Below are 72,089 nucleotides of genomic sequence, written 5' to 3'. Positions count from 1 at the left end.
TTATCTTTATCAAATTCCCACCATCTGATTTTTTCCCCATGTTATTAAATGACTAATATTTTTTCCATTTCCTTTGCAAGTTTTTCCTTTTCTTCCTGATCACTAAATGTTTTTCCTTTTTTAAAAAAGATTAATTAAACTAATCTATTTATTCCCTGCCCCTTGCCTCTTGTGTTCGCTGTCTGCTCTCTGTGTCCATTTGCTGCATGTTTTTCTGAGTTTGCTTGTCTCTCTTTGTCCTTTGTTGCATCATCTTGCTGTCCAGCTCTCTGTGAGTGCAGGTCATCGGTTCTCTGCAGGCTTGGGCCATCAGCTCTCCATGGGCAGGCATGGACCAGCTTGCCTTAACCAGGAGGCCCCAGGAATCGAGCCTGGGGCCTCCCTTATGGTAGATGGGAGCCCAATTGCTCGAGCCACATCCCCTTCCCTCCTTTTTTATTTTTTTTCTCTACAGTCTTGTTTTTGGGTAACCTGCCAATTTCATGGCTTTGAATATCTGTCTATTCCCTGATGACTTTCAAATGTGTATGCCTGGTCTGTTCTCCCCTGAACTGCCTCTTCAACATCCCCACTAGATGCCCAATATACATTTAGCCCTTATTGTGTCTAAAACAGAATTATTAATTCCCATCCCACCAAATCTACATCCCCTCTCCAAGTCTTCCCCATCTCAGTAATGGCACCATCAGTCACACAGTCGCTCAGACCAAAAGTTCAAGAATAATCCCTTTAATTTCTCTTTTTCAACACCCACATCAGTAAATCTTTTTGGTTCTGCCTCGAGTGTGACCCATTTCTCACTATCCTCACTGCTACAACTCCAGTTTAGTTGCCTCCTTCTCTTACCCTGACATCTATAAAATATCTAAAATGATACAACCTCTTTGGAAAACTGTTTAACAGCATCTACTAAATTTCCTTTATGTATGTCCCCAGCAGAAATGCATACATATATATATTCACAAAAAGACACAAACTAGAATGTCATAATTCATTAATAGCCCTAAACTGGACACTATCAACATATCCACCCCAGTAGAATGGATGAATTAATTTGTGGTATCATCACAAAATTGTGACCTTTATGGCAATGAAAATTAATAATCCACAGTGCAACAATATGGATAAATCCCATAAATACAAGGCCAAACTAAAGAGAGAAGACAGTAATGATAAGATACTGAGATACTATTCATGCAAAAATATGGAAAACTAAGTTATACTTTTAGAAGTCTGAATAACCTTGGAAAGTGAGGAGTGACTGTAAGTGATTGGAAATAGAATTCTGGGGTGCTAGTGATATTATGTTTCTTGATCTGAGTGCTGGTTACATGAAAATGTTTAGGTTTTGAAAATTTACCAACTTATGTTCATTTTCTGTATGTATATTATATTTCAATAAAAAAGTTTTTAAAAATTTCCTAAAAAAGTGGATTTTTGACCTATATGCAACTGTTAAAATTATGAAATTCTTAGAAGAAAACATAGGATTAAATCTTCATGACCCTGGATTAGGCTATGATTTCTTAGATAGGACATCAAAAGCCCAAGCAACAATAAAAAACATCAATAAATTGAACATATCCAAATTAAAAACTTGTTAGCTTCAAAGGACACCAACTTAAATTGAAAAGACAATCCACAAAATGAGGAAAATATTTGCAAATCATAAACCTTCTAAGAGACTTGTGTCCAGATTATGTAAAAAACAAACAACTCAATTAAAAATGAACAATGGATTTGAATAACATTTCTTGAAAGAAGTTATACAAATGGTCAATAAACACATGGAAAGACGATCAACTTGTGTTTCAGTTTGCCAAAGTGCGAAATACCAGAAATGGGTTGGGTTTTATAAAGGGGATTTCTTTGGGGTAAAAGTTTACAGTTCCAAGGCTCTGAAATTCCAAATCGAGGCATCATCAGAGATGCTTTCTTACCAAAGTTAGCTGTCATGTGTTGAAACAAGATGGCCACCTCTGCCGAGGTTTGAGTTCAGCTGAGGGCAACCAGGCATCTAGAAGGGCTCATCTCTTGAGCTGCTCTGTGGGCCCAGCCTCTTTCAGCCTTTCAGGGGCTTCTGTTTTCCTGCAGTCCTCTCTCTCTCACTGCAGAATCAAATATGTTGGCTCCTTTTTCCTGTGTCCCCTTTTATATCAGACCCAGCAAGAAGATGGAGATTCAACGTGAATCACGCCTCATTGACATAGTGTAATCAAAAGCTCAAAATCAGTCTTATCAAGTAATCTAATCAAAGGCTCCTCAACAGAATTAAATGCAATCAAAGGGTATCACACCCAGAAGACTAGATTAGTTTACAAACATAATCTTTCTCTTTTTGGGATTCATAAAATAATCTCAAGCTGCCATACTATGATTGGTCATTAGGGAACTGCAAATCAAAACCACAGTAAAAGACCACTTCACATCCATAAGGATGGCCATAATTAGTAAAAAATAATAGCAAATATTGGCTACAGTGTGGAGATATTGGAACTCTCATACATTGCTGGTGGAATTGTAAAATGATGCAGCCACTTTGTGAAACTGTTTAGCAATTCCTCAATTTTAATATAGAGTTACCATATAAGCCAAAATTCTACTCCTAGTATATATCCAAGAGAATTGAAAATATATGCCCACACAATAACTTGAACACAATTGCTCATAGTGACATTATTCATAATAGCCAAAAATAGAAACAACCCATTTGTCCATCATTTGATGAATGGATAAACACAATGTGGTATATCCTTACGATGGAGTATTATTCCACCATTAAAAAAAAATGAAGTACTGATACATGCTACAACCTGGATGAACCTTGAAAACATTATGCTAAATGAGAGATGCCAGACACATTGACAATACATTGTATGATTTTATTTATATGTTTAGAATAAGCAAATCCCAGGAGGAAGAAAGCTGATTAGTGGTTGCCAAAGTCAGGGGAGGGAATGACCACTAATGGGTACACATTTCTTTTCGGGGTAAAGAAAATGTTCTAAAATCAGATAGTGGTGATGGTTACACAACCTTGTGAATGTAATAAAAACTACTGAATTGTGCACTTTGAAAGGGTGAATTTAATGATCTGTGAATTTTATCTCAATAAAGCTACTATTTTAAAAAATCCTATGTGATATATTCTTTTTGATGAATCAAATTGGCAATTAAAAAAATAGATAATGTCCAGTATTTACAAGGATGTAGTGAAATAGTCATTGAATATGCTGCTTCTTGGAGTACTGGAGGATAGCTTGCCATATGTATCAATAACCACGAAAATGTTTATTCCCACTCATGCGGTATTTGTAGGTAATATCCTATATCAATCATCAAATAGCTATCTTCACCATGCCCCCAGATTTTTTGTGTGTTCATTGAAAAATTGGAAATCACCTATATGGATTTTTCAGTAGAAAATGGATGAACAATATTTCAATGGAAATTGGGTAAACAATTTTGTGTATAGCTAGAACTCTGGATGGTAATTAAAAATCATATTCTCAAAGAGTATTTAATGATTTAGTAAAATGTTTGTATTTTAGTGGTAAGTGGAAAATGCAGCAAACAAAACTTCTGACGTCAGGTCCTAATTTGTAAGAGAAAGGGAGTAAGAGAGAAGGAGAAGGAGAGTGTAGCAGTTTGATATTATTGATGAATTCCACAAAGAAATATTGGATTATGCTTGTAATCTGATCTGTAACTGGGCAGGATTGAGTTATGATTAGGGTGTTGAGTCCCCACCCCTTGTTGGGTGGAGACACACATAAAAGGCATGGCAAAGAACAGAGTTGAGGGTTTCTGATGTTGGAGTTTTGATGTTGGAATTTGATGCTGAAGACTTAAACTGGAGCCCCAGGAAGTCAGCATGCAGAGGAAAGAAAAGCCAGCTCCCGGAAGGAAGGAACCTTGAAACCAGAGAAAAGCAAGCCCCAGGAACGTAGAAACCCAGGAAACCTGAACCCTCACAGACATCAGCAACCATCTTGCTCCAAATAGACTTTGGTAAGGGAAGTAACTTATGCTTTATGGCCTGGTATCTGTAAGCTCCTATTCCAAATAAATAAACTTTATTAAAACCAACCAATTTCTGGTATTTCGCATGAGCACCCCTTTGGCTGACTAATACAGAGAGAAAGAGAGATTAATACAAAGTATTTAGAGCAGACATCTGGACACCCTAGATTTGATCAATGATTCCCTTAAAATGTGATGCTTAAACATGGGCAAACTGGGAGCTGGTGTGGCTCAAGCAGTTTGGGCACCTGCCTCCCACATGGGAGGTCCTGAGTTTGGTTCCCCATGCCTCCTAAAGAAGATGAGAAGATGCCACAATGAGCAAATGCCTCAAACAGCAGACAACACAGCCAGCAGGGAGAGGATGTGCCACTGTATGTTGGGCACTTGTCTCCCATGCGGGAGGTCCCAGATTTGGTTCCTGATGCCTCCTAGAGAAGATGAGCACACACAGTGAGCAGACAAAAAGCAGCCAGAAGAAGGAGCCGTTGGCTGGGGGTGGGTCGGTGGGGTGGAGGGTTGGTGGATTGAAAAAAGAAACCAGTAAATAAATATAAATAAATCATTTACAAATGTGCAAACTAAACCAAACACTCATAGTCTGCTTAACACAACGGGGGACTGTTAGATAGCGTGTTTATACTACATACTGTACTTATAGTGCCTACTATTGCTTTTCTGTTAGTATTTCATGCAATTCAGATCAATTAAACAAATATTTACCAAGTGCTTACTATACTTTTCTTTAGGTGCCATAGTGAAAGCAAAGATGAACCAGTAAGAAAGTAGGCTAGAGAAAGAAGCAAGCTGGGTAAGAATACTAAAAAGAGAGTAAAGATGAGGTAGGGTAAAATGAAATTCAAGTGCAGGTATAGTTTTGAGAGAAAAGAAGAAAGGGAAAGTGCTGAGATCATTTGGAATATCTCTGAGGGATGATATCATTGTGGCATGCTTACAACCAGAATGGAGCAGTGACTGGTGAGGTAGATGAGGTGAAGGCATAGAGCCTTGCACTTGGATGCTGAAGTCACAGAGATTAAAATCAGGAGATGAAGGAAGATGGTAAATCTGCTATTGAAATCTGTACACCTGGGTTATAGTAGGCATTTAATGAATACCTGAGGAATGAATGAATTCTAAGCATAGCAAATGATAGGTAAGATTGGAAAGGAATTATAAATAGATAACTTGGACTTTCTAGAGGAGGTTTTGTTGACGAATGGTGAGAGTCCAGGGACTTGGAAGTGGCATTGAGAAAGTAAGTGAATGCAAACCCCTTTCCCCACCCTGAAGAAGGAGGAAAAACAGTTTTTCCCACCGGAAATTTTAGCTGAGAACTGGTACAGTTAGGGGCCAGTTCAGATGACGAGGTTGGGAAGAACCTTGAGGAAAAAACTGAAGATGGCAGGTTATCATGGATTTCTAGGGAACGGTTTGTTCCAGGGTGATTCAGTGTAAAGAGGAAAGAGAGGGGCTGAGCAGAGGGGCAGAGAGAAATTGGGAGAGATGGAGGGAGGGAGCTGGGAAAACTAGCAAGAAGGAAACAGAAAGTTGGGAGCTAATCCTGGAAGTGGGGAGAGCCAAAGTCAATTCTCACGTCCCTTGATCCATCTACTAACTGAGAGCTTGTTTGGCTGGTCAACCATCTCTGGTGGAAGTGGAAGGGGACACCTATCTTGGAGCTGTGCATGTGTGCACTTTTCTTTGGAAAGATAGCTATTATGAAAGTGTAGCTAATGCTGGCAATGCACTTAGTACAGGGCACTGTTATAAGTACTTTACATATGTTAACTCAACATCCTCTTGAGGTGGATACTATTATAGCCCAATTTTAAAGATGAGCCATCTCAGGTGCTATGAGATTAAGCAAACTTGCCCAAGATTCCACAGTTGGCAAGTGGAGAGTTGGATTCTAACTCAGGTAACCCAGTGCTAGGACCCATGCTCATGTTTCTCTGCTACTCTGTCCCTCCAAGTCGTATGTACAAGTGCTATTATCCTATGAAAGCCTCTCATCTAATAGAAAATCATTTGTCTAGCTACTGCAATAATGTAAATGGGGCTTCATAAGCTGGCCATCTGGAATACAATCATAGGATGATGGGACCTATTGGGAACTTGCAAACTATATATATATATGCCTGTGAGGGGTGCAGGATGAATGCTCCTGCACATCTGAGCCCTGAGAAATTCTGCAATAAAGAGCTTACTTTTAACTTGGTTTAATCCAGCATTTCCTAAACTTATTTTGTTCATATACCCCTTTTTATGTAATATTTACAAATATGCTTCAGAACTGCTGTTTTGTGAAAGGCACTGTGGGATTTGCAGATCTGGAACCTACTCAAGAACCAAGGAGTAGGCTCTAAAGGTATTACCAAATACCTGCAGTAAAACTCCTGAGGCCATCATGGGGTTATAAACTCATTTTAGATGACATTTGAATGAATTTAGAGCTAATGAGCCTAGAGTTAGGAAATTAGAGGGCAACAGATGAATGCTACAGGCAGACATGGCGTCAGGAGTAAAAATTGGAAACCTTAAAGGTAAGAGAAGACATACAAAAATGAAAAAATGAAAATACAAAAACCTGAAAACTCCCTGGACAAATAACATTAAGTGTGAAGTAAGGCACTAAGCATAGGTTGGAAGGGGAAAATGAACATAGCTCAATGCTCTAAAAAATGAATAGGCATCTGGGGTAGGATATAGGGTGGGCTATGACCAGGAGGCAGAAGGAATTTTTAAGAAAGGATACAGCTATCATCCAATTCAACTTGGTGTGTTTTCCTGTAATGCAAAACCCCTCTATGGACCGAAACCTTCAGTAAAATCTAATATGTGCACTAGAGCCTTGCGTGATTATATTTGGGGAGGGGAAGAGATAAGAAAAAAGGGACTGAGTCTAGTCTGGATGACTTGGAGAACATTCAGGGAAAGAGAAACCAAATAAGATAAAGAATTCATTGGAAGCAGAAAGTTGGCACCAAGAATGGGTGAACATGAGAATTTGTGGACCCTGCAATTTCACAGAGGTATTGGCTAGGGCCTTGGGTCTTCCATAGAATGGAATTCCATAGAATTCCATAGGATATGGGGTTTAAGTTAATTTTACAAAGATCTGAAAGACCAGATGACCTTGGCTCCATCTGACTTCTACTCCTCCATCTTTACTGGGTTGGTTTCTGACTGTGGTAGACATCAGTGCTGGTGAACTGCCGTGCAGATAATGATGGGGAGGGTATAGAAGATTAAGTAGGAGAGGTAGGTGGTAGTCAGGATGGAGTAAGATCTTATCCATGATAAGGGGTTTGGGTTTTTTCCTAAGTGCTATTGGGGAGTTTTAGCAAAGGAGAGAATATTATCTGTGTTTTAAGAGGATCACTCTGGCCTGACTTTGGAGTTATCCAGGTAGAAAACAGAAGACTTAGGGGATATAACTGGCAGAGAAGGTAGCAATATTCAGGGTATTATTTAGAATAAGATCCAGTAAAATCTCCTGGTGGGCTAGAAATTATGTCAAGAGAAGGAGATGATGCCTATATTTTTGACTGAAGCAAATGGTGAATTGAGCTTGCATTTACCGTGAATGAAAGTCCACGGGGGAGATGGCTTGGCAAAGGGAAATGAGTTTCATTCATGTTAAAATGACAACTACTTTTAAAATTTGCATGTGAGCTAAGGACATGGAATAGAATGGAGGCAGCAAGAGAGACCCCCTCAAAGGAAGGAGTAGAAGAGACAGATGGTGAGTGGTGTGATGAGCACGCAGGAGGGGAGGCGCACCCAATTGATCCCAGTGACTCTGTAAGACAATCTCTTTTGCCTGAGGAAGGATCTTGGCCTAGAAAAGTTATAGATTTTGTCAAAGGCTAGCTTGTGAGGGACAGATTTGACACTAAAACCCAGGTGTCCTGACTCCTGCTTTGGGGCAGTAGGGGTTGACATCTAGTGAAGACTTATTGGTACTGGGCATTAGACTTTGTATTAGTCAGCCAAAGGGGCACTGATACAAAATACCAGAAATTGGTTGGTTTTTATAAAGGTATTTATTTGAGGTAGGAGCTTACAGATACCAGGCCATAAAGCATAAGTTACTTCCCTCACCCAAGTCTATTGTCTCGGGTTGGGGCAAGACAGCTGCTGGCATCTGTGAGGGCTCAGGCTTCCTGGGTTGCTCCCTTCCTGGGGCTTGCTTCTCTTTCTTCTGTGAGCTTACTTCCTGGGGCTCCAGCTTAAGGCTTCAGCATCAAACTCCAGCATCAAAACTCCAACATCAAAAGCCCTCAACTCTGTCCTTTGCCATGCTTTTTATCTCTGAGTCACCACCCACCAAAGGGTGGGTACTCATCGCCCTACTGGCATAAGAGGTTTACATAATTACTTAATCAAGTAAACCTCTGAATCCAATATAATCTAATATGCCCAGAGGAAAAGAGCAGTTTACAAACATAATCCAATATTTCTTTTTGGAATTCATCAATAATATCAAACTGCTACAGATTTCATAGGCTTTCTCTAATTCATACTGAGAACAACCTAAGGAGGTAAGTGTATTGTCATCTCCACTTCTCAGATAAGAAAATTGAGACTTAGGGACATCTTGTAACTTCTTAAGTAACTTGTTCCTGGTAGAAACACATGCAATAAATGACATTTCTAGATGAGTGACCAAATAATTTCAGACCTCAGAGATAATTATATCCAACTCTTTCATTTTTACAGATCAGAATCCAGGTCCCAGAGAGGTAAAGAGCTTCTGAATCATTCCTCAAAGGCAGAGTTAAGATTTGAACCAAGATTTCAATACTTGTAGTAAAATAATTGGGATTCTAAATGTAAATTTTCCACAAAGTTTTTAAAATGCTACATTGTAGAGAATCAAACATATTATTAAAACCACCATAGATCACAGGTCTTGATTTCCCCCAGTTCATTATATTTTACGCCATCATTGGAGGAGATCAGGCACTTGGGACAGACTTTAATAGTCTTCAAAATATCATAATGCTTATTGTCTAATATTCTGTTCTAGCCCTTGTGTTGAAAAATTGATTTTGTGATCATTCTTTCCTTTGTCTAATCAGGCCAATAAATTAAACTTATAGGTCTGTTATTTTAGGTCATTCTTTTTCTCCTACCAAGAGCTTTAGCTATTGCACCCTTTCCACATATATTACTCTCAAACTTCCTTTTGCCTTTTCAGGGTCTAACATCTGAAGCTTTTTGCTGTACATTGATGACTTCACCTCCACACTCTGGTTGCTATGATTGCCTTTGTTGTTTCCAAAGACAATGTGCCATAACTATTTCCTGTTATAGAGTGGAAAGAGATTCTGCCTCTGATCCCTGAATAACAAAAGATGATATTTGGGGCTACCAAAATATCCTGATTGGATCCCAAATCCTGGGCCCTATTCTCAGTTTGGGAACCGAATTAAATATGCCAGAAAATTGCATTCTTTGAATGATTTCCAAATTTTCTCCAGGGCTATCTAGGATAAAGATAAGGTTTCCAGGCTATGCACATCAAAGATGAAACATTTTATTATTTAGAACATGTGTTTGGTTCTTTAAAAAAAACCCAGGAGATCAGGGCACAAACCTTGCTACTGTAATTTCCTATTTAAATTAAGCAGATTAGCCCTCCTTTTAACCATGCCACTCACTTTCAGCCTTGCCCTGCTCACAAGAAATGGGAAAAAGAAGTGTCTACCTTTTGAAATATGTGCCAACCATATCCTTGGTGACTCAATAGGCTTTTTCCAAATACTAGTACTTCAACTTTGAGCCGTTATCATCACCAGTGATTAATTAATGGATTATTTACTAAAGTTAGCTTCCTTTCTTCTCTCCTTCTGAAAAAGACGCAGGGGACAAGTGAAGAAAAGCCAGACATGTGTATTCCATTTGAAATCCATGATTAAAAAGCTTAAAAATTCAAACCAACGTAAAAAACTGTTTTATTTTAATACTCTGGAAGGTTTCAGTGAACTCCATTATTTTCACTCACTATTTGCTTGAATAATTTAGGCAAGAAAGCTAAATTATACATAAAGTGTACAGTTAGAAGAAAAAGTTCATGCACAGCCTTAGGCTATAGCCTTCCCCTAATGATGTCTGAAGTCAGTGAAAAGAACTCGTTAGACTGAGAGTAATTTCTGAGGGTTTAATTTTTTTTCTTAAAGCAATAATGTTCTTATAAAAATCTGACAAATAATACACTAAAAGAAAAGCCACAAAAGAGTCTACAGTTAAGACCTTAGTCCCTGTAAACTTTCCCTTTATTTCATGTAAAAGTCAGATTTCCATACGCCACAATAGATGATTGCTGGCAGTCTCGAGTGATGTGATGCAACAAGGAAAATACACATCTTAACTATAGAGTTGCTATTTGGCCTCATCAGGATTCTGAAGTTATGGAGTTAAAAGGAGACACTTGCTTCAGGCTTAGAGACAAATCTGAATCTACTGTGGAAAGGGGACCAGCACCCATTTAGCGCCCCATCATCTGAGTAAGCACTTGCCACTTGCTGGGGTATTGTACTTAAAGAGCAACCCATATCATTAAACATTTATGGACCCCACTAAAATTTTCACATTCTCTTAAAGTGTAGAACAGAGAATCCAACTGACGGGAATATCAAAATGGTATTGTTGTCACCTTTGATTTCTGAGCAGCTTTGTTCTTTTCTTAAAGCTGCAAAATTGTAGATTTCGAAGACCCCAGTTCAGGCCCTTCCTTTTACAGATGAGGAACCTGAAACCCAGAGAGGTGATGAGAGGACCTCAAGGCTATGCAACTAGTTCATTTGTTCATTCATTCCCAAATGTTTATACCTTTAGAGAAGGAGGGAGAGGAATGCCAAGTAGAGAGACCAGCCATATAGGAAGGTGAAAAGGTAGGAACCGGCATAATGACTTGGGGAGGAGGAAGGGCTGATTATTGTCAGGTGACCAACCTTTGCTCCTTTCCCACCACACACACACACACACACTTCTAAGAGAATCTGCACAAAAGGCAGGTAAGAATTCAGTCTAGAGCCACATTGCCTGGGATTGAATCCTGGCCTTGTCCTGGACTAACTGTGAGGTCTTGTGCGGGTCCTTACCTCTTTGTCATTTATTTTCCACAACAGTAAAATGATAGTGGTTACAATAGAATCTACTTCTTAGGGTAGTTTTGATGATTGAACAATGAGTATTAATGTATATAAGGTGTTTACAAACAGTGCCTAGAACTTAAGCGTTATATAGATACTAGTTATTGTTATTCATATGAAGATGCATAAATTCTTCCATATGAATTAGGTACCCTGGCCACAGTTGACTGGACAAGGAGTGAACAGGTGATCCAGGTGGAGTATCTGTTGAACATCCAATGTCCTACAACTTATGTAGCCTTTAAAGGGTTAAAGTGGGCCATCAGAGTAGGGCCAAGAAGAATTGGGAAATGGGCAACCAAAGGCCTGGGGCCAAATAACCAAAAGGCAGAGAGGAAAGATGACTGGGAATATTCAGTGCTGGGGAAAGCATTATGGACCAAAGTGAAAATGAAGTCATGAAGTTCTGAGGAAATCAATGGGTAGAGGAGAATTGGGCACAAAGAGAGAGGAGCTCCTTAATTCCTAGAAACTTTCTATGTCTACTTCAATCCCACTTAGAATCTCTTCTCTTAGAGGAAACTGGAGTGAGCCTCAGGGTCCTTGCAACCACGAGAACTACAAGCACTTGCAGATCGTTCTTTGAGGTAGATGACCCGGAGCTGAAGGGCAGGGCAGAGGCTACTACTAGGATTTAAGAAGAGGCAATTGTGAAAGGCAGGTGTGTCAAAGTGGGTTTCTGCCTTCTCCTGAAAGCCACTGGAAGTTATCAAAGGAATTAATGAAGCACTTCTGATCAGATTTGTCCTCAATTCTGTAAGATGACCAGGACACTAATGCAGGGGATAAGTTTTAGGGATACAGAACAGGGCATAAGAGGGTGGTTAGTTAAGAGGCTTGGGCATCATCTGGTCAGAGCTGATCAGGGCCTGAACTGAGGAGATGCTGGTAGGAATAGAATGAAGCAAGCAGACAAGGAGATTAAGAACCTGGAGACTTGCTGTGGGGCATTTCAGAAGAGCCTGAATCTAGGCAAAATTGCTAAGAGTGATTGGATAGAAGAACAAGGACATATCAGAGTAATTTTGGAGCCAAAGTTAAGCTTGCCTTTGTACGTGCTGAGTTCAGATATCTATGGGATTCCAAGTCAAGCTGACATGTTGAATTTGGATGTGTGGTTATGGAGCTCACCAAAGAAGATGAGACTCTAGAGGCTAAAGTAGCAAGCGAGACCAAGGGTCTGGCTGATGTCTGAGAAAGAATGGACAGAGATGGAAAGGCCCAGGAGAGGGCGGGTGAGCAAGAGTTTAGGAACTGAGAGAAGAACATTTTCAAGATGAAGAGAAGGATCAGTAATGCCAAGTGCAGAAGAAAGTTCATCTAAGCTAAAGACACAAAGCCATTCAATAAATTGAATGTAACAGCAGAGACCTAAGCTAAAAGAATGCAGGCAAAATGAAGATGACAATGGGTTGATGTATGAAGGAGAGGGAAAGTAAAGGAGAAAAGTAAGCATATTCCAGCTGTAAAAGAAGGCAAGCTGAATCGAGGTGGATAAAGTGACCACAGTAGTTGCTGAGGGCAGGGAGAGGATAGAAGAGATGTGATGTGGGGCATTTTTGGGGTTTTGAGTTGTCCTTAATGATATTGCAGGGTCAGATGCTGGACTTTAATCTACTGAATGTGCTGGGGGAGAGTGAGAACTACAGGGTAAACTATTATCTGTGTAGTGCAGCAGTGCCCCAAAATGTATTGACTGAGTGCTATGAGGGTGCTGTAATGATGAGGGAGGTTTTTGGTGTGGGAGGAGTGGGGTGGGGGGGGGGGTATACTGGAACCTCTTATATTTTTTAGTGTAACATTATTTTTTATGATGTATGTATCTTCAAAAAAATGCAATTTACAAAAATGATGTGGCGGGGGTGGGGAGTGGGTTATATAGGAACCTCTTATGTTTTTAAATGTAACATTCCTTGTGATCTATTAACTTTAAAAAAAAAAGAAGGCAAGCTGAAGTGAAAGTAAGGTCAAAAAATGATTATTTGTTTGCTTGTTAGCTTAACAGAATAAATTAGATATACCGATGAATTGAGTCAGAAAAGAGGAGAAGTTAGTGATGCAGAGAAAAGGTGTGGGATCTCTCCCTGTCACTGCAGAGGCTGTTTCATCTCTCTGGTGACAGTCCACGTGCCAGGGGTATAAGTGGAGAAGCTGAACGATTGACGGTTGCAGGGAAGGTTTGATGGAAAAGCAAGAGGGTCAGATGTCGGGTGACGGTAAAAGGATATAGTCTTCAAAGGGACAGAAATTAATCCAGAGGGAGGTATCAGCTTGGGAGGAATAGGAGAAGGGTTTGGTTTGGAAGCTTTCGGGGGAGGGGGGCTCTGTCAAAAAGTGTCAAATAAAAGAGCAATGACAAACAGGACAGGAGTTTGTGTGGGGTAGCAGAATTTAAGATTTCAGAACTAAAGGAGTTAATTATTGCCAAAACCGTGATCAAAGGTAGGTCCCCCAATTTCGTTGTAGATTTTTTTTTTCCTGGAATGCCCCTGGCTTTTCTGAAATGTCCTAGAGTCATAACCAGAAGACCAACCTTGTTATAGCCTGGCATGAACATTTGCCAGGGTAATTCATTCTCTTTTTCCACTGGTGTTCCAACTGAGGCTGCAAAAGATTGAGAAAGTTTAATCACACCATTCTTCAGAGTCTGTTGCAGGACATTAATAACTTGCTGTGATATTAGCAGTTTTATATCTTACCCTGGCATCATTTTGTCACATTAGTTTAATATTGCCATTGCGTAGCTAAGTATTAATGCAATACAAAAGTAAAATTACATGTGCACTTTTCATATTGTTATATTGAAACCTAGTATGTATATGACACTAATACTATTCAAATTCCATAAAATATACAGTTCCTAATATAAAGACATTTTAATGTTATGTTAGAATAAGACTGCAGATTATTACACTTCCAGAGTTATCCAGCAGAGGAGGAAGAACTGAAGAGCTTAACATTTATAAGCCATGGGAAAAGCAATCTGAGGAGAGTTCCCACACATGCCAACCCAAACTCAACCCTGCCTTACCTGGAGATCAGGGCACTGTTCATGGCTCAAGTGCATCACAACAGAGGTCAGCAAACTTTTTCTGTAAAGGGTTAGTTAGTAAATATTTTTGACTTTGTAGATCATGTGTTCTCTGTGGCAAATAACTCTGCTGTGATAGGGTAAAAAACCATAGACAATGTGGAAATGATTGAGGGTGACTGTGTTCCAGAAAACCTTCATTGATGGACATGGAAATTTGAATTTCATATGATTTTTCAATGACATGAAATATTTTCCTTCTTTGATTTTTTCCAACCATTTAAACAATTGTGAAAACTATTCTTAGCTCATAGGCCACACAGATTTGGTATGTGAGCTATTGTTTGCTGACCCTTGCATTAAAATATCATGAATTTGTAGGGACACTAATGTAGGATTCCCTGGGAAGCATTAGTAGATCCCAAGTTCCTTGCAGAACTTGTACGTCTAACACATGCATTCCCCAAACTGACCTGAGGGTTCATAGAATAATTTCCCTTTACACATTTTCCATTTCCTTACCTCCCACCCACAGACAGATGGATTTGGTTGACACTCACCATGGCCTGGCTGGAGCAGCAGAGGAGGCATGTCATGACCTTGCTTGTCAATAATAAAAGAACCTAATTCTTTTTTATTTTTTTTTATTTTTTTTATTTTTTATTTTTATTGACTTTGTAATAATATTACATTAAAAATATATATGTGAGGTCCCATTCAACCCCACCCCCCCGCCCCCCCCCGCCCCCCCTCTCCCCCCCCCCCAACAACACTCGTTCCCATCATCATGACACATCCATTGGATTTGGTAAGTACATCTTTGGGCACCTCTGCACCTCATAGACAATGGTTCACATCATGGCCCATACTCTCCTCCATTCCATCCAGTGGGCCCTGTGAGGATTTACAATGTCCGGTGATTACCTCTGAAGCACCATCCAGGGCAGCTCCATGTCCCAAAGACGCCTCCACCTCTCATCTCTTCCTGCCTTTCCCCATACCCATCGTCCACCATGTCACTTTTCCCAATCCAATGCCACCTCTTCTATGTGGACATTGGATTGGTTGTGTCCATTGCACCTCTATGTCAAGAGGAGGCTCAGATTCCACATGGATGCTGGATGCAATCCTCCCATTTTCAGTTGTAATCACTCTAGGCTCCATGGTGTGGTGGTTGTCCTTCTTCAACTCCATCTTAGCTGAGTGTGGTAAGTCCAATAGATCAGATTGTAGGTGCTGGAGTCTGTTGAGGCTCAGGACCTGGCTATCACATTGTCAGTCCAGAGATTCAAATCCCCTAAATATATCTTAAACCCCAACATTAACTGCACCTCCAGCACATTAGCATGAAAGTCTTATGAAGGGAGATCCCATCTGAGTCCAGATTCATCACACATAAACACGATTTCCAAAGAGGGGCCATCTGCCCTGGTAGTTAACCCCATCGGCCATGACCATAACTCCCATGGGTCTCTTTAGCCCTCAAAGCAACCAATATCTGGGGGTTGTATCTGCTTTATCTGTCTCTCTGACTCTGCTCAGTTGTGTATGAGGGCAATCCTTCTGCCAGCCTCCAGACTCTTTTTTAGAAACTCGTAGCCATATAAACTCATTTCTCCTTTCCATTTCCCCCTTACTTTAGGTCAAACAGCATTTTAAAGTCATGGTATTTTATGTAGACATGGATATTCTGCTGATCCGCATTGAACCTTCCGTATAAAGAACCTAATTCTTAGTGTAGATCAAACCTGTAAAGTCTCCCAGGCCTTCCCTTTCTATTTAACACCAGTGTATTTCCCAAGTAGAAGGCCACAGTTATGCTAGCCAATGTGATATACCTGTCTTTTAAAAGATCACATGGGAGAACAGATGTGGTTCAAGAGGTCAAGCACTTGCTTCCCACATAGGAGGTCCCAGGTTCGGCTCCTGGTGCCTCTTAAAGCAAACAAACAACAAGCAAAACAAACGAAAAAACCAACTCAGGGAGCCAATGTGGTTCAGTGGTTAAGGCGCTCGCTTCCCACATAAGAGGTCCTGGGTTCAATCTCTGGCCCCCAGAACCTCAAAAAAAAAAACAAAAAAATCATGTGGCAATCCAGTGTTTGGTAGCTGAAGGCAGTTGACCTGGCACCACTTCTCCAGCAGCAGCAACTTTTGGTTGAAGACTATTTTGGTTGGTTCTGGCTTCCTCACCCTTCCAAGTTCATTACTCTTCCCGTTTTCCCTCCAGTGACGTTAGAGTCCTCCTATCTTATCAGGCAAGCCTCTTCTGAGGTCTGAGAATACTTCTCAAATCTATTCTCTGTTCTCTCCCTGGCAACCTTTTCATGAGTCTTTGAAGAAGTTTGACTGAAGATGAAAACCATGGTGGGTGATGTTACCTGCTGTCCTTGAGGCCATGAGTTTCCCTCAACATTTCAACAGTACCTCAGGATTAATCAATGCTTACCAACACCAATTTGATCAGGATTTGCAATATTGTTGTTTTATTTTTAATTAGAAAGGAAAGATAATTTATAAATGAGACTAGAGGTAGGATTCATCCATGAGCCATGTCCATATTTCCATATGTGCCTTTTATATAGAGAGAATCATTCCACCCCAGACACTTCACTGGGAAAACTTTCAAATAGCCGGTGGATTAGGATTATTGATTCTCTCATAATTAAAAGAAAAAAAATTGTAACAAAAGTGTCCTCCAACTGAAAGGCTCGTGTTCTACATCAAGAATGACCATAGGGGGAAGTGGACTTGGCCCAGTGGTTAGGGCGTCCGTCTACCACATGGGAGGTCCGCAATTCAAACCCTGGGACTCCTTGACCCGTGTGGAGCTGGCCCATGCACAGTGCTGATGCGCGCAAGGAGTGCCTTGCCACACGGGTGTCGCCCACACAGGGGAGCCCCATGCGCAAGGAGTGCGCCCCATAAGGAGAGCCGCCCAGTGCGAAAGAAAGTGCAGCCTGCCCAGGAATGGTGCCGCACACACGGAGAGCTGACACAACAAGATGACGCAACAAAAAGAAAACACAGATTTCCATGCTGCTGACAACAACAGAAGCAGACAAAGAAAATGCAGCAAACAGACACAGAGAACAGACAACCAGGGTGGGAGGGGAAGGGAGAGAAATAAATAAATAAATCTTAAAAAAAAAAAAAAGAGTATATATCAGAAATGGTGTTTTTAAAATTTTTTTTTAAAGCAGTGTTGTCAACTGCCATGGAGATTATCTCTTTGAATCCAGAAAACAAGGGCCCATTTGAGATGTAACCATTAAAACTAAAGTTTTAACTAAAATTAAAACAAAAATAAAAAATAGAAAAATAGCTTCTAAAGAGCATCAGCTTCCTTCAGTCACATTAGCATAATCACCCCATAATTATTACAAGTTCCCTTACCAGATCTTTAAAAAGACAAATAGGGACAGAGGGAGACCAGATATTGGCCACACTTCAATATATTATTCTTGAGTTTATATACATGTATTATAATTTTATAATATATTTGTGTATTATATATAATATATAATTTTAGTGATATAATTATATATACCCTTTTTACTATTATTCATTTTTATTTAGATAGCATGTTATTTGGCAGGCTTCAAATAAAATTCAAAATCATTTGAATCCATTTTAAAGCAATGTTGTATAATTTACCTTATCCTTGCTCTATCAGAGAACTCAATTCCTCCAGTCACCTTCTTGTTTTTTATTAAATCTAACAGAGAAGGACAGAGATGATCCTGATAGATTTTTGAATAACAAAAAGGAACTGCGTAAGATTTGCGTACATTAGAAGGAAATCTGGTTATACTGAGTAGTTCATCAATGGGGAAAGGGGGAGGTAGGTGGGGTTCATGGAGGTTGAATGGTGAGAAACCACCTATGAGGAGAGGGGGCGAGAAGAGAAGAAATACAGTGGGTTTACCTTGCCACTCTGCATATCTTTTTCTTCACATTATGTCCTGCCATCACTGCCCCTGCCCTGTACTCTTCCCATGATGATGTTGAAAAGCAGAGGAGGTATGCAGTAGTGGTGGTATGGGATGGTGGCTAAAGCTACCATATGAAGCTAATCATAGGTGCAGCAGGATTATAGATTGATTTTCCACTTCCAGAGATAGTTCCAGGATCATGTTCTTTTTCACTTAGGCTTTGAACAGAATATATGGATTTACTGTGGATGGTAGGAAAGGAAAGTTTTATGGCTGTCTCAATGCTCTGGACCTGTAGTAGGAAAAAAGGGGAAGATCCCTAGCAGAAGAGGGTGTTATAGTTTCTAACCATTCCAGAAGAAGATGGGTGGAATGCTTCTCATAACCTGCAGGTGCTCAAGGCATTGGCTTCTTTTTGTCCATTCTGGGGACAAATTACATTTCTGGTGGTGGGTCTCAGTAGGTACAGCAGTAGGCTTGGATCCATATCTTGTTGCTCCAGACTCGACTGGAGAGATGGCCATTGGGGCCATTCTCTGTGGAGCCAGTTGGGTATGATCTTGATCCTGTTGAAGGTGACCCCCAGTCACAAAGAATCCAATCATCCTTTGAAAACAAACAGCTAAGAATAGGATGAACAGAGGACCCTGTTTGCCTGGGTCCCATCTAATTAGTAACATTGTACTTTCCTTTTAGCTGTCAAACTGGATAATACATTACATGTTCACTCTAGCTAAAAGCTAGTACATTCCAAGTCTAAATTCTAACTGCTGTACATAATCAAGTCTTATTGGCCTGCTTTGTATAGAAAGCCTATGATCTTCAACTATATTAGGCGACAATCTGTTACAAAGTAAAATTTGCTTTATGTTGCTAGCCAATGCTAGAAGGGCCATTTTAGTTGGAGAGCAAAGTTAAGTGGAGTATAAAGAAAGTGGAGTATACATATAACACTGTTTTGGTTGAGGTTCAGAGAAGACTTCACAGAGAGGTAGGTGCTAGATGCAGTAGCGTCTTTAGCACCATGCTGGGAAATTTAAACTTTATTCTGTAGGTCATGGGACCTCAAACCTGACTTCAGACATCCCAGAAAGGGTTTTAAAATGTAGACTTATTCCAAATCAAACACAAAACATTTTTTATACAGTTAAGGAAATGTAAATATGAACTGAATATTGATTATATGAAAGAATTCTCATCTTTGAGTATGCTTAGAAATTTTCATAATAAAAAGTTAAATATGTTAAATGCATATTCCCTGGGTCTCACCCAAGACCATGGGAGTCAGGATCTCTGGATAATATGATTAGATTTTTAACAATTCCTTTTGGTCACTATGTAGATCGTGCATTGAAGGGTGACGGGAAACACACTGGTGGGAGGGGGACCAGCTGGAAAGCCACAACAAATGTCCAGGAGAGAAATAAAGAGGGTTGAATCAAGGCAGTGGGGGTGGAGAGAGGAGGAAGGACATGAGATGCATCTTGGTCTTCAATCGACAAGACATAATGTCTGATTAAATGGAGGAGATGAAGGGGCAGTAACAGTTGAAGGTGACTCTTTGTTTCATACTTGAGTAACTGAATAAATGGTGGGTGATGCCATCACCGAGGTGGGAAATACAGGAGAAGGAGCAGGATGTGAACAGTGAAAAACCAGAGAATTCATAGGTTATTCCAAGTATCAAAAACTTTGAATTTACTCTCTCACTGTCATTTAAATATTTTTTTGCCACATTTCTTCTTGTTTAAAATCACCTCAAGACTTGAATCCTATGCAGATAATACAAACTTTTTCTGCTCCATCTTCTAGAGATATGTCTTTACTCAGTAGTACCAGTGGCTCCATCTTTGAATTAATTTGACCCTACTTAACTGTTTACAAAAGCATATCGCTTCAAAATTCCAGCATCCCCAGTGCCTTTTGCATTTTTTCTCTGTGCCTTTCCCCACTATTCCTCTTTAGAAAATAAGCAGAAAGCCAAGACTCTTACACAACACAGTGTCCTCTCGGGCCTCGAATCTTCTGTGAGGGTGGAGGCGTGTGTAAACACACCCAGAGGTTCTTAGACCCCCACATGAGCTGCATCTGTGCTCCTGGCATTTTTTTCTTTTCCTTTTTTAAGTTGTAAGCATCCGAGCCTGTGACAGGACATCTTTGAGGAAATCCTGCTAAACCCCAAGCTTTCCAACCACCAGGTTTAGATTTGCTTAAGGGACGTGAGGCTGTGGCCTGCGTGCTCCTTCTGTGGTAGGAGCCTCTGGGGAGAGCCAGGTCTTTCCTGTAATCTCCAGGAGCTCTTTGCAGAAAGCCATAGTTCTTCGAAGCCTTTCTTTTCATCCCTGTCTGAACCTGCCTTCATCTTCCTAATGGCTAATTAAAAAATTACAACCAAGAGCATTACATAGTGAGCCCCTTCCCTGCTGTTCTTTCTTTAATTTCTGAGGCTCCAAGCAAAATGTCTGGAAAAGAATTAGGAAGACCCACCTTTCTGCTTGCAGACTGCATGATGTGTAGCGTTCTAGTGCACAGAGGCCTTTGTTCTGATAGGTAGCCCTTCCGTGCAGGGAATGCTTGGTCGTTGTTTATGTCTTAGTCCAGAAAGTTAAGATATAGGAAGGCACATTCTCCTCAATGTTAGGACTTTCCACTTGTCCCCATAGAAGGCTTTGGTCATGTGTGTGTGCACATATTTTCTTTCATGTGTGTGTGCACATATTTTCTTTCATGTGTGTGTGCACATATTTTCTTCTATCCATGATGCCTGCTTACTCCACTCTACTCTGAAGCAACTCTGAGTTTTAAAACTCACAATTATTTCTTTTTCATTTAAGTTGGGAATCTAGGCTTGATGAAAACTCGTTCCCATTCGTGATGTGCACACTTAAACTGCTGCTCAATTCCATTTGCTAAGAGAGATTGTGGAAGGCAGTGTCTAAATAATAATCAGCCTGGTGCTCTAGTTGGATTTGTTTATACATTATCTTAACACTTTATTACATATTTTAATAGGACAGGAGTTTAAAAGCCGGAATCAGACGGAATCAGAGTTGGCACAGCCTATTTTAGATTGTTCTTCATCAATTGTTTTTCCTTGTGATTATACAGTTTTACTTTATCATCCCTTTGATAACAATTTCTGCATGAAAATTGACTTTATATTTCATTTCTCCCGTCTGTTATCTTAGCAGCATTCCTACGCAAACACCCTTTGTGCTGTGCTGGTATTATAACTGATCAGGCGAAGCTGCGCCGTAAGAAATCAAAACCATAATAATGTCTTTGGGTTTTGCATTTTAAATACTGAGTTCATTGTTGCAGTGAGGTTTCTGATCCCTTTCCAGACATTACGGAGATTACCTTTGGTAATGCCTATTTCATTGTACTTTGATATAAAATAATGCGTGTCATAAATCATCCGAGCGACTGTCATTAAACAGAAAAGCACCTACTTAGGATATGTAACAATTTGCTTTTCTAATTTGAAGAAGATTGAGGCATTTAGTTATAGAAGGTCTTTGTAAATGAGATTGCAATGCAATATAAAAGTGCGTTCTTTATGGAATGGTAGGTCAGAAATAATAAAATACTTAGTCATTAATTTTACGTTTTTTGCGAGAAGTAAATAAAAACATTCTTAAAAAGGTTGTCTAAACAAAAGCCTCCACTTTTGTTACCATCAATCTGAAAAGATTATATTGTGTTTCCTTATTTAAGAAAAAGGCGCAGGAGAATCACTTGTTATTGAGGGGTAATTTTCAATTGCAAATTTTAAAAAATTAAATTTAAAACTGGAAATGGCATTGAATAAAAAATTGAAAAAAGATAGAGAAGGGACACGGAGAGGGAAGATGAGAGGAAAGAGTGCTGTTTAAATTATTGGTGTGCTTCATACTTTCAAGATTGCTTCCATTTGGTAGAGGATAGAGGTTTGGAGCCTTCTCAGTGAAGAACAATTTAGAATTATTGGAGCCCTCCTCTTTAAAGCTGATCGGGGCTCTAAACACAGACATTGTAGAGAGATTTAAAATTATGAGAGCTCTTCAGATTGTTTAAAATATTGATTTTTTACAAAATGGATCTCTACATTTTATTTCTTCTGTGACTAGGTAATTACAGCATCCTAAAAACTGAGGTACTTCATTCTAAAACTAGAATTTTCTCTTTGGCTCCTTCCCTTATCTTTCCTTCTGCTTTTTTTTTTTTTTTTTCGTTTTCCTTAATAAGTTTTCTAGTTTTCCTTGCTGCTGGGATAGACACATCATTCTTTGTTCTTGCTCATAAATCACTCTGTGACCAAGGAGCCAGGAAGTTATTAGGGGTGAGGGGAAGGTCAGGTCGAAAATTCAGATTGATCTACCCTATTCTCGCAAAATAACACTTTCCCTACCTTAAACCTAAAGTGAAGCTCCAGTGCAAGGCTTCTCCAATATGATTTTTAATAATGCTTCAGGAGGGAAGAGATTTCAGCAGCATTTATAGGGGGTGTTATAAAGATTCATAGGAACTACAAAGTTGTCAATAGTAGGTATTTAGTGATTTACGATCACTTTTGCCCTTATGTGTCACTTCATGCATACTTTTTTCCTTCTTCTGTCCTGTTTTTCTTTTTCCATTCTCTCTCCCCATCTCCCTCTGTCTCTCATTAATATGGGTAGTTAAGACCAAAATTCTAAAGATTCAGTGGGGAGACTGATTGAATTGGAGAAGGGATCATTTTTTGGGGGGAACCCTAGAGGTTTCTCTTCATGTGTTAAAAATCGTTCTCGTGTAAACACACGCACACACACACACAGACACACACAGGTGTGTAGAGTAACACATCCCTTGCATCCCTTGTTATGTGATGAAACATAATGAATTCAAGGGCCCTAAATAGTTTGGATAACAAATATATCTTTTTCCCAGTCTTTCTCTCCAGTCCTAAAAAATTTCTCTTTCCCTTTGCTCTGTCCTCCCTGTTGGTTAAGCTGTTCGGCAAAGGGCGGAAGCAGTGCACCATGTGTTTTGTAAAAAGCTGTATCAAAGTGAATTGAACATAGTGTTAAGTTTTTGTCAGCCTGAACTCACACCTGCCACACACAAGAGCTTTTGGCCTTTCATGCAAATCATAACTTGAGTCTAAATTTAAAAGAACAGGGAAAGCAATAGAGCAAAGCTATCCAGATGTTGCTCAGTCTGTGCGATTGTAAATTTAAAAGTACCAGCTTTCCATCCAGATTTTAGTGCACTGGGAACTATATGAGAATTCCAAGACATACTGGTTTATTGAAATGTCTGGCCATTTCTATATGAATTTTGGAACAGATGTACTGAGGCAGGAAATAAAACTGTGATAATAAGGAGCATTTCCACATCAGTTCACTAAATTCACTAAACTACTGATCTGTAACGAGAACCAAAACTTGGCAGTGGAGGAGTGTGCTTTTCATTATTATTATTATTTTTCAATTCGGTGCAAATATTCAGATTCTTCCTTGCCTTTAGCTTTGGTTAAGATTTCTGGAAATTTGAGTTTGATATATATATGCTACTTTATTCTCACTAAATTGAAAATTGGATTTCAGTTGTACTTTTAATTAGGAAAATAATATAGGAACATGTTATAACTCTTTGAATTTATCTTTATAATGGTTTATCATTTTTTCCATTATATGTTATACCCAAGAGGCCAAAGTCCAGGGTTTGGAGTCCCTGCAAATTTAAAAGTTTAGGTCTGATTCTCAAGGCCAGTAGTGGGAGCAGAGGCTCACACTGCCCAGGCTGAAGGCTTGGCTTGGACATGTCTCTGGGGTGGCCATTGACTTTGGAGCTCATGACTCTGCATGGGGAAGATGTGGCAGGCTGACCGACTCTCCTTGCCGCCGTCTCATTTCTGGACACTCCCCAGCTTGCTGACTCCTCCACTGGAGGATGAACAGAAGATGCAGTCTAGGAAGGGGGCCCTGGGGATGGATGCGCAACTCTTTGTATCCCTTTCCGGGATTTGCAAAGCAGTGCCGCAAGAGCTTTGAAACTATTGGCGATCCCTTGAATTCCTGATCACTTCTCCCAGCAAGACTGACTATTGATCAAAAGTCTTGAAATGGAAGGAAAAATTAAACCAGTACCTAACATGACTTATTTGACAATATGTGTATTTTTTAAATTCTTTCTCATCCTTTACTAACCCGTGAAAATTTTGATTTTTAACAGGAAATCTTTGCTTTCTTATGCTACTAGGAAGCCCACAAGAGATTTCAGAAGCAAGGGAGGAAGCCTGTGGGAAAAGGAAGGAAGCGGAAGCAGGGTCATAAAAGATGCAGGCTGTTACGATGTGAGAGCTAACTGGGAGCCAGGGCTGTAGACAGGTGGCAAATCGTCTAGCATGTTTCAGAAAACTTTTAAATCGCAGTGATATAGAAGGTCCTCCCATGGGCTCCTTCCCACCCCTCTGACATTTGGGAAATATTAAAGCTATTAAGGTCTCATTTGCTCATCTGAGGAATTTTTTAAAATTATTTTTCCAGTTTTCCAAGTCAAGTTTTATTTGTGTTTATTTCCTTTTTTACTATAAGATGGTTCTCAACGATCACTTCATATATTTTCCTGTTACTTAATCTGAAAGAGTCCTACAGCCCCAGGAAAGCAGAAAGATGACAAGCAGCAGCAGGAGGAGGAGGAAATAAAAATGGAAAGAAAATGTTAGTGCCCTCTATTTCCTGAGAAAATCAGCTCCCTTTTCTCCAAGCAGGACCTCTCAGAGATGGGGAGAGAGAAAGACAGAGAGAGAGAGGCAAGGAGGGAGGGGGAGAGAGAGAGAGGCACAGGCCACTCCCCACCCCCCTTTCTTTTGAGACCCCCTAGTATATTTAAACAAACAAACAAACAAAAAAACATGGATTAAAAAACGGTGATATGTTTTAAATATTTACATTTAACAAATTAGCAATTGTAAAATACACAGAAATACTATGACCATACTTAGGAATTCATTTGAAGATAAGATCAAAAGTCCAAATTTGATGCTTTCATTACTTGTATAACTGAGTTCTTCCAAACCTCTTGCTCACGACTGAGCTCCAAGCCTCTGGTCTTAGGTCTATGCTGGAGTGTTCAACATGTATCTTAAACGTCTACTTCAGAGGAAAATATGGAGTTTATGTACGCTCCAAAAAATATTAGTTCCTTCTCCCTCTGTCTTTTTTTTCTTCTTACTTTTTTTTTTTTTTTTAACCTGGAAATAGTCTTAGAGACGAGTTAGTCAACAATGAAAAAAGTTAAGTGGAATTTTTCTTGACTTGCAGATGCTGGTCGATGTGAAGGGACTATGTGGCCTGGTGTGGAGAAGGAGGCTCACTTGGCAGCATGATGCTCTGCTGCCTGCTCATGAGGAAAGGAGAAAGGGATGTGGAAGTTTTGAGCTACTACCTGGTGGATCAACCTTTATTCTGCCATTCTATTTTCTTGAGATATTGCAATCTGGGAACCGAAAGTGGCATTGAAACACTTAATTTTTGGGGCTTTTTTCTTTTTTATTAAGTTAATTTTTATTATGGAAAATTTCAAATATACACAATAATAGGAAATAATATAAGAACCCCCAGGTACCCATCACCAGGCTTCAATGATGAAGAGTGATGGACTTCGAAATGCACATCTGTGGGGATGGATGCAGGAAGATGGAGGTGGGTGTTTTGCTTCAAGAGTCTTTGGTTTGCACCTGTGCGTTCATACAACTAAATCTCATCCACCTGCACCCATAGAAGATTTCATAATTGCTTCTGAGTCAGGAAAACCATATTCATTGCCATAGGAAGAGATATTCAAAGCCGACGAGGCTAAAATGACTTACCCCTAAATAGATATTTCCTCAAACTTAAGTTAAGGCTTGTAGGTAGCTTTAAAATGTTTGCTAACAACTACGAGTAAAAAACATTGGCTAATAGGGTTTCCTCCTTAGCTGGTTGCTTTGAGAAATGTCAGAATGTGTGTGTGTGTGTGTGTGTATAGAAATGGGAAGAAAAACTAAATCATAGAAATAGCAATACCTCAAGAAAAGTGCAGTTATAGCCTCTACAGTGCTAGACAGGGCTCTTGCAGAGCACACCTGGCTTCTGGAGACAAGACGCTTCTTACTATGAAGAAAATGCCAAGTCCAGGGAACAAAGAAGAGTATTTAACCGGGTTACTGATGAATCCCATTGGGGTAAGAAAAGTGACACCACTCTGGATCCAGGTTTTCCTTTGGTATTATCACCATGTGGTGATATGGTTTCTAGTTAAAAACCTGTGCCACAGAGGGAGCAGACTTGACTTGTTCATTTATGTGATATGTTAGCAAGTGCCAGTGTTACCAAGCACAGCAACAGGGTTGTAGGCAGCTTTGGTGGCAATTGGGAGCTGTGATACCCGCTTCTGAGCTTCACCTCCCCATAGCTAAATGGTCCAGCATTGGGAAATTATTTAATCTCGGCATGTTTTAGCTTACTTACCTGTGAAACCTAAGCAAAACGCTTGACTTCAAGATGAATGAGTGCCAAGTGTGAAAAGGAAAAGGTGATGCATGATCATGGAATTCTGGTTTTCCAACCCTAACATTTTTGTAAGTGCTTTTAGATCCTTGGGGAAAAAATGATTTCCTATTGAATCCATATGATGGTCCATCAGCTGAAGACTCCTGAGGCAGGGCCAGCTTCAGAGCACACAACCTGTGTGGTCACCCAAGTCCACGAGCAGAAACCACCTGTGCTTGGTTTAATGCTCCACTGTTGCCATCTTAATCTTATAGATTTTTAAACAAGAGGTCCCACATTTCCATGTGGCACTCGGCCCTGCAAATCATGTAACCCGTCCTGCCCAGAGGCGTTTCTGAGGCAGGTCACTATTTGTGTGATGGCATGAACATCTTGCTGAGAGAGTTTCTGTATGCCTTCTTCAGGTCTGGGTCTCCCCTTACAGGCTAGGACAAAGAAAAGAATGCTAGTTATTAGAAAATTTCTGAGTTGCAGAACACACATCAGAAAAATTAAGATTCTAAAATACTCCAAGAAGTAGGACCTGAGGTCAAGAGGACCTCAGAGGAGCTCTTTAAGAAATATCTACACTGGGAAAATAAAAGACGTTCCCCTGCAGGTTGTCATTTTGTACCACACTGACATTTCTAGGGCACACCTTTATTTTCTGTTGCATGGTTTCTGTGTGTCAAGCATCTTTCAGGTTCAACAGTTATTATATTCTTTGAAAATGCTTCATTCTGTAATGTTGGTTATGAGTCTGAATGCAATCAGCAAAACATTGGGTTAGAGTTTAAAGCCATTTTGACCTCAGTAAGAGCAATATTTTCTTATTTTGTGGTTTCTGCTAAAATGTGGGTTCTAAACCACTTGCTTTTCAAATGAACAGCTTTGTTTTTCTATTTGTTAGTGTTTGCTGCTAAGAGTTTATCAGCCTAAAACTGATAAACATTTTGGGTTGCGTGGAGGTTCAAGAACCCCTGTATTTTTAGTTACTACTGAAAATGGCCAAGAATGGAATACCATTTATTTTTTGAAGAATGGGGGAGGTGGGGGGAGAGACCAAAAACAAACCACAATGTACATCTCAGTATTTCTGAGGAAAAGAGATTTCATCCCCAGGGAAACGGCTGGTAAGGAGCCTCAGGCCTGGTTTAGCAAGACAGGGCAGGAGATGCGAATGGGGGCAATGGGAAGTATGAGTGGTGGGAAGACCAGAGCAAGGTCACCTAGGGAATCTGCACCTGCCTGAGGTCTACAAGGATGTTATTATTCTATTTTTTTTTTTTATTGACTTTGTAATAATATTACATTAAAAATATATATGTGAGGTCCCATTCAACCCCACCCCCCCACCCCCCCTCTCCCCCCCCAACAACACTCGTTCCCATCATCATGACACATCCATTGGATTTGGTAAGTACATCTTTGGGCACCTCTGCACCTCATAGACAATGGTCCACATCATGGCCCATACTCTCCTCCATTCCATCCAGTGGGCCCTGTGAGGATCCACGATGTCCGGTGATCACCCCCGAGGCGCCATCCAGGGCAGCTCCACGTCCCAAATACGCCCCCACCTCTCATCTATTGAGCACTTGAGCACGTTGCTCTTGGCCACTTTCCCCCAGTCTACAGAATGCTTTTCCTAATCTGCATTTGTAAATTGCCAGAGGGTATTTTTTAAAAATTTATTTCTTGTTGTGTAAGAAGCAGGCCTTCATAAAACATCTGTTTAAATGTTTTCCTTCTTGGTAAATGGAGTCTTTATCAGGCCACAATTGCATAGCACTCCATATATGCTACCATTGGAAGGAACTGAAAATGATTCCCCCTTATTTTTCCTGCTCCAGCTTAGAACCAATTGAAAGAGAGATGCAGAAGTCAGACGGATGGGTATCAAACACGTCAGCTTTGAGAATGAGGCTTAGGTCTCTAGGCAGCTGGACTTGCCAGCATTTTACCTCTGTGTGGGAGAGTCAGCCTCACCCGGTTGCAGGCCCAGATAGAGCATGGTCTGTGGGCTTCCCCACAGTGTGGAGAGGTCTGCAGATGAGAGAATTTAGAAAGCACTGCACTGCTCAAGCTTACTTCCAACTCACCAATCTTGAGAAGGCAAGAGGGAGATGTTAAGAATGTAACACTACTCGGGGAAATTCCTTCACATGAAAACATAAAGAATAAGGAATAAATAAGTGCTCCTCCAACAAAAAATATAAGGAAATAGCTATTTCTGTTGATTTTAATGTATGATGATGTTTTAGTTTCCTAGCTGCTATAACAATACCATATAGTGTGTTGGCTTAAAAAATGGCAATTTATGGGCTTACAGTTTTGAGCCTAGGACAAGTCCAAAGTTGAAGTATCAGCATGGGGACGATGGAGCTCTGGGACTGGCTGCCAGCAGTTGTTGGTCCTTGGCTTTTCTGTCACATGCCAATGCACAAGATTGTGTTTTCTCCTCTCTCTTTCTTATTCTGTTGACTTCCAACTTCTGGCTGCTCCTAGTGGCTTCTCTGTGTCCCAAACCATTTTCTTATAAGAACTTCAGCTGCATTGGATTAAGGCCCAACATCGTTCAGCTCAGGCACACCTAAACTAATACCATCTTCAAGAGATCTTATTTATAATGGGTCCACACTTGTCTTGTGAACCAAGACCTTAAGAATATGTTCAAACTGGACTACACAATTCAATCCAGCACAGATGACATCCAAACGTAAAATATGAAGTCATATTCTAATAATTGAGGAATTTTTAAAATGTTAAAAATAAATCCCTTAAACACATTTATTATCTCATACATGTTTTTTTTTTCAGTCATTTAAGGATGGACAGGCTTACTTTTTTTTTTTTTTTTAAAGATTTATTTATTTATTTAATTTCCCCCCTCCCCTGGTTGTCTGTTCTTGGTGTCTATTCGCTGCGTCTTGTTTCTTTGTCCGCTTCTGTTGTCGTCAGCGGCACGGGAAGTGTGGGCGGCGCCATTCCTGGGCAGGCTGCACTTTCTTTCACGCTGGGCGGCTTTCCTCACGGGCGCACTCCTTGCGCGTGGGGCTCCCCCACCCCGGGGACACCCTTGCGTGGCACGGTACTCCTTGAGCGCATCAGCACTGCGCATGGCCAGCTCCACATGGGTCAAGGAGGCCCGGGGTTTGAGCCGCGGACCTCCCATATGGTAGAGGGACGCCCTAACCACTGGGCCAAAGTCCGTTTCCCGACAGGCTTACTTTTGAGAACTTTTAAACTTACTCCACTAGCATAAAAATACTTCTTTATGAAAATTTCCATTAGAATGTCTATATGGCTATAAGACAGCTTTCTTTAAGGTCCTATACATTTTTGGAAATAGAGACAAGCATTTCTTTAAAATAGTCTTTAATCCATGATTTTAATGTCATTGAATTCAACAAGGAACCTCCCAGCCCCATCCCCCCATCCCTCCCCCCAACACACACCATTTGCCTGAATTATCAGTGCCAGACCTGTGACACAGGGAGAGAAATGTGACTGCTCAAAGACCTTTTACTGTTTCTGCCGCAGGGCTACTTGTCCCCCAAAGGACCTGCCTCCACCCATCCCTTCTAAACCCTTTCATTCATTACGAAGAGGCTGGGCAGGAGGGCCTGCAGGGATGCCCTGAGATGCTGGCACTTTAAGACCAGCTCCCCCAGGAACCCGTTCAGCCGCCCTGAAACCCAGCGGTACCCAGGAGTAGAGTTCAATTCTGTCTGGCATTAAGCTGGGTCTGAGAGATTACCTTCCTTTACACAGAATATTTGCCAATATTACTAACTGAATGTGCTTCTTATTTCAGGATTAAAACATACTGTTATGGGATAAAGAGGAAGATGATTCAATTAGGAAGCAACCTTTGACAAATTATATTAGTAGGTCATCTTGGATGTGAAAAGGTTATTGGGGGGCAGGAGGGTGGTCTCCTAGAATAATGCATTCCCAAAATTTGCCATTCTTGTCCTGGAAAAGAAGGAATACGCTGTTGAATGGGCTCTCAGTTGGTTTGGTTTCCCTCTGCTGGAACACACCTCTGTTTGAGGGGAATGTTTTTGCCCAGTTGGAGAGGATAGCTGCCTCTCTTTTGGGTGATTTGTAATAATGACGACAATTACTGCCGGATCAGTATAGTCACCTATTGGCAGGGTTATAGTTAAAAATTTGGCAGTCTTTCCATTATAAAAGACTATTTTTACAGCTCAGCTATAAAACTTTACTTAGGTCTGAAATTTGATATACAAGCTCTCCATCTAGGACGGCTTTCCTTCAAATAGAATTGTTTAAAATGATTAATAAAATTGGTCTAATTTTCCCGAGATATATGAGTATTTTGGAAAAACAAAAATGTACCATTTGTATAGATTTTCGACACATTTTCTCAATTGGCCTTGAGTTTAAACAAGATGCTATAAAATTCAAATTACTTAAGCTGAGCTTGGTCAGATTGAGAAGAAATGATATTATGCACAGGGCTAGACCAGAGAAAGGAAGAAGCAGGCAGTCTTTATATTGAACATTAAAACATCTTTCTGTGGCCCAGGAGGTAGCCCTTTTGGAACAATTATCACTGTGCATTTTCATTATGCATTTTATACCTCTAGGTACATAATCACCTGCTCACGTCTATCTGATAAATAATGAGATTTTATTTCACATTTGCATTGTTAATTAGTGTATATTACAGAGGTACGGTATCAGGCATCTGTTATTAATAGAATGCTTTTTTTTTTTTTAATAACAAGGGTACTTTAAATAGACAAAGAGTAAGCACCCTTTACTGGAGACCACCCAGATCTGTTGCTAGCTTTCTGTTTGGACTTTAAGGTAGACGCTGCAGGAATGGAGGGAAAATACCACATGAATTGAAGCTACCAAGGTAAAATATAATGTGAGTTACAGTCTGGCAAGGGTTTATGTCCTTTCATGTAACTACAAAAGCAGTAAGAATATATTTGATATTGAGAAGATGAAAAATCCAACCCAGGAGTTCCTTCTAAAGATAGGACAGTCTCTCTTCATAACATGAGAGCTTAGTTGGGAAAGCAAATTTTAGGGTTCTCAAGATCATTATCTTCACTACCCAAAGACTGCTGTTTTGAGGAGGGTTCACTCTCTTTCCCCACTTCTCCACTCGGGGTCTTGTTTTGAGGTGATGTGATGAGAAAAGCAACAGACTAAAAACCTAGGAACCTGGAAATTCTCTCTCTGGCCATTGCCATGGCCACCCGGTTTGTTGTCACCTCTTTGAATAAATAAGTTGTACTGACACTGCCTTCCAACTTAGAGGAAGTTTGACTAAGGGTCAAAGAGCAATGAATACATATGAGACTCAGATGCAGGATAAAAATACAAATTGTCACAGTTTACCTTAGGGGTCAGTCTTTTCTTATACAGTTCAGTCTTTGTTGGTTTTAATTTTTTTAATTCTGGTAACATTTCTACAACCTAAAATTTCCCACTTTAATCATTCCCAGTTACACAATTCAGTAGTCTCAATTTCATTTGCAATGTTGTTCTATCATCACCCCCATCCATTACCAAAACTTTTCCATGATCCCAAACAGAAATTCTGTACCAGTGAAGGATTAACTCCACACTCCCCAAGTCCAGACTGGCTGCTGGTAACCTGTATACTCGTCTCTGACTCTATGAATTTGCATGTTCTAATTATTTCATATCAATGGGATCATATATTATTGCATTAATTGTAATACAGCTTTCCCACTAACGCAAATGTTGATAATAGGGAAAACTTGTGTGTGTTGGGAAAACAGTTGTTTTTTGGGAACTCTGTACTTTCTGCATAATTTTTCCAAAAAGCTACAATTGCTGTAATTTAAAAAAAAAAGAAAAAAAAGAAAAAAGAAAAATGCAAGTAGTCAAGTAATGACTGCCCTTTGGGAACGGCTTTGTGTAGATCAGGTTTTTTTTTGTTTTTTGTTTTTGGTCTTTATTTTTTTAATGTTACATTCAAAAAATATGAGGTCCGCATATACCGCCCACCCCCCTCACCCCACTCCTCCCCCCATAACAACAACCTCCTCCATCATCATGAGACATTCATTGCACTTGGTGAATACATCTCTGGGCACCGTTGCACCCCATGGTCAATGGTCCACACCATAGCCCACACTCTCCCACATTCCACCCAGTGGGCCATGGGAGGACAAAAAATGGCTGGTAACTGTCCCTGCAGCACCACCCAGGACAACTCCAAGTCCTGAAAATGCCCCCACATCACATCTCTTCCTCCCACTCCCTGCCCCCAGCAGCTACCATGGCCACTTTCTCCACACCAATGCCACATTTTCTTCGATTACTAATCACAATAGTTCATGAATAGAATATCAGTAAGTCCACTCTAATCTATTCTCTATTCCTCCATCCTGTGGACCCTAGTATGGCCGTTGTAGACTAAAGACTCAGTAGTGTGATTGAGGAGTCATATGGTAAGTATATATTTAACTTTATCAGAAACTGCTGAGCCAATTTACAGTGTTACTTTCTTATCAGAAATTTATGAAAGACCCAGTTACTCTGCATCTTCATCAGCACTTGATATTATCAATATTTTTGCTTTAGCCATTTTAACAAGTGTGTGGTTGTATCTCCTTGTAGCTTTAATCTATATCTTTCCTATGGTCTAAGGATGTTGAACATCTTTTCATGTACTTATTTACCATCCATATATCCTCTTTGGTGGAGTATGTGTTTAAGTTGGACATTTAAAGAAATTTAAATGACTATACTCTCTTTGGGACTTTTGTGAGAGACTATAGTAAAATAAATAAATTGCTTTCCAAATCTTATGTCTGTTAGCCATACTGTTAGTTAGCCAAGACACCTGTCCTTTGTATGGCTCACACACTCAAGGTTAATACCCTGTCATTTTCTTATAGTGTATCTTTCTTCTAATGGTTTAATGGCTGATGCTAAGAATATCTTTTTCTTAGTCTTCTACCAGGGGCAGGAAAATGACACTAAATCAGAATGATGAAGGGAAGAGCAAAAGTAGAACCAGGGTGCCTCAAGGGAAAATACACATTGAATATGTTTTTAAAGAAATGTAGGGAAGCAGATTTGGCTCAACAGATAGAGCATCTGTCTACCACATGGGAGGTCCACGGTTCAAACCCTGGGCCACCTTGACCCATGTGGAGCTGGCCCATATGCAGTGCTGATGTGCACAAGGAGTACCCTGCCACACAGGGGTGTCCCTGCGTAGGGGAGCCCCGTGCGCAAGGAGTGCGCCCCATAAGGAGAGCCGTCCCCAGCGTGAAAAAAGTGCAGCCTGCCCAGGGTGGTGCCACACACACAGATTGCTGACACAGCAAGATGATGCAACAAAAAGAGACAAGGATTGCAGGTGCCACTGACAAGAATACAAGCGGACACAGAAGAACACACAGCGAATGGACACAGCGAGCAGACAACTGGGGGGGGAAGGGTGGCAGGGAAGGGGAAAGAAAAAAATCTTTAAAAAAAAATGTAGACTGATTAGAAATCTAACTCTTATAAAACTTTGATGTATAAATATTAAATACAACATAATAGTTGATTCAAAGATTGATTAACGATCATTAAGAAAATAATGAAAATTGAGAATTAACTTCATAAAAGGAATGTTTTGTTCAGTTTTAGTGTGCTTTCAAAATATTACCTGATTTTCAAAGCTTTAAAGGTTGCATCTCTTTCTTAAATTAAGAAACATCTGCAAATTTCTTTAAAAATTCATTAAAAACTTTTACGTGAATAAGGACTAAAATGTAAATTAATAAACTTAATTGAATAAACTCAATAAACTTATGATTCTCGCTTTGAAAATCTACAGAAAATGCAAAATTCCGTTATTTGAGAAGAATATTTGTGATTTAAGAAGTCGAAGGAATATTGGAAGGAACTAATATGAGGAATATTTATTTTGAAAGATTTTAGATTGGAATTCCTTCATCTTTTAAAACACTACCTCCATTAGACGCAGTTACCTGTAGTCCCTGCCTTGGGTCCTGTGCTTTAGACATTCTGCTTTATTCCAAGTTCAGCGGCTTCCCACCCTTCAAGGAGAGAATTCTGAGGGCCAAGGGGACCGCCCACCTAGAGCTTACCCTACACTCCCTTCAGGTACATCTCAGGTACCAGGACTCTGGCGTTCTCTGTGCCTGAGGGCCAGAGCCTGCTTCCACGGCCTGCCAGGCCTTTTCCTCGGCAGGTCTTTCCTGCACCCAAGCTGACCAGGCTTCTGGTGTGTTCATTCCCAGCCGGTGGGGCCTGACTGGGAACTGGGTTCACGTTGCCTCCATGTGGGTGGGCCTTCCCTAGTGCAGCAGGAAGCCGGGGAGGGGGTGTGTATAAGGGGGGAAGTAGAGATAGGGACAGGCCTCTGACAAGGGGTGGGGGATGTGTTTGTTTTTGTTTTCTAATACCAGGCCCCACAAACACCAGGGGCAGGCCAGTTTGTAAGAAAGACCCTGAAAGTTTTCAGAGGAAATATTCAACTCAAAATATGCTTGTGCTGCAACTGAAATATTTCAAGTTTTAAATGGGTGTGATGTGTTTCACATTGTAACAGAGACGCTCTTTTTGACAACTTCTAGAATTCTTAGCCTGTACTGTGGAGTTTAGATTTTAAGTAAATTCTGCCATATACTGGTCTGTTGTTTCATGTGAATATTATTGTATTTTGTTTTTGTGTTTCTAGCTAGACTATAAGCCCCTAGAGTTAGAAAATAAGACTTATGGTCCTGTGGTATATACTGACTATGTCTAACATACTTTTGAATACAGAGTAGATCATAAACATTTGCTGCTTGATTGATAAACCCATGATACCTTATAAATATGTTAAAACTTAGGCTAACAATTTTTAAATCTGAGTTTATTAAGAAAAAAGCAGCAGTTTCTCAGGTACAAAATAACAGTATAAAACTGGGAGAAAAAGGGAGAATCAAGGCAAAGGAGGACATTTGAGCATCTGACTTAGCTTGAGTGAACCTGAAAAAGGAGCTTGCACAGACCTTTCCCCATCCCCATGTCCCACCAACACTCCTTTTAAAAACTGACAGACCGAGGGAGGATCCAGTAGCTGTAAGAACATAGGTAAGCAAGTACTATGAGGTACTTTCTTGTTTCACAGCAAGCGACTTATTTGTGCCCATGGCAATGGTATCTAAACACAACAGTGTTGCATGGGACAAAGAGGGCTACATGTCAGGGAATCTGCTTTGACTGTTGAGGCACCATCAACAGTAACCTCTGCTTTTCTGTTGCTTGTGACACTACTGTGTTTTCCCACAAAAATCTCAACAATTTATTTTTGTCAAAATCAGTTTCCCTTATTTTTATAAAATACTGGTAGAGGGGAGCAGATGTGGCCAGTGTTCAAGGGCCTGGTTTCAATCCCCAGTACCTCCTAAAAAAAAAAAGATTGGTAGTATAGATGCTTCGACAATTAAAAGCTCTAATCCACATTATAATGTAGTATGTTTTGATTTGGCTGACTTCACTGACTTGAGACTAGAGTAGATTCCTTGCCAACTGTTTGCACATCCAGGTCTACTCTGAGAATAGGGTCACGCTTCCTTTTAAAGCAGCGGTTTGCAAACAGGCACCATGGGGGATCCTGAGACTCTTTAGGAGGTCTGCAGAGTCAAAATTATTTTTATAATACTAATAACGTTATTTGCCCTTTCATCCTCATTCACGTGTGAACATACAGTAGGGTTTCTAGGGGCTGCATGTCATGGGATGAAGCCATCTGTCATGTATTAATATAATGGACTGTGTAGTGCATATTCTTGGGTCTTAAAAAGTTTTCACTTTTTATTTTAATTAATTAATTTTTTAGGAAGTATTGGGGATTGAAACTAGGACCTTGTACATGGGAAGCAGGCACTTAACTACAGAGCTACACCTGCTTTAAGTCTTCACTTTTAATACATAATCTCTAATATAACAAATACCTCTATATCTTTTTGGAGACTTCATTTTTTTTAAAAGAGTGTAGAAAGGGTCCTGAGCCCCAAAAGTTTGAGAATAACTGCTTTAAGAACATAAGTGATTATCCATATCTCCAGTTAGTCTTTGGATATACCAAAATTTGGTAGAAAGTGATAGAGATGATGAAAACGTAGAAAGTTGAATTTATGAGGAGATGGGGAAGGAATTGGAATTGATCAGCCCAGAAGAGAGAAAATGGAAAGGGACCCTAATAATGACCTCCAGGGATGTGTAGGTTGACGTACAGGACAAGAAGGAGTTGGCTTCCGTTGCGGAGTGGGAGATGAGAGCTAGACGTAAAAAGGGATTCTCTGACAGGGGTTGTTAAACAGCAGAGTGGGTGACTGACAGGGTTGTGGAATCTCCTCTCTGGAGGTCTTTTAAAACAAGATAGATTTCCATCTGTCTGAGATGATTTAAATGTGGCTGTACCGGAAAGCTGGGGGGATGGGCCAGATGAGGCCTGGGCTCCCCTCCCAGCCCCTGGGTTCTATAATTAACTTGATGAAAGGAACTGTGGCGATTTGCAGTGAAGGGTTTAGACAGGAATGTGCTTGCTGATCTCGGGACAGATCCTGTGCAAAAGGCAGAAACTTTGCTTCATGGCTGGTGAGGACCCCGAATCATCCAGTAAAATGTTTGATCTCCAGAGAAGTCTGTTTCAGGTCAAATTTAGAAGTGGGCTCTAGCTCCCTGCTGAACCTTCCTCACTGTCTAGGAACTGTGAGAAAGGGGATTTGGGAGACTGATTTTAGTTAGCCCTGCTGGGGCTTGGAAACTTTGAAATACTAGATTTAGGCATTTGGGCATAGAATGCTCATGACTCTAAAGGGATAAAAATACTAAAATATAATCCTTAATTTATTAAAAGGGTAAACATCAGAAAATCCAAAACTGAAAGTAGGAGAGTAATGCTCTTCATAGATAACATTGACTTTTCCTGTGTTGGTGCTTTAATTTTCTCTTAATGCCATTTCATTACTTCCAGTTTTCAAAGCTGTTTTTCCATTTTGGAGATTAGAGGATTGAAATTTCCCTGCACTGGGTAAGAGATGAAGAGAATCAACGAAATGCCAAGATAGTTTGTTTCCTTTGCTTATCACTTGAATTTCCATGAACATTGTGCCTGGACCAACACAAGAGGAAGGAAAGAATGGGACATTGCTGGGGTTCCTGTTGGATCCTGACATTAGAGACTGCAGAGTGGAAATCAGTGCAACCATCTGGGATAATGAGCTAGATTAGAGGGTATAAATGAGATTCTATCTAAATGTAGGCCCAGCCATTGTGGTCTATGCTGCTACTTAAAAAATATTTGAGTCACATATTATCTTGGCTTGGGCTGACTGATAGAAAACAGAGAAAGAAGCCCGGGCAATGATGACCCCCTTGGGTACTTCCAGAGACTGCAGGGTAGTTTGATCAGATATCATTCAGCAAAACAACCCTGGCAGATAGCAGATAACCCCATTGTGGCCAATGATTACCAGGCTCTATCTCCAGAAGATTCTAAGAGGCTGCTGACCTCTCTCCTAACAAAGCCTTGGTGTTGAGTGAGAGGGAAAGACCCGGCCTGGGGCAATGTGGTAAATATACATTCTGTCCCAGAAAAGAGGAAAGTGGGAGAATTTCATGGAAGACAATAAGCCTCTTTGATTTTAAAAATGCCTATCATGCAAATACTTAATTAAAAGAAAGTATCTACCAAATACATGCTCCTTGATGTTAAAAGAAAGAGGGAGAGGGTAGAATTCTTATCTTTAGAAAGGATAGAGATGACCTAGGAAAAGCATTATTTTGAAAGATACCTAGTAAAATATCACAGATAGATTTTTAAATGAACTGGATAATGGCCTTGTTTCTTCTAACCACCCTTGTAGGTAAGCTAGCTAAAATAATGAAGGTAATGACAAGCTGCTGCTGGATCCAAGCCCATCACCTTTATGGATTAGGAAGGGAATTTTTCCTTCTTGGATTCAGCATACGAGTCACTAGGAAGATGTGACTGAGACATTGTGGTCAGAAGAGGTAAACCTGGCTGCTTTGCTTGTTGTTGTTGTTTGCCCCCATTCTAAGCCAATCAATGGCAGTTCTTGCTAGGGACTGGGGGCATGCATTAAGAAATTTGATATTTTGACCTTCCCTCACCCAGCCTTTTCATGTACCCAGACCGTTCCTCAAGTGATTACCTCTGCCTGCTGTGGTCTGCACGCACCGCTCCCCGGATGGCTTCCAGCCAAGGTCCAATTCATTTTCCAAGACTCAGCTTTTATCTCACTGTTGCTCTACTCTTCCCCAGAGCCCCCCTCTCCATAACCGTGATCTAAGACTTAACACAATGTACCGCGTACCAGAGTTATTTATGTATGTATTCATCTTTGTCCCCTAATTGCTTACTCTCAGAGGGCAGGAGCCATGTTTTTTGGTTAGATCTGAGCCTTATACCTAGTAGTTGCTCAATTAATGTTTACTACTGAGTTGAACTTGATTTAACACATTTTTCCTAGAAAAGGAACCAGATCCAGGTGCTACTGGTGCATCTCACTTCTGGAAGTATATTTATCAGCACTAAATATTCAGTGAACAACATGAACTGCATTCCAAAATAGCAGTGATGGAAAAACCCATTTCTCCATGAATATTTATTCAAATACTTATAATTCAATGGGGCAGTGACTGAAAGAATTCATGTACATGTACATACATATATTTATGTATGAATGCAAACAATTTCTATCTACATTTTAGTTTTTCAGCTGCAAACCACATAGAATGAAGAACCACTAGAACTGAACAAAGCATTTAAAATGTCAGATTAAAATCCTTGGTGAATAATGTCAACTGATTTTCATATGGAAAACAAAGCAAGGAAGAGTGAACAGCAAGCAAAATTAGCACTCTGTATCTTCCCAACAGAATTTTCTTATTTTAGTAAAAATAAATTTGTGTTGAAAGGTTGATATCGTTTCTAAATTTTACACCAATATTCACCTGCTGAAAAAATATGTGAAGATGACATCTGAAAAGTAATATAGTCATAGCTTATTTTAAAAATTTTCCCTTTGTCTTAGGTGGGGAAAGTTATAATTTATTTTCAAGGAAGGAATATGACATTCCGGAGATGTATACCGTATTAGTTTTCTAGGGCCACCATAACAACGTATCACAAACTTGGTGTCTTAAAACAGAAATTTATTCTCTCACAGTTCTGCCTAGTAGAGCAGATATCCCAAATTGGGATGGTAGCAGGGTTGGTACCTCTGGGAGCTCTGAGGGAGAGTTTGTTCTATCCCCTCTCACCTAGTTTCTAGTGGCTTCTGTCAATGTCGGCATTTCTCAACTGAAACTGCATCACCTTAAGGTGCATCTCCATTGGCACATGGCTTCCCTGGGCTTTCCTCTTTGTCTTCACATGTCTTCTTATAAGGACACCAGCCTTTGAATTTAGGGTCTACTCTAATCCCATAAGATCTTGTTTTTTATAAATAATCTTTAAAAATTTTAAAAACCTAAGCTTTAGATTACATAAATGTTTCATCAAAAATATAGGGACTCCCATATACCCCTCCCCCTGCCCCTCCCATACTTTCCCCCATTAACAACATCTTTCATAAGTGTGGTACATTTGTTAATTGTACCACAATGGATGAAAACATATTGAAGCATTGCTACTAACCATGGTCTATAGTTTACATTATAATTTACATTTTACACCATACAGTTTTGTAGGTTTTAACAAAATTTATAATGGCCTGTGTCTGTCATTGCAATGACATGTGGGACAATTTAGTGTCCCAAAAATGCCTTGTGTTACACCTATTTTTCCCTCTCCCTCCCAGAAACTCTGGTGGCCACTGCCTTTGTATCAATATTACACTATTATTCCATTGCTGGAATAATAATGTCTACTTTAGTCCATAGTTACCTTCCCCCCTTACGTTTGTTCATTCCTCAATCTTAAGGATTTTGGGATGGTGATGCCTGCTCTGTTTCTGATTGAGAGGGGGCTTTGAGCCCATGGGACATAGATGGAACTGTCTTGGTTGCAGTTGTAGATACTCTGTTTTGTGGGAATCGGCATCGTTCATCATCATCCTTTTGTTAGTTGTCCTGGGCAAGCCATATGAACTCATTTTAACTGAACTAATTATATCTGCAAAAACTGCTTCCATATAAGTTCACATTCTAAGGTTCCAAGTATACATGTTTTTTGGGGAACTATTCAATCCAGCACAACTGCTTTTTGGTACAAATATAAATTGCAGAGCAGATAACTATTTTCATGAGAGGTTGTAGTTGTTCATAATATACTTGAAAGTAATGAGAAACAGGAAATACACTTTGAAAAATTATTGTTAGCAGAGACATAATTATGCTTAAGTTTATTCATTACCCATGTATTTATTCTCTCCTTTTCTAATTCCTCAACCAAATTGTTTTTGGAATAAGGTTTCAAACATGAATTAATTTCAGTTCTGGATGTATTTAAATATATGAGAGTATGTATGTATTTTATATCATATTTTAAAATTTCTTTTGAGTGATTTGATTTTGTAAAGTTCACTTTACCTCATTGTATACATTTTTAAAGGAGAGGAATTCAATGATCCCAATCCCTATATTTGAACCGGAAAGGGTGTCACAGCCTGGTAGTGGCAGAATGAAGACTGCATCTTGAGGTTATTGCATGTATTCTTAAAAAATAATATTTCACACTGATTGATAGATTTATCAGCAAAATTATGCCCTTTATTTAAACTGTATTGATCACAATATTAGTGGAAAGTGCAGAACTTGTGGTCTAAAGAGCCTATACTCTAGAAAAACTGACAAAATTCATTTCTGGTCTGACCTTTCAGTTCTCTAGTAGGTCCTGGGGAGAAACACTTTCAATGCTGCTATGAGCCGAATTCTCAATGTGGAATGGACTCCAGGTGGGTTAGACCACAATGAAGTGTGTTAAAAGCCATGAGTGATTAAGAGCATGGCTCTGCGCTGATTTGCTTTATGGTATATTTCATGCCGCTCATGCACAGTAGGTAATACACATGGATTCAGCATAAATTTCATTTTGCACATTAAGTAAAGTGCAATAGATAAATTATGCCTGAAGAGGAACCACCAGCTGCCGTAGCCACTTCAACTAATGCACCCCGGAGGTGCCTGTGCGCATCGGTGGTGTTGAACCACTAATGCATCCTGGATAGCTACATGGATGCATTTGCTGTATGGAGCCAGAAGTAGCCCCCTGGCTCTCAGGGAGGGGTCGGGAAAGGGAACCAGTCCAGCTTCCTGGGGCTGAGCTGTTCCCTTGGGCTCTTAAGAGTGCTTTGCCATGCCTGGCTTGGTGGAAGGGTCCTAGAAAGGATTTTCCCATGACTGGAGGAAGTGAGGAGGAGGGGGCAAGGTCCCCAAACATCCCTTGCCTGGCTTAGTTGAAGGCTCCAGAGTCTATATGAAATGGCCATTCCACTGAGGATTCAGAAATCGGAAAGGATGCATTACTGCAAAGATGGCTGAATTAGAGCTGCTGGGGGAACACTTACTTTCGAATTTCCGGGCATCCTTGGACCTCATTTCTCAACCTTAATGTTCACTTTATGGTCTTTTTTATTTTTTATTTTTTTGTATTTAATATATCTATATCCCATACAGGGAATTGAAGTGGAATGCACGGAGGGCTTTAAGGAAGAAAACAGATCTCCACTCTCCAGCAGGATTCATTCCTGTGGCCGGGAATGGTGATGACATGCTTTAACTTATTTGAGATGAGTAAGCAGTGTAGCGTGCCATTGGAAACGTGGCTCCCATTGTTCTCCGCCAGACCCTGATAATGGAAGTTTCATCCTCTTGGCTATTGTCTCCTGGGGCCTCTGTGACTGCACCTGTTCCGCTCATGTGTTCTTTCCCATGAGGTGGGGAGGAATGCTTGGCCGACCCCTGTCATCGTGTGCCTTTGCCCATCGAAAGCCACGCTGCTAGGACTGGTTCTCTTCTAATAGTCAATTTACCAGACCCTTATTCTGGGGGTGATTGGACTCTATTGGCTGCTGCTGCATCTCAGAAAAGGAAACACAAATTCATGGAGCCCTGTACTGTGAGAAGGGCAGACTGGATAATGAAAGAGTAATGACTAACAATTTATCATGTGATAGACCTATGCTCACTGAACGCCCATGAAAACCCTATTTTCATTTCCATTTTATAAAGGAGCAAACTAAATGTGGTGGTTTTAATCTATAAGCATCCCAGAAAAGCCTGTTCTTAAATTGAATCCATTCCTGTGGATGTAAACCCATTGTAAGTAGGATTTTGATGAGGTTCCTTCAGTTAAAGTGTGACCTGCCTCATTCAGGGTGGGACCTAACACTATTGCTGGAGTCCTTGAAAATATGGAATGAATATAGAAAGGGAGAGGAGGCCATGGAAGAGAGAAGCCAAAAGCAATGAAACACAGAAGAGAAGGGAGAAACCAGCAGATGCTGCCATGTACCTTACTTGTGGCAGAGGATCCAAGGATCAATGGCAGCAGGTCTTTAGGAAGAAAGCATTGTCTTGATGATGCCTTGATTTGGACATTTTCTAGATGTCAAACTGTAAGCTAATAAATTCCCATTGTGTAAGCCAACCCATTGTTCTGCTTTGAATGGAAACTATCTTGAAAGGAATCTAAAGGATGCTCTCCATATAGTAAGCCTGTTACAATGAATCATTTCTGCTCCCACTGATTTTCAGATGGATGGAAAGAAAGTCCTATTCCCTACTAGTTAGTTAACTGATTTATGTAAATCAACTTCGCCTTGGAGATTTCAAATACTCCTTCTAAAAGAACATGAGCCACAAGAGTAAAGGATTGCTGCTTACTTAGAGCCCTACCGTGGACTCAGTTAGAGGAGAGGCAACTAGGAGGGACTCTTCCAAAGGTATGTTGGAGTTTGCACCAGCTGGCAAGAGCACTTGGTGTATATCTACTCCTAGTTCCGCATTTAATGACCTCAGGTTGGTGACTTGAAATTGGCCTTGGTGGAAGTATTTATCCCACAGATTTTTTTTTTTTTCTTTTTTGAAGGGTTGGTTGTTTCTCCATGGCCTTAGAGGCATTCAGAATTATTCTGAATATTTTGTAGTTCTTGTTCCCTCTAGCTCAGGGGTTCTTAACCTTTTTTGTTCCACAGACCGTTTGCTAGCCTGGTGAAAACCACGGGCCCCTTACTAAGTCTACACTATACTGTGTATGATTTAGTAAATATATCACATCTGCATCAACTCATCCCCACAAGAATAATGTTTTTCTGAATTTTCAATTCAAGCTCATGGACCCCCTGATATCTTTCTTGGACCCCCTGATATCTTTCTTGGACCCCCTGATATCTTTCTTGGACCCCTTGGGGTTAAGAATCCCTGCTGTAGCACTTCAACCCAGAACTCTCAAAGGGAGAAAACTTTCCTCTCTCCTCTTTCTGAGGAATAAAATAATGAATAAAGTATTATTCATGTGTTGGGGTTTAGCAGTGTTGAAAGTAGGGATTATTTATTAGGGCAAACAGAAGATGTTACAACGTTGTTAACAGCGTCTATGTCTCACACTGAAAATTAGAGTATGTTGGTACAGTGCCTCCAACCTTTTCCTAAATACATCCATGTCATACACAGGCAGTGGAGCAGATGCTAAGGATTTTAATGAAGAAACAAGATACACGTTCCATGGGAGAGATTATTGCTATAGACAGAATTACTCTTTACCAATAACTATTTCTACTCTGGATCCACTTTGCACTAAGTAGGATAGAAATGACCATGAGTTGTACATTAGATTCTCAGGCTGCTGTGTTTAACTTTACCTAAAATTCCCAGGGAGTCCAGGTACATCATTTAACCCATCTGTATTTAAGTTGCCTGGTTCAAATGTCTTTTACTTAGGGTTCTGGATTTGGGGCACCAGAACCTCACTTAGAAAAGGAATTTACTGGACCATTATTGGATGGCTCATGGAAGTCATGGGAAGGAGAGTCAGGCTCTGAATCCAAAGTATTAGTAGGAACCAGCCAATTTCTTGGCAGCTGGGAAGGAACCCATCGCTGCCATTGTTTCCCTCCTGTTATTACACAGTCTGCACAGTCAATGTCCGAGGGAGAGAAAGTCATGTTGGGCCAGCTGGGAACATGGGAGGGATGGCCCAAGCACCTTCACACAAAGCAGGGAAAGACGTCTCCCCAAAGGGAAAGCAGGTTACATTACCAAAATGCTGAGAAATAGATGTGGTGTGGTCAACTTTTGCTTCCCTCTTGTCCACTAGCGCATTCAATAGAAAAGACTAAAAACCATTGTCCAGTTCACAAAGGAATAATGTTTAAGTTAGTTTGAACCTCTATGATGTTCTGAAAACCCTTTTAATTCGTGATTTGCGTAGTCTTGGGTAGGGTTTTGTTTTCATCTTGATGCTGAAAGGTGTAAGAATCAAAATTTGTGCCTCAATTACAGAAGTTCTATAGAGCTTATTTCAGTTTCATTCGTGGTTCCATTTTATGCCTTTACCTTAGTGTTTTCTTTTTTTGCTGCTAAGCCTACTTTTAATTTATGTATGTAGCTATATTTTATATATCCTCCTAAGTGACCTAGAATCCTTTTTGTAGCAAGGCAGTATATAAATAAGTAGATGCAATCATTTCTTAGGATTTTTTTCTAATTTTAAAATCTTATTGTTCTCCTTCAGAAAAATTGGATATTCAAGTGAACACAATATGCCTCTTAAATTCAAATATAATATCGGAGTCACCCTATCTTGATTGATACTTACTCAAAACACACAGTTGCTTTTTAAATCTCTGCTTAAATTCACATGCCGAGGAAAGCAATACCACAGAAGTAAGAGGAATGGTAATTATTTCCCTAGAGAACAATAATTTTGCGATAAATTTCAAAAACAGCATGATTTAGCAAATTAAGCTTAGAGCCAAGGATATTAAATAGAGTTAACTTTGTAGAAATAAATTCTGATACCACAGGCTTCAAACATTACTTTAAATGTGTTCATTTTGAAAAAAGCTCATGAAGGGGCCCTTAAGGCTTTGGTTTGGGAAGTTGGGTTTTGTTTTAAAGGCTGGAAGAGTGAAACCTATTCCACACCAGGCAGGCTATAATGAATATAAATGTATATATGTGCACTTTATTTTTATATTAATAAATAGACTGCTGAGCAAGCAATATTGATAGCAACATCCCCTTCAAAGGAAACTTGTACTTTCCAGCCATCCTTCTGTGTTTTGGCAACTCCACATGGAAACAGTATTTCTTTGATCCTATATTTAATACTGATATTGTTTATGTTTAAATGTTAAAAATAACTCTTTAAAGTCCCTTGCCCTAAAGTTGTTAATAGAGACACATTTTCACCTTTATGAGAATCTTTACTTCTTATAAAGATTTCTTTACAAGAAATCTTGGGACACCTTCTGTAGTTGTATACAAAGCCGCCATTGCCTGAGAAGACTGGAACTGAGTGATAATTCATCAGGAAAACTTCCCTTTTCAACTCTTTCCTCTATGTCCATTTTCTAGCCTGTTGAACTGCGCAACTTGGGCCTTCTTCTTTACCGGACCCAGTCTTTGCTTAAGAGAATAAAAGCATTAACCTCAAACACATGGGCACACCCATATATACGCATGCCACACATTATGTTTATATATATATATATTACATATGTAGATACACTGTGTTTTTCTCTGGCTTCAGTCTGAGGAAACAAATGGAAAGACAGAAGCTGACCATCTCTTGCTTAACTTAGATGCATTCTTCCCAAAGTGCTGATTCTGGTCTATTGTCAAACTATACTGCAACCTCTCATTAATTTTTACAATTTTCTGTAAAGTGTCTTACTCTTTGACTCAGTCTGTTTTATAGTGGTTGCTAAGTCACCATCAAACATTTCTAAGATCCTAGAAGCAAGAACATACAGGAAACTGACATTATCATTTCCTTGGCCTTTGCAGGTAGTATGAAGTAATTTTTAAAATTTTGTCCCCTGGAGACTCCCACTAAGTGGCCAGAAGGGTTCTCCTTAGTCAATAGTAGCTTTTTAAAAAAAAAGTTTTTTTCTTTTAATTTTTATTCTAGTATCATATATATGATCTAAAATTTCCCCTTTTAATCACATTCACATATATAATTCGGTGGTGTAATTACATTCACAAATCTGTGCAACCATCACCATCATCTATTACTAAAATTTACAATGAACCCAAATAGAAATTCTGTACAATTTAAGCATTAACTCCCTATTCAGTATACATAACCTAGCCCCTGGTAACCTATATTCTAGATAGCAAGAAGTAGTTTTTTGTTTTTGTTTTTAAAATTTATTTTATTTTTTTCCCACCCCCTTGTTGTTTGCATTTGCTGTGTGCTCTCTGTATCTGTCATCTCTTTAGGAGGCACTGGGAACCAAACCCAGGATCTCCCATGTGGGAGAGAGGTGCTCAATTGCCTAAGCCACCTCAGCTCCCTGAAGTAGTTTTTGGAAGACCTGGAGAAAATGTGATTGGGCCCATCAATCTAAGCTGAAGTACACCTTGCCTTAGAAATACTCCCCCTGTTGAGGAATTGAAGATACCGTTGCAAATGCTGCTCTTACATAGTGTATGTCATTACCATAGAAGTCTGTCTACATGACTATATGTGTCTGTGTATGTGTGTGTGTTGCTTTTAGATAACATATGTTCTATTTACAGATAGGGTGTTTTGTAGGAAAAAAACTGAAACTATGTGTGGCCACTTCAATCCAATTAAGAATTTAAGTTTCTTCTCATTTATTCACTTTATTCAATCTATAGACTAATTGGCTGCTAGGTGGTGATCAGGAAAGCTATCTAGTGTTTTGTGTTTATTTTGTTTTGGTTTGGTTTCTGGTGATGTAAAAGGATAACCGTGTGGCTCAGTAATCAGAGATGAACTATTCATAAAAGTGTCTAGTAGAATGCTTCCTTTGATTGCTGCTGATTAGTCAAATCTCTAGCTTTGGACTCCAAAACGAAACTCACTACAAACTTGTTTCTATGTTACCACATGTGGCAGATCTGTGATCTTGCCAAGCCACCTGAAAAAAATTATTTTCCTTGCATACCAAAAAAAATTGTCAGTTTTTTAAAGTTCAGGCTATAGAGGTTTTGAATGATTAAAACCTTTTCTACACCTTGGTAGCACTCCCAAAGGTTAAATATGTTTCTGTTCTAGCATCTACGGAATAATCATGGGAAAGAGAATGAGTTTCTTCTCTGAAAAGACATGGAAACCAAGTAGTTATTTGTGTCTGCAAATCCTTTTGGGTCTAAAGAACCAGCAAGATAATAAATTGTTTTGCTAAAAACAGGAAGTTTGGCAAAGATACAAAAGTACAGCTAAACTTTGGCCAGGCAACCCAAAACATTGTGTTCTTCTTTGAAAGTATTTCCAGCAAGAAAAAAGTGGAGTGCCTTGAATACATAGTTTAAGAAACAGTGGAGGCATCTGGCAACATGAGCTTGTTGCCAAACTTGTGGTTGTGTTGTGCTTGCTGATGGAAAGATGTGCCAGTTTTCAATGACTTATGTCATGCACAGCTGGAAACTCATGCATAAATAAGACCTCTAGTATTGTGAAGACTGAAAAGATTCAAATAAATGTCCCCCTTTTCTCCTCCTTCATCCAAACTGAGAAAAAAAAAAAAAAGAAAAAGAATTACTTGGAGTTTAGACAGGAAAAAGCCAACTTCAGAGTTCTCAGGGAAACCTGTTTCTAGGCAGGAAGGCTCAAGCAGTTGAGACACATGCTGGAAGTTGTCAGTTTGCCCCCAAACTCCCTCAAATTCTTCTTCTCACTGCTGCCTGCTTTATTAATGATTGTGATTATGTGGCATCTGTTTTGGACAGAGCTGATAGGATTGTAATTTCCACATTAGTCCATCAGTCTGGAAAGTCATCAAAATGTGGGCCAGAGAAAATAAAGAAATTTCCCCAGGACGTCTGGAAAGGGGAGCATTGTGCTTCCGTCGATGTGAGCTGCAGGGAACCCTGGCACGTCTAGATTGGAGGAGAATGTGCTGGGGAAACTGTGCTCCTCGTGGAACTTGCAGAGCCCCTTCCAGCTGGCAAAGATGATGGGACTCCTTGTGTTCTTTCTCTGCACTGGGTGCTTTTGCTTGTGGTTGAACTTAAGATTCTGAGGAGAGGAATTCCCAATTTTAATTCTTATATTTTATTTGGGACCAGGAGCAACTGTTCTACTCCCTCTGTTTCTTATTTGAGGAGTGGGAGCGGGAGGCAATATCAGCCGTTGACGGTCAGCAAATGTCGTCACCACCTCCAGCCAGTGACCGTGGGGGCAGCTGCATTACTGAGAGCCAGCACAGAGGGAAACGGCCCCTTTCTCCTTTCTTGTGAGAGGGCCCTTGGTCACTGTTCTCTCTCAGGCTGCTGTTAGAGGACCGGCTTTACCTCTGGGGTGTAAGGAACTCCACCCGGGAGTCCACAGTGTAGAGCTGAGGAGAAAGCATCCTCTGCGCCTCCACAAGGACCCTGGCACCACCCTTGCCCCTGAGGACTGACAGCTTCGGCCGCCTCTGCAGACAGCCTCTCGCCTAGACAGGACAGCTTTCTCGGCTAGTGCTAGCAACAGTGAAAACCGTGAAGCTTCCTCAGGCTGCTTTGCGAGGGGTGTTCAAGAGAAGCAAGTGTGGGAGGAGGAGCACTGAGCAGATGCCTGCGGCGCCTGTTCCCCGTGGCCTGGCTCTTGAGCACTTGTGAGATACCTGGCCAGAGGAACACCCCAGAAATAAAATTCGAGGGTGGGGAAGCAGACTTGGCCCAGTGGTTGGGGCGTCCGTCTACCACATGGGAGGTCCGTGGTTCAAACCCGGGGCCTCCTTGACCCGTGTGGAGCTGGCCCGTGCGCAGTGCTGATGCGCGCAAGGAGTGCCCTGGCAGGGGTGTCCCCCGCGTAGGGGAGCCCCACGCGCAGGGAGTGCGCCCATAAGGAGAGCCGCCCAGCGTGAAAGAGAGTGCAGCCTGCCCAGGAATGAAAGAAAGTGCAGCCTGCCCAGAAATGAAAGAAAGTGCAGCCTGCCCAGGAATGGTGCGCACACACGGAGAGCTGACACAGCAAGATGACGCAACAAAAAGAAACACAGATTCCCATGCCGCTGACAACAGAAGCGGACAAAGAAGATGTAGCAAATAGACACAGAGAACAGGCAACTGGGGCGGGTGGGGGGGGGGGGGGGAGAGAAATAAATAAATAAATCAATCTTAAAAAAAAATTCGAGGGTGTTCTGCAAGGGATTGGTCTCCTTGTTGAAGCACGTGGGAGTTTTCGCTAGTGAGAGGTGGGGTAAACTTGTGCCCACAGCCTGGCCAAGCTCGGGGTTGTTGGCTTTCCTATATACGGGGCCTTTTTTCAATGAGTTGAAGAAAATGGAGTGGAAACTCAGAAAAAAGGGAAAAATGTGACGTGAAAGGGGGGGGAAAGCATGTGAATCTAAAATTTTAAGAAACTGTGAGCCTGGAGCTGAGTAGGGTAGCTTAGAGTTAGAGAATGTGCCGGCTGGAAGGAACAGGAGGGATCTTCCGCTCCAATCCCTCATTTTCCAGGAGGTGATTGTGGCCTGGGGGAGCTGTCACTGCCCCCCAACAGGGCCACTCAGTGAGTCAGATCAGGGCCAGTGCTAAAGCTGAGGTCTGGGGCATTTAGACCTCCTTCCCTACCCAACACTGCCTCTCTTCTTCAGAGCCTTGAGGCCTGAGAGTGCTTTCTATAAGGCCAGAGTGCTCACCCGTTGTTCCCAGAGAGAGCACAAGGGAATGGGCTCCAGAATTCCCTCAGTGTTCCCCTGCCAGACTTTTGACTCCCCTGGGGAATTTGTACAACGCCCATGCCCAGGACACACCCCAGACCAGTGAGGTCAGATTCTCTGAGGGTGGGACCCAGGAATCTTATTTTGTAAACCTCCGCCAGGGGATCCTGTGGCAGCCAGGGGGGGATCCCCATGTGAGAGGAATGTGTCCAGCAGCAGGGGCCTGGGGCCTGGTTTTACACAGTGCTTGTGGCTGTGTGACTGGCACCAGACGCCTACCTGTTCTGTGGTGATAAGTTTATTTATCTGTCGGCAGAGGGCTGGAATGACTGAATTCTGAAGCCCTTTTTGTTTCTAGAACCTGAGAGTCTAAGTAAAAAGAAATAGACCTATTAGAACGGCCTTAATTAAACACAACTTTTCTTGACCTTGTAATTCTTTGTCTTTACTTTCTACCTCAAAGATTTCTAAAACCTTTTCATTCACTCCTCAAAGAAAGAGAAATGAAAAAAAGGTTCGGTTGCTTTGAAATCACTGTAAGTCAAATGGCTATTGGGTGTTTAGGTTGTGGTCTGAGGCATGGGGGCGGGGGACACGGACTTAAAACCCTTGCTCGCTGGTCCTTCTAGAAGCTCAGTCACACTTGCCCACAACTTCACAAGACCTGGTTTTGGAAACACCAGTGTAATGCTTATGAAGTCACGCCCCATGAGGCTTGGTCTTTGAGAACTGTTACGGCTGAAAGAACACAGTCCATGCAATGAGAAGAAATTTCAAAATAAATCAAGTCTTCTACTTGCACTTCTCAAACACCATGGATGAGTGGGAAGAGGGGCCCCAACGGTTCTCAAATTCTCCCTTTTCCTTCCCCCATCCATTACTCCCACAGACCACGGCTGCTTTCCTCAACATTTCCAAAATATCCCTCCAGGCTTTGTCTCACACATCTTTTGTGGGTCTTTTCTCTGTTCGTTTTTGCCTAAATTCCACCCAGAAGCCCAAGAGTCTCCCCTCAGAAGGCAGGGGAGACTGTCCTCAGAGGCCTGGAGGAGGTCAGTGCTCTAAACCTGAGGGTTTGGAACTAACCTAAGGAGGCAAGGGGTGGAGAAGGGCCAGGAACGCTCACTTGCTGGTGCGTGTTCTCCTTTTACACAGAAATCATTTGTGAGACTGTTTGCCTCATAGGTTGCTTCTGGCAGTCAAAGAACCCCTATTGCTGAAGGGAGGCGAGAAGGAAGAGAGGGAATTTGGGATAGAGAGCTGGCTCGGGTGACCTCTTGAGTTTCTTTCCTACAGGGGGACTCCCCATCCCCTCACTTTTCCCAAACAAAAAGTGTATTTGGCGGTGTCTCACCTTGGGCTCCATGAGTAGAGTATCACTGTTTTCAAACACCGCTGGCTCTAAAAGCCAAGTTCCATTAGGCTCACTGACTGCAGTTCTTGGGTGAAGCTGTGAGGAACAGAGACTTAGTGAACTTGGTTTAATGTTTCCTCAGAATTTTCCTGAGACCAGGGAAGAAAGCTCTCTTATTTCTTGGTTTATTTATTACCCAAATTTTCTTTTTCTTTTCTTTAGCATTTGGGTCAAGTCTGTGGGGTTCCAGAGAAAACTATTGCCCTGACATAGTTTTATGGACAGAAAGCTCCATCCTCCTTCTTTGTGAATGCTGGGGACATCCTGTAGCATGACATAGATCTAGGCTCTGAAGATGGCTTGGAGCCCTCTTTGGAGTAATACAGGATGGATGGGGCTGTGTGGATGGGGTCAGCAAAGACTCTATGTAAAGGGAAAGTTGCTGGTGAAGGAGTCTTGAAAACCTACCCAAACTGCTGGGCAGCAGGGCACTCGTTAAAACATCTCTAAAAAGTATTAATTATTCTGATCAGGAAAAGGAGGGACTGAGCCACCCATGCCCATTTCATTCACCATGGGCGTGTTTGTGTCAGTTTCATGTTGCTCAGGATTTGCTCTTCTCCCTTTCCTCCTGACAGCAGCCTCAGCATCAGGGTAGGAACCTCAGAGCTTGGAAAGTCACTGCGAAGAAGCCCAAGCTTCCAAAGTCCCTAGGGACTTACTAGAGTTGGGAAATTTTATCTTACAAAGACATATTCTCTATGCAGCAAATGGGGGGAAAGACTGGCTTATGTGGTTCATAACCATGTGAGATTGGACCTCTAAGTTTCTGCATCTGTACAAAATATACATCAATAATTTTACCTACTTTATCCAGTCAACTGAGGATGAAATTAGGTACCATTTGTCTTGTGCCCAGTGTGGTGCTTGGTTTGGAGTAGATGCACAAGGAGCACCATGTTCTTCTTCCTGAGACATACATGTGCACCTACCTGGAATAATACTCCAGGGGAGTTTCTCATAGGTCAATTACTTTTGTTTGAAGCTCCAGCACCTGGCAAACAGTGATAATGAGTGTACAGAATCTAGTTCTTTCCAAAATATGGGTGAGTGCTTCATCTCTAAATAAATAAATAGGTGCTGGATGTGTTCCCCGTGGGCTGGCTAAAGATGTGGAAAGCTCACTCCTGCTGTAACCAAGCAAAGGTGTTGCTGGAAAGACAAGTTATGTACACTGTCCACTTTTAGAGATGAGGGTAAAGACATTTGAGTCTTGGCCTTTCTGGTTTATTATTAAGACTCCCAAATATGCCATCAGCTACCTCTGAGGTAGCTAGTTTCCACTGTCCTCTGGCATGAAGTCTCTCTCTTTCCTGTGAGCCCCCAGGTGGCTCAGCGGCTGCTGATAGTGCCATCAAGATAGCTCATTCCCCAGACAGGCCACACCTCTGGAGCTGCAGGCATGCTCTGACACCCCACCTGCTCTGAGTCTGCTACAGCCAGTCCCTGCTGAGGCTGAGGCCAAGGCCAAGGACTCCGCCCTACATGTGGCACCTGTTTCAACTCTCCTTAGAGAGTAAAGTTTGTGAGTGATTACAAGCTTAGAGTTTGGAGTTAGAATGCATAGTTTCAGTGCTTATTTCTGCCATCTCTTAATGATGACTTTGTGCAAGATAATATACTGAAGCCTCACTTTTCATGTCTGTATGAATGGAGCTAATAAATTATGCCAATTCTAAGGACTAGGTGAAATGATCTGCATTTCACATAGTTTCTGACACATTGTAGGCCTTCTGGAAGTGTTTGCTGCTACTATGTAATGATTACAGCTCTGGAGCAGTAGGTTTGTGTCCAATTTACCTTCTCTTTGTTGTATTTTCCATCAGAGGCTAGGCCAGGGCTCCTTTCTCACCTGGCCTTTCTTCCCAGCTCTCTGTGGCCCAAGATGGGGCACAGTGTTTCCCAGTCAGCCCTGCATTGGGAGATCTTTTTGCTTTCCTCCTTCTGGAATCCCTTCCTTTGTCACCAAGGCTTTGCTATAACATAGGCCTGCGTTAGCTGGAGACTCTTCTTCCCCCATCTAAGAACCTTACCATTAGTCTCAAAGGATTTGGCACTGTTTCTTCCAACTACCCTGGGCACTTGTACACAGCTATGGGGCCTGTGAGGCCCATGTGACACTTTAGAGTTCAGCAATATGTGTGAAGATCAGGCACCTTTAAAACCCTTATTAACATTAAATATGGAAGCCATTTTGTAACAGGAATGACACAAATGATAAATTTCTTGGAGTTCAGATAAAGAGCTTTGACTTTGTGTCTAGTAGCACCAATTTATAACGATCTAGGATTTGAGCTAAGTCAGCAATGGCCTCTTGGTTGGGATTGTCCAACTGTGAAATGGAGGCACATATGAATAGAAGGTGCCTGAATATAGGAATTTGCAAAACATGCTTTGCTCTGAACCCTAAATGAGAAAAAAGAAAGGGTAAGGGTAGGAAAGTTTGATAATTCCATGGAGAGTTAGAAATGTCAATCAGTGCAAGGGCTGAGAGTTCCCTGGAAAAACAAAAGGAACAAAAATTAGAAGAACAACATGGAAAGCAGAAGAGTAAGAGGACAGAGGGGAAGAGAAAAGATCACAAAACAAACAAAGATGGCTATTTAAGGTAAGGAAAAAAGGTGTCTACGAGATTGCAGAAGAAAACCTGTTCAGATTGCTTCAATTAAGCAATATCAGTCAACTGCAAAATACCTAAAGCATCCTACAATCATCTTGTCAAAAGTGTTTTTTTGTTTTTATACTTAGAAAAAGATTTTAACACTGAACCAGAGCCCATGGAGAGGCATTGTGTGGCAGCACCAGCCTGGAAATGACATCACAGGTGTACAGTTCAGATCCTTGCTCTACAGCCCACTCAGGCTTTAATTTGATGAAAATGAGAGTTTGCTCAGTTCTCCACTGTGATCTCATTCTTGACTCACAGTGGCACTTTTGGAATGACTTCTGTAGGTTTGGAATGACTTTCTATAGATAAGACTGATTTGCTTAAAGAAAATGATTTAAAAATATGTCATTGATCTTTGGGAATCTTTTAAAGTGTATGGCATTTCTTAGCTCAGCAAGGTCAATTTTTGCTCTGAAGTTTCTAAGGAAAAGCTCTGTCTCTAAAGGGTTGATTGATTTGTTTTAAAAAGCAATATTGTCCCTTCTTGTATCCTGTAAGCCATCTTTGTTTTAAATGTAGTTCTCTAAGTTCCCTCATACTCAGTGAGACCACCAGAAAGAGCATAAGTCTCTATTCTGTAATTTCTTTTTTTTCCCTTTATTTTCTTTTAAATGTTACATTAAAAATATATGAGGTTCCCATATACCCCCCACCCCACCCACGCCACCCCTCCCACATCAACAACCTCTTCCATCATTGTGGCACATCCACTGCACCCAGCAAATACATTCTGGATAACCGCTGCAGCACATGGACAGTGGTCCACATTGTAGTCCACACTCTCCCCCAGTCCACTCAGTGGGCCACGACAGGACACACAACGCCCAGCATCCGTCCCTGCAGCGCAACCTAGGACAACTCCAAATCCTGAAAATGCCCCCAAACCATATCTCTTCTTCCCTCTCCCGACCACTAGCAGCCACCGTGGCCACCCTCTCCACATCAGTACTACAATTTCTTCCCTTACTAATCACAATATTTCCCCAGCAGAACACCAGTAAGTTCACTCTAATCCATACTCTATTCTTCCATCTTGTGGACCCTGGGATGGCTATGTCCAGTCCCCCTCTACATCAAGAGGGGGTTTAGATTCCACATGGATGATGGATGCAATTCTCCTACTTTCAACTGTAGGCACTCTTGGCTCCCTGTTGTGGTGGTTGACCTTCTTCACCTCCCTGTCAGCTGGCCAGGGTAAGTCCAAGAAACCAGAGGGCAGGAGCTGCAAGTCTGCTGAGGCCCAGGGCCTGGCCGTCACATGGGCAGTTCAGAGATTCAGGTCTCCTGAGTATACACCAATCCAAACGCCGACCACAGGTCTGGTAAAAGTAACAGAGAGGCATGTGTAGAAAGGTTATATCTGAGTCCAATTCCATCACACTCAGTAACACAAACTCCAAAGTAGGGCCTACTGACATGGCCCTGAACTCCAGAGCCATCTCCATGACCATAGACCCTGTGGGTCTCTGCAGCCCTCAGGAGAACCAGCACCTGGATTTCCATCTACCTTGGCTGTCTTTGGTACCTTGCTTAGGCATGCATAAATATCACCCTCTGATGACCTCCTGACTCTTTTTTGGAGACTCAGCCATATAAACTCACTTGTCCTTTCCATTTCCCCCTTTTATCCAAAGTCAAAAAGCAGTTTTTAATACCTGATATTACATGTAGGCTGAGATATTCTGCTGGTCTGAGCTGACCTCTTTGTTCAAGGTCTTTTTGTAGTTACATCATCAGCTGGTGCTTGAGGTAATCCCTCAGTGCCAGGGAGGCTCATCCCTGGGAGTCATGTCCCACACAGGGGGGAAGGCAATGCACCTACATGCTGAGTTTGGCTTAGAGAGTGGCCACATTTGAGCAGCATGGAGGCTCTCAGGAGGTAACTCTTAGGCACCCTACAGCTATAGGCCTAGTGCATATTTCAGGCACACAGGCTTATAATCAGAGCCATCAGTGTCAAGGGCTCATCGTTGGACCACACATCATTGTGGGTCTTTGCCATTGCACTTGGGTGATTGTTGTTGTTCCATTGGGGAATGTGATAGAGCTCCCCTGGTCAGGAACTCAGCACTCTCTCATCTGTTGTTTCCAACTGAAACCACTATGAAAATATCCAAACCTTTCTATGTACCCTGTATACATGCCCTGGAGAACTCCCTTCCAACAGTGTGCCCCCCACCAATGACACCCCACACAAGTGCTCCTCCCCTGCCATAGTTGAACCTCTCTGTAGTCCAAAACTTCTTCAAAAAAGGAAGCCCAAATTGCCAGGTTCCATTAATAGAAAAATGGAATATAGTGATGGGTTTAAAGGTTAGATAAAGAACACATAGAAATTTAGAAAAATTAAATAAAGGAAAAATAAATTGGTGTATCAAAAAAGTGAAAAAATGAAAAAGCTTTGTTTTTGACATGTTGCCTTTCATCACTGCTACAGGTGTTGCCTTGAATGTACAATGGCAAGGCAATTTCTTCCATTTCTTCCTCAGTATCTACCTCCTTTCTTTTTCTTTTTTTCCCCTGATTATTAAGTTTCTCTTGACATAAGTTTTAGGTCACAGTAATTCACATATACTGTTTTGTAATTTCTTATGACTACCTCTAACCCACCGGGTTTGTCAATGGTCCTGACTATGTGTAAGGTGACATTGCCCTGGATGTGATTTGCACTTGCTTGGGGTTCTCTAATGTAACCTATATCTTCTGTATTTTTCCAGGTAAGAGAGAAGATAAGAAATACAGTCTAGTGTCTAGCTTCTGGGATTCTTTTAAAACTAATTTATGAAAATTGAATACAAACAACTAAGTAGTCATTAGACCACTTGTTCAAACAACAGAAGATTAGTACATCAGGGAAAATGGTGTTAAACCTTGGATTATTTGATTCTCAGAGTTCGAGCCCCCTCAGGGTTCCTGGACCTTCCGTGGTTCCTCTCTGCCAAGCACAAGGTAACTTGCAGGTAGAGGACTCCCCCTCAACATTTGTACTTCACCAGTTACCTGAGAGGCCAAAGCTCCAGCCCTTGCTATGATGGCCCCAGTGAGATCTTTTTCCCTTTTTATTTTTTCTTAAGGAGGTACCAGGGATTGAACCCAGGACCTCTTACATGTGAAGCAGGTGCTCAACCACTGAGCTATACCTGCTTCCCCAGTGTGATCTTGATTTGCTTATTAACTCATATGAAGAGTTCCTTTTCCCTAGAGGAGGGAAAGCAACACCATTTATCATCCATGTAATTTTGGATGTTATTTAATCATTTAACCCCCTTTGATTTCAGTTGTTTTTTTGTGTGTGTTGTTTGGTTTGTTTTTTTGTTTTCTGTGAAATGGAGTAGTTGGAAGGATTTGATGACATCATTTGTGAAAGAACTTTATAACTTGCAAAATGTCTTAGGAAATCAGCATCAGGCCTGTCCCTAACATTTTTGGGGTCTGGGGCAAGAGCACAAATGGAGGATTACACATCACATTGCTTAAATCTTTAAAAGTTATAAAAACTGCTAAATAAAACGCTCCATCTTTGTGCCCTGACAAAGACACCTTCCTTAAGACTTGGAAGTACCAATCTAGATTCAGAATTTTTGGAGACCCTGGAGGTCAGTGTTAGAATGTGACCCCTTATGCCTTATACTTCTCTTCTCTTTCTATCAGGCTCCCTCCTCTCACAAATGCTCTTGTGCACACATGTGTTGTACAAGCTCCATCTACCTCTGTAAGAAACAGCTGCTCCCTGCCTGCCTGCTTGGCCTAGAGGTGTGCAGAGAGCCCAAGCAGGGGTCTAAGGAAGAGGGGTTCTATTTATGACACACATGACACACCATGGGGTTTTCCCTTTTCTGATTTGTGACATTGAGCTAAATTTGTTGTAGAGGGTCTTTAACCTGAGTAATAAGAAGTCAATTTATTGAGATCAATATCCTATAGCATTTTCCTAGCATACATGAAATTTACCAAAGATATTTAATGGCTAATGAATGAATTTTCACTTTGTGATCTCATTTTTTGATTCTTCTGGAAACCCCCAAACAAGCTAACTTCCTCTGACCTTTTTTCTTTTTCCAGCTTTTGTTTCTATTTCAAACAAGCTACAGTCCAGTAATAAGATTGAGACTTGTTATAGTCTCAATGCAAACTTCTCTTCACTGATGTGTGGTTAATAGTGCTATCGCTATCAGTTATTTAGTTAATAAAGTGCCCTGAAAATACATACAAGGTTTGGGGGATGAAATTTAAATTTACCTGGAGACTGCTTATTCCCTTATCAAATATTTAAGTGGCTTCCACTCCGTTGTGTGATGGTTTAATATCCAAAAGATACAGGAAGACATTAGTGTAGGAAAGTATTGATCTGACTCAATTGAACCTTTGACTACTACAGAGGGAAATATCACCTCCGTTAGCACGAGTTGGAAGATTGGTTTTTAACTGAAGGTTGCAGCTTAGAAAATGAAAGATCATTTTGAATTGCTGCTTTTAGACATTTAACCTCGGTAAGATCAGTCCCTTGTCTATTTGCATGGTATTTGGATGCTTACTATAAAAATATAAGACCTAATGTGGAATAGCACAGGCCAGGGCATGGCACTCAAAGTCTCCTCTGGGAGCCCTGTGTTAGGTTCATAATCACAAGAATGAGTGGATGAGCAGGGAGCAGTGGCATGGATAAGACACCCTCACCCAGGACTAGAGGACATCCTGGGTATTTAGCTGATGATGTTTAAGGAAGGGTTCAAGGTGACACTCAGCAAATATCATAGGCTAGCCTTGTGGGAGCCAGAAAAAGCTGGGATGAAATCAGAGATGGTTTCAAGGTCACTCCCCATCCCAGCTCCCTCAATCACTGGTTGGTAGTAGAAATCCCACTGAAAGAACTTAAACCCTTAGTGAAAGGCTTTGCTATCTGTTCATTCCACTTATCTTTTTTTGGTCAGAAGTTTGGAAGCACGATGGACTTTGATGCCACTCATTCCTTGGGTCTTATGATACCAATAAAGGTGGCTTCCATTTGTGATTGTGTCTGGCCCTATTTTATGTCCTCCACAGGCATTTTCTCATTTACTTCCTGTAAGAACCTTATGAGATATATTATTCCATCTGTCACAGAGAAGAGAAAATTGAGGCCCAGAGACGTTAAATAACTTGCCCAAGATCACACAGCGGTGTCATGGTGGGGCCAAGTTGCAAATGTTGACAGTGGGGTCCGACATGAATCCGTCATCTTGAGCCTTCTTAACATCTAGTTTGCAGAGGTCTTGGTGAGAGCTTTGGATGGTGACAGGGCTTGGATTATGCAGGTCTGTGCTGATCTTTCTTAGACCTTACCAGACCAGGACACCCCAGTTAACAACTGTTTTATACTTAATGAAGTGAAAGAAAAGGGTGAACATCTAATTGCTTTCTAGAAGGCGATATAGCAGAGTTCTGGGGCTCTGAGTTTGAGGTTTAAGGAAACTGAAGGCACCTCCCTGCCCCCCAGATAGTCCACAATCCAAAGGCTGCCGGAAAAAGACCTGATTGGCCCGTCTGCATTGTGAATTCAGACCCCCGATCCAAGCCCGGTTAACGGCAGTGATTGATGGACCCAGAGCGGTGGGGATGTTTGTCCTCTACCAGAGCCCTGCGGCTGCGGGTTGCATCAGGGCCTGGACCAGGTCCAGAAGCAGGCTGGTCTCTGGCACAGATCCGCCAGCCAGGCCCTCGTCCTTCTGGCTTTTGGATTGAACGTCCGAGGAACTGCTGTGGTATTGGCCTGAAGTTTCCAGTTTTACAGCTCTGATCTCTCCCCAAGGCTTACCTTGATGTCGAGTCCAAGTCGAGTGTACAGGGCTGACGATGATGTAAGGCACAAATGCTTGGAAATTGGATTGGGGCCCTTTTTGGGCTGTGGTAGAGCTGATGGCGAGGCTTTGCTTCCAAGGTCCAAGGGGCCGAGTGGATAGTGAGGGCGAAAGTCGTCTAAGCAGACACTGGTTTTCTCCAGGGCTTGTTGCAAAATCAATGCCTCGTGTCCCCAAATGCAAAGTGTGGGATAATGACTTAGGGGTTTGGTGAACCATAGAGGACCTGTGGGAACAAGACCATCAAGGTTTACAAATTTTTATTATGCATGAAATACTGTAACATTGAGTTTCAAAGAGCTGAATTCAATTCGTTTAAATGATGCGAATAAAAGTTGTGGTATTGCACGCAAAATACTGAATTGTTTTTTCACACTGGCTTTTTAAAAATGCATGATTATTATGGTAATAATTAGTAGAGATAATTTTTGTGTGTGTATTTCATTATGTTCATTGAATCTCTGCCTTGACTCTAATGTAGCCTAGTGACTCCCAGATTTTTCTGTGTTAATATATGCAGATCTATTTTATTTCTTTTAACTGCCGTAACTCTACCATATTTCAATTAGCCAACTCCCATTTCCTATATATGTGCTTCTTTTTGTACCTGTGGGTATCTAAGAGAAATACTCTCACCTATGCCCAGGGATATGTGTATAGATTGTCATTTTTCTTTCAAGTAAGGTTTAATTAAACAACAACAACAAAAACAACAACATTACTGACATATACTTACATATACTCTCTCCATTATTTCCCAAACTAAAAACAAAAATACAAAAGGACAATTGCATACTTTAAAATAAACATAATTATAGGATAAAAAAGACAGTTATCTGCAAGAAAAGATATATGGGAAAATTTACCATATTTTTATGGCAGACGAGTGAAAATTTCATCAGAGGAGCCTCAGTACAAGAATCTGATTTGGAGAATCACTGCTTAAGTCTAGGCTCAAAAACAAATAAGGGGAGTAGATGTGGGTCAAGGACTCGGGTACCTGCCTCCCACATGGGAGGCCCCAGCTTTGATTACTGGTGCCTTCTAAAGAAGATGAATAAGACAGCAAGTTGTTATGACAGGCTGGTGAGGTGGGCTGACACAATGAGATGATGCAACTAGATGACACAATGAGGAGATCCGATGAGAGATACAATAAGCAGGGAGTGGATGTTGCTCAAGGGATTGTCTCCCTCCCAAATGGGAAATCCTGGGTTCCTTCAGGTGCCTCCTGAAAGAAGATAAGCAGACAATGAGAGCAGGCAGTGAGCACAAACAATGGGGGGTGGGGGTGGGGATAAACAAGCAAACAAAACAAAACAAAAACAAATGAACTCTTCTTCCATCAAGTAACATTTCAAAAGAAAACAGTGAAAGACAGCTGATAGCCAAGGATTCCAGGTGATGACTTTCCTAGTCAACTGGCCCGGGTAGGAGATACGAAGAGGAAAGAGGAACAGGTTGGCTGTGAATTCACCCCCGGGAAGTCTCACTCACAACCAACAATCTACTACGTCCTTCTTGCTCTCAAGAGGTGTTATTAGTTGGTGTGGGGCAGTTTCCTAAAATGTGGTTTGTGTGCCTGGAAGGATGTTGGATGAACTGATGACCTGGTTAGTACACAGATAAACAGTCTTCGACTTGATAATTATATATTTGCTTTTATATTTATAACAGAAAAAATAGAATACTTGATATATAATATAAAAAAAACATGAGTTGACTTAAAACATATCTGGGTTCAGATCTGTATTCTACCATTTACTCTGTATGATCCTGAGCAACTTACTTGGTCTTTTTGAGTCCTAGTTTCTGCATTTTAAAAATGGACTCAGTAATACCTACCTCCCTGGAATGTCTAAAAGAGTATATGAGGTTAAGTGCAGAAAGTCCCTGGTGCTTACAGTATGAATAAAAGTAGGTTTGACCATTTTCCACTTTCTTCGCAACTCTTCCTCCTCTAGGCTGCCCTCCCTCACATCTTAATCCAGAGATTCATTGTAACAGTTTCTGCTGAGGTGTCAATTGATATTTGTATGCTAATTAGGCACGTTTTGAAAACCAATGAATTCTCTATGCACAAATAAATGAATCTCTTGCAGGTGGGATTTCAGGCCCAGAGAGGACATCCTTGAGGATGGAGATATTCCTAGAGAGAGAAAAAGTACACCATGTAGATTATTTGTTAGATCCCAGTGAGGTTCAGAAGAATCTGAGTTTGCCATATTCCAAATAACAATGGTCATTTCCTCTGGGACAAGATATGCACTTGCAGGCATAGAGGGCCAAGATACAAATCTACTAAGCTCTGAAAAGAAATTCAACTTGCTGGAAAAAAATAGAACAGTCTGTAACTACTCATCCAGGAATACTCTAGGGAAACTGAGACTCCTAGTTCAGTTTTGAAACTGGGTTTTATTTCCCAGGGAGTTGAAAGGTACAAGGAAGCCCGGCTTGCAGGAATCTCCCACCAGTCCTTGGAGATCTTTTGAGAAAATTCAAGTTACACTTACTCTCTCTCGCCCAGAGCATTGCGTATTGTCTGGAAACAATTAGAGGTATTTTTTCCATCTTGGACTGACAACCTCAGACTCACAGGCAATTGGGGGTGGTTAGTGAGTATTGCTCCAGCTCCAGGGCTCACTATTTACATGGTTGAAGTATTAACACTAATTAAATTGAACCTGATGCTTGTGGCACCAAAGGGCGAGCATCGAAAGTACAAGGGAACTTAGAGAAGTTTACAAGTCACCAGGAAGAAAAATCCTGGAGCTCTGGGAAATATTTGGTCATTGCCAATGATTTTCCAAGATACTTCAGGAAAATAGCGTGACAGTAAAAAGCTGTCCAGAGGAACACCTGAACTGACAGGTGGACCCGGTGACTGCAGGTGAGTCCAATGTCACCATCTTATGAAGGGTAGCACCAGCGCTGCGGGCACCTGAGCAGGCAGAGCTCCCTGCACATAATGGTCTTTTGTGAAGATATCCCAGGCTCCTAAAAAGGACATTTGGATAATTAAAGAGAGAAATTACGTTGGTTTATCTGCTGGTTGGTTTGTTTTGAAAGAGAGGTCAGAGAGGGGTCAGAGCAGCCTGAGAAGGTCTCAGGGAAAGTGGAGCCCTGCGACTGTGAAGATATGCAAATCCTAGGACAACTTCCCTCCAGGCAAGTTTTGTGGAAAACCTTTTAAACCTTGTTTTCAAATTGAGGTTAGAGGCAAATGTTCCCACCTATCCCCTGTTAGTCAAGGAAGTCCAAATTGCCAAGTGCTGCAAGGGACAATTGTGCCTGCAACACAAGGCTTTGCACCTGCCAAATGGTAATCATCACAGCTCCTCACATCTGTGTAGGGACCTGACGCCCTGCAGAGCATTTCCCAGCTATGGTTTAGCACATCCTTATGGCAGACTCGGGTGGGGGGTGGGAAGTGGGGAGATGTTGCCATTTCAAAGATGGAGAAGTGGAGGCTTAGAGCGGTGGAGGTTCTTGTACAATCTTACAAGCTAATAAGTGTTGGGTGAGAAGGCACACTAGTTCCTCCCACTGCCTTCCCACACCGCCTTGCCTGGACTGGCGGCTGAGCCTGGTGAGGTGGTGGAGGTGGGAAGATAGAATGCCCTACCACCCGCCTGCCATTAGCATACAGCTGTCCATTTCTTTTCCTCCCTTCGCTCCCCTCCCCTTTCTTCTCGCTACCTCTGCCTGTGCCTTAGCCTCCAGATGGGAATGAGCAAGTGGAACAAGCTCCAGGCCAGGAGCTGCCGCAGAATACAAAAAACTCTTCTGTGAGATGCCTGGAGTCCTAAGTCCTTTGGGGTCCAAGACACACTGGCTAAAGCAGCACATTTCAATTGGATTTCAAGATAAGCTTTAAAAAATATATAAACTTAACAGAAAAATGCTGCCTGACGTTGAGTCAATAGACTGGGACAGGAACGAGAAGACATGGCATTTTTTCCCCTGCCAAACATCACTTAAGGTCCCTGTTTAAGAATATGCTGTCCTTAAAAAAAAAAAACCTAGCTATTTTTCATAGAGAGAATAATATTCTTCCTTAATCAATAAAAAGCAAAGTAGCATTAAAGACTAGCAATATTAGTAACATCATTTCTTTGCTCAAGAAAACTGGTCAGTCTTGTCTTAGAAGATGGTTTTATGGTTAATCACATTCTCTTGATTTTGATCAGAGGAGAACCTTTGAGTCAATAGTATTTGTGCTTATGATGCTCAGGTCGGGTTGATCATCTGCCTCTGCCTTCCCCATCCATGATGCCAGAGGTGGCACGGCTGCCCAGAGAACCCTGCAGGAAGGTGGCAACCACAAGCACATCCGGTTTCCAGGAGAAAAAGCAGGAGGGCTCAGGGCCCTCATGAAAGAATGGAGGCTCAGGCAATGGCTTCTAGCACTACCTTTTGGCCCCTGATTTTGCATCTTTTTATCCCCATTTTATGCAAGACTTGAATTAATGTGCCCCACACAATTTCTCATTTCCTCAGCAAATCTGGGGGAGGCAAGGAACTGGGCAACAGAAAAGAAGAGCTGAGAACCCGGCAACCAAAGCGGCATGAAACCTACAAGATGTAGGCGTAGGAACTACGGATTTTGATCGTTCTGGGGCCCTTTTGTGTAGAGGCAAATGCGGTCACCTACTTCAGCAGGCTTTGAAGTCAGCGCTGTCCTACGAACCTGCCTGGTACTTGAACTCCCATCAGAGCGGTGAAATTTGATTTGACATGTATAACTTGGCTAAACAGGAAATGTATAGGATTACTGAAAGATCATTTTTATCCAAATGATTAAAATAAAATCTCTTAGGCTCTTTTGGTTTTTAAAGGGGGTGAATTCCTCTGCTATTTGGAAAACACGAGTATCAGAAATAACTTTAAAATGAGCCCTCTTTGAATTTAAATTATTTACAGAAAGCTGAGTTTTAGTTGTCATAAAGCATTGACGCTGAGCCCTACTAATTGGGTTAGAGATAATCCAGGACTAGTCATCTGAACCTTTGTCTCTGAACAAGAATCTCATACCTACCTGCGGCTGATCCATTTTCCTCAAGTCTGAAAGCTTGGGGGTGAGTGCTTCATTCTTTCCACGTGCCTCGCCCCCCATCCTCATGACCCTCTTTTGCCTAAACAGAGACCAGTCCTGACCTGTCCAGCGCCCACCCCCATCCTTACCTGGAGGGGATCACTACCCGCCTCACCTCATTGGTTATCATTATTACGTCATCCAGATCAATCACTGGGCGCTTGCGCTGTTATAACTGTTGCTTTGATCATTCGTTACACTTTGTTAGTAGTCATCAGACCCAGGCCCCACTAATGGGAAACAGCGGCCCTCCAAAAGCAAGGCAACCTGGTGACCAGGGACAATTACCACATTGTTTGGTTTTTAAATGAGTCCCTTCTTGGCGCTCTGATCACCATCAGGAGGCTGGCGATTCAGAAAGCCAGGGGGTGCGTGCTGGGCGTTAGCCAGGAGGGGCGCCTTCCGCAGCCTGGCTGAGTGCACGCGCGCCCAGCGGGCCTGAGAGAACCCATCGCCCGGGAACGTGGGCACAGAGCTGCCACCTGAAAGGGGAATCTCACCGGCAGACATTCACACAGGAGGATTCCCATCTTGATCCGGCCTCCTCGGCGGGGAGTTGTGGGATCTTAGGATCAGGACTGGCCACAGCTTCAGCGGAATCCCAGGGCTGCACACCTGCCTGCTCTCCTTTGGCCTCCACCCGGAGGGGCAGGGCCTGGGCGCAGGGGCTAGGCATAACCGAGTAGTTCCAACTTCCAACTCAAATGCCTGGGGCTGGCCCTGGAGAAAAGTGTGAGAGGGCCGTTTGGAGGGAATTTAAAATCTTCTTCAGGGCTTCATTTTTCTAACGCCAGTATTTCCCAAACTTCAGGCATTTATGTACTACTCTAACGATTTTTTGCCATGGCTAATCCTCTTTTTTGTTTTTAAAAGAATTATTTAAGATGAACCTTGAGTTCATACCTTGAGTGGAAAGCAAGTGTCTCGTGCCTTCCTTCCGGCAATGACAGTCTATAAAGGCCATTTATTCCCAACCCAGCTGGCACCCAGATCCGGAGGCTGGCCCGTGAATACCCCTCAATCTCCCGCCAGTGCAGTTGCAGCGCCTGCTGTGACTTGCAGTGGGGCTGCTGGATGGTTTCTAAATAGTCCAAATTAGATTCGGCAGATTATCATTGCTAATGAGCAATTGTAGCTCGTTCCCTTTAAGGCTTTCTATTATGTAGGAGAAGTAATGCCTTCTCCTGAAGGAATGACCCTGACTTGGAATAGGGTGGGAGCTTTTGGCAGGGCACTTTTCCAGCAACCCTTGGCTCCTACTGGGCAGGGGTCTTCTTGTGCCTGGTGGGTGCCCACTACAGCTGAGACCCAATTTCCCCCTCCTCTGAAACATGCATCACCCTTCATACTTCCACTAGCCAGAGACGAGACGTTCTTCTGTCTCTGATTTCATTCCCGAGATGTCTGCTTGGGGACCTCCACACTGTCCCAGCCGATCCCACGTTTGCTGTCTTAAATTTCATCTGGTTCAACTGTGGTCAAAATAGGAGAATTCTTAAGCTAACTTCGATGACCTCACTGATGGAGGGGTTTAAGTTCCAAAGAGCAAATTTCATAGGAAGTACATAAGGAGAAATGCATGTACCTCCTGCTTTACCTCTTCCATTGCAGAAGCTGTAGTTATCAGAAGGGACATAGCTCAAGCATGCCTTTTGATTTAAACTAAAAAGGGAGATATTTTGTTTTTCAGTAAGGCAGAATATATCTTAAAGTAGTAATTGAATTTAGTTCTATTTAGTCTAGTTTGATGGGGGCAGTGCTAGAGTAGTGAGGGGAGAATTGACATCGTTTAATACTTAGCAGATGAGTAGAGAACAAAAAATTTAGGAGATAAGAATGTCAGAAGGTTACCAGCTGCTGTGAGCCATCTGGTAAAATGGAATTTATCTGAAAGTTTAGGTTTACATTTATTAATACATTTCTCTCCTTCTATTATATTTTAGATTGACAAACTTTTCAGAGGTGGAGCTTTTTTTTTCTTCTGTAGTTCAGTTAAATCTTGAATGGGTGGCTGTGTATCTTCCTGTTTCATGCGAACTGTGCTTATTATACAAGAAGATATTTGTACTCTTGAATGGTATAAAGTTTGCTGCCATGCTTTGTTGATGTGTTAGCTCTATGAAGCAGCCATCCTTGCTTTCTATGATTTGCACAAATTCTCAGACTTGGAGGTCTGAAGATCATTGAGCAATTATATGAAGGTAAGTAAACTCCCCCTTGCTTGAACCAATTTTGTGTCACTAAACATAAAATTCTACTTGTAGGAGGCTCAGGAGAAGGGTCTGGTTAAGTAAGGGCTACTTTTACACTTTGGAAAGGGTAAATTCACCTTTGAAAATGGAGAAAATTACTCCCTTGAAAGTTTCCTAAGAGAAGCCCCTTGGCACCAAGGCCTCATAGGCTGTGTCTTGTACCTAATATGAAGTCAGTCAGAATGACTCCAGGGGCTGAGGGGCTGTGGGGTCCTGATGGCAGGACCTTAGCATTTGGAACCGTCACAGAGTCTGAGGCAGTGACTTCCTCAGGGATGTTTGCTCAACCTCTCAACCCGTGGCTCCAGTCTCCCCAGCTTCCCAGTGGAGATTCAATTGCTTAAATGTTTAGCAGTGGTCCTTTTAAAAGCATTGAATTAGTTATTGCCTGAAAAGTGGTTTGAAGATATACTAAGTACTATTATGGTTAAATTGAGGGAGGTTACTTTTATGCACACCTTCTGTAAAAACCATTAGATAATTCTTCAGGTCAAAAGGACAATGCATTAGGATAAATAAGTAGGAAAGAAGAGAAGCCATCGAAGGGAAAGTGGACCGCTTGACAGGAACTTCACGTGTGGTAGGATGGATTGGTTCTAGGGTTACATAGGATTGCCAAAGGAAAAGAGATTTGTGGGGAGGGTGGCAAGAGGGGGAAGGTTGGGCAGGCTACTCAGGAGAACCTGGCTAAACAATTGAAGCTTAACATAAAACCAAGCATGATCTTTCCCTAAAGCCCCAGCTAGTACCTCTTTCTACCTTGGAAGCAAGTCATATTCAATCCAGGATTCTTTGCTGAATGTCTGCAATGCATTTATGACTACTGTGTCAGGATTTGTAAGACATGCAGAAGGGTGAGAAACAAGGAGTCTCAGACTTCAAGGAATTTAGAACTCCACTGGGGACCCAAAGCCTAGGGACAATAAGAGGCTGTAAGAGAGCAATGTATTGAAGCAATGTAATTAAGGGCAAGTTCTACGTGTTACAAGGAGGGGAGGACCAGTAAAAACATGGGCCCTTTATAATAGAAACTTTGAGGTAGTTGGCAAAGCCTTCACAGGAAGGTGGAGCTTGACCTGGGAATTGAAGGGCCCCATTGCTCACCAATTTTAGGTGGGAAATTCTTCCACCTCAAGCCATTTCTGCTTCAGACCAAGACTGTTCTTTCTCCATCTTTCTCTGCAGGTTCTACTTTTCCCCCTTTATATATTGTTGGTTTTTTTTTTGCTCCCAGTTTTGTCCTTGACTCTCCTCTTTCCTTATTCATAAAACCAAGCACTCTCTATACCATGGATTAGAAACTCAGATGGCAAAAAAACATTTAACAGGTAACATAAAAACGTGAATTTAGTTGGTGGGATAAAATAAAGAGTGCAGGCTTGTATTGAAATGAAGAGTGCTTGCCTGCCTAAAGGCATTTAAATTCAAGTTTAAGTAAATATATACTGTTCTGGCCCAAACAATCACCTCTGCTCACTGAGTGACCTATGATCTACATACTGACTTCTCCCAAAATTTATTTGTTAAACCTGAGCTCCTCTCCTACTCTCCAGATTGATTTTTTTCTAATATCTAATAGTCATCACATCTGGCAGTCCCTCAGATACCTTAAACCAGGGGTTGGAGAACTACTCCCTGTGGGCCAAATCTGTGGGCCCCATCCTATTGAAACACAGCTGCGTGCATTCATTTATATAATATAGCTGCCTTTGCCCTACCAAGGCAGAGGCCATGGAGCCCACAGAGCCTAAAATATTTACTATCTGACTCTTAACAGGAAAAGTTTGTGAAACTCTTTCTTCTCTTTTCCTCTTTTTTTAAATTTTATTTTTCTCTGTTTTAAAAAAATGTTACATTAAAAAAAATGAGGTCCCTCTATACCCCCCATCCCCCTCACCCCACTCCTCCCACATTAACAACCTCTTTCATCATCATGGCACATTCATTGCATTTGGTGAATACGTTTTGGAGCACTGCTGCACCACGTGGATAATGGTTTTACATTGTTTATACTCTCCCCCAATCCACCCAGTGGGCCATGGTAGGACATATATTGCCCAACATCTGTCCCTGCAGTACCACCCAGGATAACTCCAAGTCCTGAAAATGCCCCTATTTCCTCTTGTGGTTTCTTCTTCCTACAGTGACTCTACTCTAAATCCTTTTTTTTTTTGTCTTTATTTTTTTAATGTTACATTCAAAGAATATGAGGTCCCCATATTCCCCCCACCCCCCTCACCCCACTCCTCCCACAACAACAACCTCCTCCATCATCATGGGTCAATCATTGCCAAACCCTTTCTTAAGCCAACGTATCCCCAAATGAACTCATCCTTTTCCCCTCCAAACCAACCATATGATGTATTTGATTCAATATCCCACCACTTCCTTTGCAATTCCCTCTGGTTCTTTTCTCTAATGCCCCTCATCTAAGATCTGTCCCAAGACATTTCTCCTATGTCTCCTTTCCCTTCCATTTCCCCAACACAGCCCTGGCTTAGGCTTCCTCATTTTTCACCCATCCAAAGAGGGGCTGGTATCTCTAGTTTTGATCCACTTTGACATAGCTTCCACATGACCACCAGATTTGCATTTTTAATAAAAATAAATCTGATCATGTTACCTCCTTCCTTAGAATCCTTCATGTTACTTCCTTAGAATCCTTCATCAATGCTCCGTTTCTTCCTAGATAAAGTTTTTGCTAAGTAAGTATGCAATCCCCTTTCTTCTTTGTATCTCTGCCTACCCGTTTAGCTTCACCTCCTTCCTTTTCCTTACTTGCTCTCTAAAGTCCATTTCCTCACTTGTTCTCTAAAGTTTGTCTTACTAGGTTATTTATCATTGCCTTGAAATCATTCTCTTGTCCATGCTTCTGAGGGATGCACATGTTGTTCATATGCCTAGATGCCTAAGGAACTTAATCTTCCAAATTCAACTCGAGCATCACTTCCTTTGTGACATTGTCCCATCCTTTAACTTTCCTCCCTGTACCCAGCAGCCCCCATCCCCAGCAGAGATAGGACCCTTCTGATTCTTTTGTGTATTATGTATTACTCTGATAGGGTATGTCTTAAATTGCATTTAGTTCTAATCCCATTTATTATTATTTTTAAAAAAGATTTATTTATTTTTATTCTTCCCCCCTCCCCCATTGTCTGCTCTCTGTGTCCATTTGCTGTATGTTCTTCTGTGTCCTCTTGTATTCTCATCAGGTGGCACTGGGGATCTGTGTCTTTTTTTGTTGTGCCGTCTTGCTGCTTCAGCTCTTCGTGTGTGTGGCAGCACTCCTGGGCAGACTGCAGTTTCATGTGGAGCAGCGCTCCTTGCACAGGGGCCACTTCATGCGTGGGAGGCACCCTTATGCGGGGGCATCCCTACATGGGCCAGCACTCCTTCATGCATCAGCATTGTGCGTGGACCAGCTCACCACACGAGCCAACAGATCCTGGGTATCAAACCCTTGGAATTCCTATATGGTAGGCGGATGCTCTCTCTGTTGAGCCACATCCGCTTCCCTCTAATCCCATTTAGTTCTCTTTCTCCTGCCTTTTGGCTGTGAGCTCCCTGAGGAATCCTGTCTTATGTATGTTTATATATGTCTTATATATGATACTCCCTATTATCTATCATACTGTTTGTCAAAGATGAGGTACTTAATAAATGCTCAACGAGTTCCTGAACTGCTTATAAGCCAATAAGTCTTTGACAAGCAAGGACTGATCCCTAACTGATACACAGAACATTTACTGGAGGACTACCAACCTTGGGTGTATAAGATGTAAATACATGTCAATGATAGATTAAATGATGGGCTAATTCAGGAGCAGAGAGAGCCTCTTGAAATGTGAATTGCGTCTTGTTATTCCTACCCTTAAAACGTTCCCATTGCCCTTAGAATAAAGTCAAAATCCTGAGGGTGTAGACAAATCTTCACTTGCTCTGGCAGTGCAACCTCTTCCCACCCAAACCCTCCCTCACCACACTCTAGGCACACGGGGGGGGGGGGGGGTTCTCAAAGGCACCTGCTCGCTCCTGACTTGGGGTCTTTGCACCTGCTTCTGTCTTTCAGGAGCACACCCTTACTTTTTCTTCAGTTAATTTTATGTATCCTAGCCATCACAATCTAAAGACCATGGCCTCTGAGAGGCTTGTCTGCTCGCAGCGCCTATTCTTTCCACAAAAGCACTTCCTGTTGCTTATAATCGTATGCTTAGTTGTTGGTGTGCACTTAAGGACTGCCCCTCTTCCTTCTCAGTGGAAAGTCATGGGTGGGGCAGAGGTCTTGTCCATTTTTGTTGACTCCTGACACTGTTTAGCAATTTCTGGGTGCTCGATAAGAATT

General features: G+C 41.4%; 1 long non-coding RNA gene across 2 annotated transcripts; it reads right to left on the bottom strand.

The window, feature by feature from the left end:
- Positions 1–55,238: 55,238 nt before the first annotated feature.
- Positions 55,239–66,083, bottom strand: LOC139436758 (uncharacterized). Of its 2 annotated transcripts, none has more exons than XR_011646117.1 (4): positions 65,996–66,083; positions 61,267–61,631; positions 60,358–60,626; positions 55,239–55,882 (listed from the first exon to the last, which is right to left on the bottom strand). It is a non-coding gene; the product is annotated as an uncharacterized lncRNA (long non-coding RNA). The 2 variants fall into 2 exon arrangements; XR_011646118.1 differs by lacking the exon at positions 65,996–66,083 and adding an exon at positions 65,439–65,550.
- Positions 66,084–72,089: the final 6,006 nt, after the last annotated feature.

The sequence above is a fragment of the Dasypus novemcinctus genome, chromosome 17, assembly GCF_030445035.2.
Source record: "Dasypus novemcinctus isolate mDasNov1 chromosome 17, mDasNov1.1.hap2, whole genome shotgun sequence".
NCBI classification, from domain to species: domain Eukaryota; kingdom Metazoa; phylum Chordata; class Mammalia; order Cingulata; family Dasypodidae; genus Dasypus; species Dasypus novemcinctus.
Note: the sequence above shows the minus strand (reverse complement) of the source record. Positions and strands in the feature narration are given on the sequence as shown.